The 72089-nt window shown below is 41.0% G+C and overlaps 1 pseudogene; it reads left to right on the top strand.

Moving 5' to 3' along the window:
- Positions 1-36453: 36453 nt before the first annotated feature.
- LOC119522451 lies at positions 36454-46912 on the top strand (annotated as a pseudogene).
- Positions 46913-72089: the final 25177 nt, after the last annotated feature.

Consider the following 72089-nt stretch of genomic DNA (forward strand, 5'->3'; position numbering starts at 1 on the left):
CTCTTTGGGAGTAAACCCAGCAACACTAAAATCTTGAGATTGAATGAAAAATATAAATCAGGGATGACTGCCCAATGGTATGAGTTTATGGGTTTCAAGGAGACTTCCTCTCATCTTAGAATTCTGCCCCTTAGAGATCCAACACTTTGCATCGGAAAGAACTTTTTTTAAAAAAAATTAGAGCAGTTGTAGGTTTACAGAAAAATCATGCAGATAGTACAGAGTTCCCATATACCCCCTGGCCCCATGTTTTCCCTATTAGCAACATTTTGCATTAGTGTGGCACCTTTGGTACAATCGATGAAACAGAATACTATTATAATTTTAACTATTAACTATAGTCTGTAGTTTACATTAGGGTTCACTCTGTGTTGTACAATTCTATGGGATTTTTAAAACTTTTATTCTGGTAATGTATATATAAAACCTAAAATTTCCCATTTCATCCACTTTCAATTATAAAATTCACTGGTGTTAATTACATTCACAATGTTGTGCCACCATCCAGTTTTGAGTCTTCTGTAAAAAAATACCTCTGGAAGAGGTCTAGCTTTAAACCAGATCAGTTGATAACAGCTCTCTCTTTGATGAGGATCAAAATCCTTGGGATGAGATAGAAGAAGAATCTCCTGGAACAGCAGGATTAGAATCTCGGCTGACAAGAGGGGACAGTGGAATGAAAGGGGAGTTGGAAGTTACCAAAGTCTTGGCTAACTTAGAATATCCAAGATGGAAAGAGCCTCAGAGACCATCTAAACCAGTGCCTTTAAAAAAATGGTTTTAAACACTGGAACTGTTTACTCAATCACAGATCCTCATTTGCATAAAATAAACACTAGCAGGACTTCTCTGGTTAAGGTGGGGGTGAGAGCCCTGGGGCACTGACTGCTCAGCCTCTCTCACAAACTGTGAAGGCTGAGAGAAAGGTGTGGCAGATTGAATTATGTATCCCAGAAAATCTGTTCTTAATTCACTCCTGTGGGTGTGAACCCATTGTAAATAGGACCTTTGGAAAATGTTGTTTTTAGTTAAGGGGTGGCCAACTGAATCTGGATTACAGGAATCCTTTATAAGCAGAATAAATTCAGACATAAAGAAAGCTAGCAGAGGAGAAGCAGCATGAAGTCAATGGAACCCAGAAGAGAAAACAGAAGACACCGCCATGTGCATTGCCATGTGATGGAAAAGCCAAGGACAAAGGATAACTGGCAGCTACCCCCAGTCTTCAGTAAGAAAGCATTGCCTTGCTGACACCTCGATTTTGGACTTCTCATCTCAAAGCTATGAGTCAATAAATGCCTGTTGTCTAAGCCAACCCATTGTATGGCATTTGTTTTAGCAGCTGGAAAACTAATACAAAAGGTGAGATAGCACTGCATTCTGCTGGCTAGTGAGAACAATTGTTCAACAGAAATTTTAAGAACCAGTTATTAAACTCAGACATTATTAAAAATGAAATTATATAAGCTTACAATTAAGTTATGCGAAAGCCCAAGCTAATAAATACCTGAAACTCATCACTTCCTAATTATTTTGATGCATTTTGCTATTATCTTTGTTCTTGTTGTATCTATACCCATTATATCTATATGGTGGAAATACTCTATAATGGTGTACTACTGTGCATCTCTTCCTGGTTCCTCATTGGGTGATGGAGTTTGACATCAGCCATGGTGGGAGGATTTACATCACACTGTATATGCTGTAAATCAGGTGTCCCCCACCTCCAGAGCCATTTACTAGCATTCATGGGCTTCACTATGAGTCCTCACTTCTCTGGAGGCCATACTTCCAGTAACCTCAACCATGAGAAATGCAGCTTGGAACTCAAGAGGGAGAGGAAATACATCTGAGTGACCTACAGTAACCACAAAGCACATACACTTTCCCTGTGAGAGAGACAAAGCCATCGTAAGGCCCCAGCCCAGACAAATATGTGTTAAATAACATAGCAAGTAAGAAGCAACATGGTGACAGCAGCATAAAGTGACTGCTAACATTAGGAGGTCTCAACACATCTTGAGCTTTTCACTATAAGGGCAAAGAACCCTACTTATTTCTGAGACCCTCAAAGACCTCACTGCATTACAGCCCAGCACAATTCAGGAAGTGGTAGTGTTCATCATTATGACTCCCTCAAAATGGGCTAACTTACTGACAAATCAGGCTCCATAAGGAAGGTTCCAAGTCTGTTGTGTTCACCACTGTACCCATAAGTTCTTGGTGCATAGAAGGCCCTTAGTAAATGTGGTGAATTTAATTGTGTACCCCAGTTTGGGCATGTTCTTGGTCTTGGTCCTCATTCTGGTGGGTGTGGACCCACTATAAATAAGATCTCTTCAAGATGTTACTTCAGTTAAGGTATGGCCCCACTGAATCAGGTTGGCCTTTAATCTGATTTACTGGAGTCCTTTACAGGCAGAGTGAAAGTCAGATGGAGAGCAGCCAGGAGAGGCTGCCATGTGCATTGCCATGTGACAGAACAGCCAAGGACAAAGGATCACCAACAGCCAGCCCCAGAATGCCACAGTCTTTGGGAAGAAACCATCCCCTTCTGACACCTCAATCTTGGACTTCTCCTAGCCTCAAAACAGTGAGCCAATAAATTCTCATTGTTTAAGCCAACCCAATAATACCATTGTATGGTATTTGTTTTAGCACTTGGGAAACTAAAACACTAAATATTTGTTGTAAAGAATGAAACCAATTTTCATAAGCAAAATCCTTGACTATTTCATCACTGTGTCCAGAGAGGTACTCAGGATGTTCCAGAAAGCAGTGGAGTGTGAACACATTTTGAAAAGCTATCTATCCAAAAATGACTTCCAAATGTACTGATCCCTGAAGGGAGTAAACGTCCATCATTGGATAAATCATTTGTGTGAAACTTTCTAGTGCCCCAGTGATATCTGATAAGCAGAAAATCACTTTATCAAGATGGGAGACAGATTGCCAGTGGCACAGACTGTTCCCTTATGGCCCCTACTCTAAACATCTCTGGTGTTCCTCACCTCTCTCCTGTGCCTGCTCTCTTCACTTTCAAATCTCTTGTCCCCCTCTCCTTCTGCCACCCTTTCTTCCTCTGTCCCCCTCATGTCCTCAGCCTGCCAATTACCCCCCACTTGCCCTTTCACCCACCATGCATGGAAAGGCCTGCCTGAGGCCCTGCAGGCTGGAGAGATTGCTTCTCCCATCCCTACACAAAGTGTCTTCACTAGACAAGTCCCTTTGTCTACAGCCTACTAAAGGAAACTCACCTAGAAACAAATACTTTTGTTTTCTCATTTCTCAATATATATGGGGTGTGTGTGTGCCCCAAATGACTGTACTGTGCCAAAAGCGCCTCTCATGCCTGTGTGTCCTTACAACCTCATCTGGCATGTCTAGAGTTTTTGACATTGCAGGAGAGCAGCTAGAGAATCTTTCCTAATTTTAATTAAGCATTTTTGGGTTACAGTGACCCAGATGCAACCATCTAGCTAGTTCAGGAAGACTCTGAAAGGAGCTTAGGCCAAAATTTCTGGGTTAACCGGAGGCTTTTGTCAGAAAATACCCAAACTGGCTGGTCATGTGACTCTGATTTGATGGATAGTTGCTGTGCTGCTCTTTTACTCCATGGTGGCATGGTCAGTGATGTGAATTTTGTTATTCTGTGACATTGTGGGGTCCTTCTAAAAGGGTTTTTGTGGTCAACCATATTAAGGTTTGTGATTTCTGTCCTATGGTTCTGCAAGCAATTGGCCCCAGGTGAGTGGTGAGGTTGGTTCTTAGTCAGGTAACACCAGCCCAGGTAACCACATTTGCAGACAAATCTCTCACCAGAGCAGTTGAATGAATAAGGAGAGATGATTTAGAAGTAAGTTTGAGTTATGAAAAGAAGTAATCTGAAGAATGGATGGATGGATGGATGGATGGATGGATGGATGGATACATAGATAGATAGATGACAGATAGATAGAAAAACAAATAGATGATAGAATGATACTGAAAATGTGGTAAAATATCAAAGTTGGTGGATCTGGGTGTCTGGATGGGTGGTATGTTAGAGTTCTCTTTATGGGTTTTGTATGATTTTTTGCAACTGTCCTGTAAGTTTGAAATCATTTCAAATGAAAAAGTTTTTTTATAAAGAAAGAAAATCAGTCTGAAGGAGTCTAGTGTCCTAGCTGACTTCTAGAAGCTCTGTTACTAGACAGATGAGCAGTGCTGGCCAAGTTACTTAACTTCTCTGTGCCTCCATTTCCACACATGTCAAATAAAGTCAGTGATAGCACATACCTCACTAGGTGGTAGTGAGGATGACATAAATTACAGACCTAATATGTTCAGGCTAGAACCTGGCACACAGTAAGTGATTAGGAAAAGGAGGCAACAGTTAGTTAAAAGTGAAAAAAAATTTCACAGTTGTGGACTTCTTCAGAGACGCGGCAGAGTTGGAATAAACTATAGCACGAGATTGATGCCTGACCCCTCAGCAGAGAGGTCTGTGGCTGCCCTCTGTCATTGTGGTCTGCCTGTGCTGCCTAATAAGGTGGCATGCAGACGTTATCTCTGAGTTACCAGGTTAACTGGATATGTGAAGCACACACACTCGGTGTGGTTGTGGTAATAACAGTGTTAGAGAATTGGAAACTCGAGTGACGGCTTCCCAATCCCACAACCATTCTGGTCAGTGAGCGCCAGTGATTTACACAGAAGCCAAACAGGAGGGTACCTTCCCAGCATCCCCCCCCCCAACCATGCACTTGCTGACTTCACCTTTCCCTGGGCTCCCCTCCCTCATTGCTGAAGTTTCTACCAGTGGTTCAGGGGCCATGTTGGCAGGCCCTGGGCCCTCTTGGCACCCTTTCCTTTCTCCACTACCTTCCCAGCCTCCAGGCTTAGCCCAAAGTCCAGAGGCAGCACTACCTTTTCTTCTCTGTTGGCTTGTTTTTTGCTTTAAGTGAAAAGCTGATCTTAAAAGATTGGGGATCCCATCTCTACCTCTGAGTCACTTTGAGAGAAGACAGGGGACTTTGGTGCTTCACCCTGAAATGTGAACATTTCAGGCAGTGTGATGAATCAATGGGCTCCTCTGATGTGTTGGGGTCCCTCTAAATGTCACTGGGACTCAACTAACTACTCAACCTAGTTTCCATTCAGAGAACTATTTAGACACAGAGCTGGGGTTTCCAGGACTCGTGAAGGGACCTATTCGGGGTCAGTGCATGGCTTCGTGGGTCTGTGGGCACTCAAGTCCCCACAGAGCTCTGACTTTTGTCTCAGGATTATTCTTTGCACATTGTGACTGGGACTTGCTGGATTCCTTCTAGGAGGGATTTAATTCCACAGATGTTAAAAAAAAAAGTCATTTCTTAGAAATTCAAGCCCATATCTGGAATGATACTAGGATGGCTGCCTCCCAAGGTTTGCAAGCAGTGCAGAATGTAGCTGCAAAAACTTTTAAAGGAGTCCAGTCCCATTTTGTTAATCGTGCCAGTGCTTTCATTTTTCAGGCGATTTCAATTCAATCCAACATCTGGTTTCTAGAGTCACATTTTTCCAATCAATCCTTCGCATTTGCAGGGAGGGGCCTCATTGCCAAGTGTGAATTTGCCCAGGTGCTGGCAGTTAGGGAGGGTTTTCATATTCAAAGCTACCCAGGCTTTAGAAATGTGACCCCCTGATTGCAACAGGAGACAATCATCTTTGGTGGGGTTTGTGAGCTCTGTCCTAGGACCTCCGCTTTGCTCTGACATCTTGCCTTGGTGTCTATTCTTGTGCCTTTAACTAGCACCGTTAGTGGGGCTTCCGCCCTTCAGAGCAGTCCTGTCACGGAGCACCAGCCCAGTTTCTCCAACTACTTGTGACAGCGTTGTCCAAACTCAGACACTTGTTAGAAAAACACCCAAGTGATTCTTAGGATCTGGCAAGTTCAGGAAGCCCAAGCAATTTCTACCCAGATGCCCCACCATCACCCCAAACACCATATGATGAAAACCATACTCGTCCTAAAAGTGACGCATCCTAAAAACAGTGCTGAAGCAGCGAGGCAGATCTCCCCACGATCGTAGGGAACAGTCTCCAAAAAGGCTTGTGAAGTGAAACACATCAAGCTGCCAACATCACAGTGGAAGCTCTCTTAACTGAACTCTGTGGAGCCAACTTTCAGGATTAAAGGGTGCTCTCTATTTCCTCTGGAAAACACACTGACTGGTGCCCACAGCAGGCTGGAAATGCAGGGCTTCTACGTCTCTCTCTAGCAGCCCAGGCACTTCTGCTTTACCCAGTTTCTAATTAACTGACAAACTACTCCCCCAATTGCAGAGATAAGAGAGAGGGTATTGTAGCTAACAAAAAGATTTATAGTCTGAACTGATCCAGTAAAAAGAAAAAGAGAGAGAGAGAGAATCTACAAACACATATTTAGGCTTGTAAAGGTAGTTACAATTTCAAGAAATGTGAATAATGGTTGCTTCTGGGAAGGAGTACTGCGTGTCTGGGGTAGAAAAGTTCACTCTACTCTCTTTTATACTGTTTTAACTCTTTACTGTGTTCATGCATTATCTCTTCCCAAAATTTTATCTAAAAAATTTTGAACATACAAAGATATTGAAAAATAGTACAAATAACATACATATACTCACCAAGATTCCACAATTAACATTTTGACATGTTTGCTGAATTATCGTTTTCTATCAATCACTTTATATTTTTTCTTTGTCGAACTACCTGAAAGTAAGTCACAGACATCAAGACATGTTACCCCTAAATTCTTCAGCATGACTCTCCTAAGAATAAGGAGATTCCCCTTCCTAACCACAAATTATTATCGCACCTAAGAAAATAATCATTTCCTAATATTACCTAACTTCCAATCCATATTCTAGTCTCCTCAACTATCCCCAAAGTCTTTTATAGTCTTTTTAAAAAAATCCAGAATCCAAAATTAAGGTTATGTATTGTGTTTACTTATGTCTCTTTAATGTTGTTTAACCTAGAACAGGGCATGCTCCAAATTTGTTTTGTGACATTGACTCTTTGAAGAATCCAGGCCAGTTGTCTTATAAAATATCACATATTCTGAATTTGCCTGTTTGCTTCCTCAGAGTACACATAATTTTCTTTTTTAAAACTTTTTATTTTGAATTAATTTCAAACACACACAGGACAGATACAAAACTCATACAAACCCTACACAGAGAACTCCACAATATCCCCAAACCCCTAGACACACAAATCCACCAATTTTAACATTTGGCCACATTTTCCATCTCATTCTATCCATCTATCCATCCATCTACCTCTATCTATCTATCTATCTATCTATCTATCTTATCTTCTGAACACTTGAATGGAGGTTTTATACATCATGCTCCTTGAACACTTAATACTGCCATGTACATTTCCTAAGAAAAAGGATATTCACTTATGTAACCATCTGAAGTGCAGTTATCAAGTTCAAGAAATTTATATCAAAATAAAACTTACAGTCTAAATTCCAATTTTTTCATATGTCTCAATAATGTTCTTTTGAGCCTTCTCTCCTCCATTATTCAATTGCATCCAAGATCATTTATTGCATTTAATGTCATTGTCTCTTTAGTTGCTCTATTTTTTTTTTAAATTGTAAAAACATATACAACGTAAACTTTCCCATGTCAACCACTCCCAAGCATACCACTCAGTGACTAATCACATTCGCAATGTTGTGGTACCTTCCCCATCATCCATTACTAGAGCTTTCCCATCACCCAAAAAGAACTCTTACACCCATTATGCATTAGCTCCCATTCCACCTGCCCCTCGTCCCTGGCAATCTGCACTCTACTTTCTGTCTCTATGAGTTTGATTATTTTCTAATATTTTCTTTGTAGTTACCATGGGGCTTAAATTTAACATTCTGAATCTATAATAATTTTGTTTGACTTGATTCCAACTTAATTTCAATAGCATACACAAACTATTTTCCTGTACACCTCTGTCACCCCACTTTCATGTAGTACTTGTCACACATTACATATTTATACATTATGAGTCCAAATCTATTGATTTATCATTACATTTTATGCATTTACCTTTTACATCATGTAGGAAGTAAAAAGTGGAGTTACAAACAAGAAATACAATAGTACTGGCATTTATATTTACTGATGTTGTTAATTGTACCATAGACCTTTATTTCTTCATGAAGCTGTGATTTCTTGTCTAGTGTCCTTTCCTTTTAACCTGCAGAGTTCCCTTAATATCACTTGTGGGGCCAGTCTGGTGGTGCTGAACTCCCTCAGCTTTTGTTTAACTGGGACTGTCTTAATCTCTCCCTCATTTTTGAAAGACATTTTTGCTGGATATAGAATTCTTGGGTGGCAATTTTTTGTTCTCAGCACTTTACATATGTCATCCCACTACCTTCTTGCCTCTGTAGTTTCCAATGAGAAATTGGCACTTAATCTTATTGAGACTCCCTTGTATGTGACATGTTACTTCTCTCTTGAGGCTTTCAAAATTCTCTCTTTACCTTTGGCATTCAACAGTTTGATTATAACATGGTGTGGCATGGGTCTCTTTGGGTTTATCCTGTTTAGAGTTTGTTGAATGTCTTGGATGTGTATATTCATGTCTTTCATTAAATTTGGGAGGTTTTCAGGCATTATTTCTTTGAAGATTCTCTTTGCCCCTTTCTCTCTTTCTTCTCCTTCTAGGACTCCCACAATGTATATATTGGTATGCTTGATGGTGTCCCACAGGTTCCTCAGGCTCTGTTCACTTTTCTTCATTCTTTCTTGTTTCTGGTCCTCAGACTGAATTATTTCAATTATCTTAAAGTTCGATGATTATTTCTTCTGCTAGCTCCAATCAGTTGTTGAAACCCTTGAGGGAGATTTTTTTAAAAAATTTCTATCACTGTGGTCTTCAGCTCTGTTTGGTTTCTTTTTGTAGTTTCTGTCTCTTTCTTGAGTGTCTTTGTGTTCCTTTATCATTTTCCTAGTGTCTTTTAGTTCTTTATACATGGTTTTCTTTAGCTCTTTGAGCATATTTGGGACCATGTTTTTAGGGTCTTTGGTATGTCCCAGGACCGTTTTTCCTCTCTTTTATAAATAAGAATGGGGGTAGAGTTGTGTTACCAGTGGTGGGTCAACTTCTATGAATCTATCTCCCCTCAGAATCAAGGCCAAGAGGCAGGCTTCCCTATGGCCATAGGAGATAATGAAGCAAAGCAGCTCACAATGGACATGGATTTAGGATCCTAGCCTGATTCTCAAATAGCCCTAAATTGACCACCTGGATTAATGGGAACTCCCAGAGGGTTAAAAGCAATGGTAAGGAAATAAGTAGAAGTGGAAACGAAGAGAGAGTGATAAGATGGCTGGTAAAGAGGGAAAAGGTTAAGAGATTAGATTGAGAAAAATATGTTTAGGGGAATCCCACATGAATTCCTAAAGAACACTCCCTGCAATTGGGGAGTGTTGTGTTTTTGTGTGTATGGTATTGATTTGATATGTATTTGTGTATCTGTGTATGCGTATGTGTGTTCATTTTTGCATTTAAAGCATCTTTGCATTTAAATAAAGAACAGATCAAATTCATAGTCAAGCTGCCTCATTCTCAACAGCCACTTCACCACTGGTGTCTCATTTCCCAGCTGGAGGGCAGTAATTGCATAGCCAGAGCTGGATCCATCTGGGAAACACCAGGGTCTTCCTAAATCGTCATCCACCATGCTGGCCGCCAAGGAGTAAAGTGACCTAAGCGATGCCTTCACACAGGCCATATGCACAGAGTCATAAAACCCCAAGGGAGTGTGGCAAGAGAAGCAGAACTGCTGTGCCTGCCAAATTTCCAAAGGGAAGAAGGAACTTGCTATGTCTGTGTTTGCCCCCAGGATTGGAAAAATGTATCTCAGTCACTGGAACTGATGGGGTGGCCTTTACCTTCATAGGAGAGTCACTGTTTATACAAACACTGCCGATGGTGTGTGTGTATTTATATAAATGGAGCTATACACTTAGTTTGCCAGATTGCATCAGCTACCTGCTTAATATTTCACTCTGGTGCAGTTAAAAAAAAAAAAAACAGTTTGAAAATCAGAATAATCCACAGCCCCTGCAGTGTTTCCCGGTTTGGTATTTTACCTTGAGAGTAAAAGGATCCTACAGCTGGCACTTATCCTTGAGATAGTCAGTGATTGAATGAATTATACCTATTTTCATTTGTTAGATACCATATCACTTTGTTTACTGTTGCCAATGTAGTCTTTCATTTCTTAATTCAGTAAACATATGTCCAGTGTTTCAGGCACTGTGCTAGGCATAGGGCAAACAAAAGCAAATAAAACACATATGCCTTTCCTCAAAGAATCTATTCTTTGCCCCAGATTCTCACAAGGATCCCACAGCCAAATGAGAAGTAAACCTCTGTGGAAAGAATGTTCAAGGATTTCTGATCAAATGGTTGCCTGAGCTGCTGCAGGAAGCGCCTCTCCCACTCTAAACACATTTTTTTTTTTAATGGACTATGTAGTTTAGAGGTCAAAAGCAAAGACAAACAAACAAAATCTAGTGCCAGAGATGAAGAGGGAGATGAAAACCACAGCGGTGAGCAGGAATTGCGACTAGACAGCCTACAGGAGAATCCAAAGCCAACATGCCTCTCTGGCACAGGGTTGTAATGGCAGGGTGTGGAGGAGAGTGGGTTCTAGGCTCCAACAGAAAGCCAGTAGTTGGGAAGACTGAGGGTGGGAGCAAAAAACATAGTTCAGAAGTGTAGTGGCCACCTTGAGCGGAGGGAGGGGAGAGAGTCAAATAAACCTAGGTACATAGGACTCCCGGGTAAAACAATTCCTGCCAACTAACAGTAATAACAACACTAACCAAGTGCTTAATTGTGCTGGATGCTGTGTTAAGTACTGCACTTATATTAACTCACTCTCTGTGTGTGTCTGTGTGTAAGAGCTTTATTTTAGCTTGAAATCACATCATTATTTTTGTAAAAGTGGCACATGCTCGTTATGGAACATTAAAAAAATATATCAAGTACAAAGAAGAAAAAAAAAATCCCCCCAAATCCTCCCATTCAAAAATAACCACATTTTCTTTCAACTTTTGCTGTGAGATTTTACAAACATGCAGAAAGGCTGAAAGAGTAGCCCAACGAACACCTGTACACTATCACCTAGATCCAACAATTGAAACCACCGTATTTTAAATATGTTGAAGGCCTCCTTCCAACATATTTCTAGTTCTAAACACATACAAAGGTGTGTAAAAGAATGAGACCATACTTTATTAGTCTAATGGCTCCTTAAGTATCTGTTGTTGTGGATCAATCATAATTTTCAAAACCAATCCCCTATGGTTGGACATTGGTATTGCTTCCAATTTTCCACTATACTGAAAAACAAAGTTCAATGTACACCCCTGTGTCTTTTTGTCTTTGGTGATAATGTGAGAGAAAATTCCTGGGGATTGAGGAGTCAAAGGGAATACACATTTTACATTTTGATGCACACTGCCAACCTGCTTTCCACAAATGTTGGACCAATTTACACTTCCACTTATAATGCATGAGACCCCCCTATTTATTCACATCCTAACCAAAACAGGGTTTTGCCAATATTTTAAATCTTAGAGTAATTATGCTTTTTTTCTTTTTACCATGGTAGCTCATTCTTAGAATAATCTTACTTTCTAGAAACTGAAACCGAAGAACAGAGAGATTAAGCAACTTGCCTAAGGTCACACAGCTAGTAGTGGCAGAGCCAGAATTCAAACCTAGGCAGTATAGCACATGTATCTGTGTAACTACTACTCTGAAGATGAACTCATAAATAAAACTTGCTATGTCCGTGAGAAAATAAACCACCATGAGTACACTGCAGCAAATAGGAAAATTGACACCTTAGGAACTAAGCTAAATAGGGAAACCTGAAAGGGACTTTAAAATAAGTCTGCTTAAAATGGTCAAAGAGATTTTTTTTTTTTAAAAAAGGAATAAGAATGTAAAGCAAAAATAGAACAGTATGAAAAAAAGGGAAAATAGGAAAGAGAAATTAAGCTACATGGAGGATAGAATGAAAAGTTCCAACAAATGTCCAATAGGCATTCCAGCAGGAGAGAACAGAGAAAATGGGGAAGAGGCAGTATCTGATAGATAATGGAGGGAATTTTCTAGAGATGAAGAAAACCACAAGTCCTCTAACATCCTGTCAGAGCCTTCAAGTATGTAATCAGTCCTCACGGGAGGAGGTTGGCATCTTAGCTCTGCCCTTGCTACTATAATAGCTCAACAATACCAAGTTCTTCACACAGGCCAATGTTTCTCAAGTTTTTTTTCATTATCAGGCGCTCCCCCTCCCAGGCACATTTTTAGAGTTTTTTTTTCCCTAATTGCAACCCCTTCCCCCTATCGCTGCCACGATGAAATTTTAATACCAAAGATATACTGTATATCTGCTTATGTACTGTAGGTCTATCTGTGCTTTATGTATGCGTGATATATGCTGTTCACATCATCTGGGAGGAAGGTTCTTCTACTTCTTTCTCCCTTCTCCTTTACCGGGTTTACTACTCATTCTTCAGGTATAAGTTTAAATGTTATATCCTGAAGCCATCAGAATAGGTCAGGCTCCCATGTTATACGATCTCCCTTCAAGATACTTATGAAAAGTATATGTAAATAATGATTTATTTAAATATTTGTTTAGCAGCGATCACATCTCTCTTGTGTTCTGCTGTGTCTCCAAGGGTTCAGCCCAGTGGCTGGCACATGGTGATGCTCAAATAACTGAATGAATGAAAGAACACAATGAGTAACATCATCTGAGGAAAATCACAGCCTTGGGAGGGGCTTTGGAAAGCAAGTTTAACTCCTCCCCAGCTTAAGCACACAACTGTTGTATAACCCCTTCTGAAAGAGCAAAGTGTGTGATTTTCTTAAAACCACACTACAGTAGTTCCCTTTTCCTTTAAATAGTTCTCATTATTTGGAACCCAAAGGTGGTCAGGAAGCTGTTGAGAATAGAGACAGACCTCTTTTTGAAAAGACGTAAAAATAACATCTAAAACCATTTCCTATTTTAGAAGAGCCACGGAAACTCCCAGCTTCAAAGAAACCCCACAGTAAATTCCTTTTGTTACAGAGGATAATGGACCAAATTGAGTGAAGAGTCTCTTTCTATCGAACAGAACCAAACTAAACAGGCTGAAATTTGTTGTGGTCCCGGTACCGGTAGCGTGCTGGAGCAGGCTCATACCAGCTCGAGGAGAGCCAATTGTTAGAATTTCAGAAATTTTGCCACCTGGGTTGTTAAATACAGTCATTATTAAAAATTAAATGATACAAACTGGCAATTAAATTATATTAGAAACAAAGTTGATAAATACTTCCTAATTATTTTACTACACTTTACAATTATTCATGCTCTTAAGGTTATTTATGTCTTTTTTTTAACTGTGTGGTGGAAATACTATTTAATGCTTTGTGACTGTGCAGCTTTTCCCAGCTGTACATTCAGTGATGTCACATTGGTAGCCTGAAATTGGCCACGGTAGGGAGTATTTACCTCATGAAAATTGACAAATGCCACAAATCTATGCTTAATCTATTGTTTTGTGGAGTTGGCAAGCTTTGTCCCACAGCCTGCTTTTGTACAGCCCACAAGCTAAGAATGGTTTTACAGTTTTAAAGGGTTGTAAAACAACAGCACTGAATTATATATTTGAATGAGGTTAAAGGGGGAAATTTTAGGTTGTATATATGTTACTAGAATAAAAATTTTAAGAAAACATAGGACTATACAAGATATACAGTGAACCCTAGTGTAAATGATGGACCAGAATTAATACAATTACAAAAGTGATCTTTCATGAATTGCAACAAATGTACCACAGTAATGCAAGGTGTTAATATTAGGTTGGTATATGGAAACTCTGTATTTTATGCATGATTTTTCTGTAAACCTACAATTTCTTTAACTAAAAAAATGAAAAAGAATATGAAACAGAGACACTATGTGGCTACAACACCTAAAATATTTACTATTTGGCTCTTTACAGAAAACACTTGCCAATCCCTGGTCTAGGCATAACAAAGTGTTGGAGAAAATATTAATAGCATGCATTAAACTTAAAACTGCTTCATCTCTGTAGCTGTTACATTGTGACAAAAAAATGGAGGAAATATTCTTCCAGAATTCAAAAACTACTCATCTGGTTTAGCAGAGAAGTCACTCATGTCATTGTCATTGACACAAAGCAGAGAAATTCTGACATACATCTTTGCTGTTTTACTTTCATCTCACTCATCAATGTAAACCGATATATCAATCAACATTCATGTCAGAACAACACTTGTTTGCCAATTACCACCTTAGGCTGGCTGTGGATACAAGAGTTAGGCAAAATCTATGAGAGTCAATTGGCTATATGGAATTCACAATAATGAATATTGTATATGTTACTATTATTTGTAAATTGTGTGATACGTACCCTTTTGTAGAAGTAAAATTTTAATAAAGATTATATATATATATATAAAATATATATAATATTTTCAGAGAGCCGGTTGTTAAAGGAAAGGCAAAGGTCTGTGGGGATTGTTTGAGTCTTTGAACAGGCCCATGATCGCCTTTCTTCAGCTGCGACTGTGCAAAGCTCCTAACCTGAGAACAAACACACATCTGAGCTGTCTTAAAACATTAGAGTTATGGCCGCAAACTCTAACCTCCTTCATCCGCTCATGGGTTGGGCAGGGGGGAGGCCGTCTAGTCCTTGAGGCCTTGAGCTGCCTGGGAAAGTCCTTAGGAAAAGATAACATTTCACTTTGGTGACAAATTTGTTGATTTTACAGATAACATCCACATTTTGCCCTCGAGAAGGAGCACTCAACAAGGACACTGGTTTTTATGTTTTTCTCTAAACAGTCATTAGTACAAATTAATAAATCTTTTTGTTGGGGGAACATTGGGCTACATTTCATCTTAGTCTGTTCAGCTAACAGCAAAAAGGAACGACTTTCCTTGGGTTCAGGATATGAAGAACAAGAAACTTTGAAGTTATATGGACTTAGCATGTGCCCCTAAGTTGTGCTAAGGACACAGAGCACCAGTTCTGAGCATGAGCAGAGCATGCATGAATACATCCTTGCTTTCTCTGGCAGTGGAATTTAGAAAACTCTAGAATAGAGGTTCTCAAACTTGAGACTGCATCAGAATCACCTGGAGGACTTATTAAAATACAGATGACTGGGTCCTACCCCCAGAGTTTCTGATCCAATAGGTCTAGGGTGGGGCACCCAAATTTGCATTTATAACTAGTAGCCAGGTAATGCTGGCTTGGGGACCTCACTTTGAAACCCAGCTATCCAGGAAGGAGGCCCCTGTGTTACAGCTGCTTGGTTTTGATTATAAATTGCCTTAAGATGTTCCCTACAGGGTCACCTTGACAGTTTGTGGTCTCTTAAGCAAATTGGAAAATGTCTTTCTCTCACAATTCACACAAAACCAGGCAAAAAGCTTGATCTCTCTCAACCTGGGCTATTTCAGTTTTAAGGGAAAGTCAGGCCCATTCCCAATCAGAAAGTTCTTTGGGGCTTGAGTTGGTATTTAAACTCTTGTAAAGGCAACAAACCCAATGAACCTGAGCCCCTGATCTGTACTCTCCAGAAAGGGACCTGAAATTTTAGAGAAGCCCAGCTATATTGTGAGGTTATGTGCAGTTGAGGAGGTTCTAATTTCGGAGTTATTTAGTTTCAGGCTCTATCTGAGGGAAGGAGTGAAGGAGGAGCTAGAAAGATCCTGGAAATGATCCTCCCAGCACTACTCCAAGAAGGTAGAAGTGATGGTGAAACTTCCTTTCTCCATGAGCCAAAGAGAGACCATTAAGAGGTGGAGTGATAAGAGATTTGGAGCATGGAATGCATTATCTAAAATGACTCCAATGTTTATCTTTGGTGGGGGGATAGGTAATTTTTTTCTACTTCTCTGTATTTTCTAAATTTAAAAACTTAACATGTGCCTACACTAATTAATAATGAAAATACTCCTCATTATCTTTTCCTTTTTAAAAAATGAGGCATAGCATAGATAGTTAAGCGCATAAAGTCCATTCCTCTTAAGTGTTAACTTCATGACTTTTTACGTGTGTGTGTGTATCCATGTAACCAGACTCTAGATCAAGATAGAGAACCTTTCCAGCTCTCAAACAGAGAATCTTTTCAGCTCCCAAGAGGGCTCCTTTATGCCCCTAGTCATTATCCCCTAAGGATAACCATTGAGTCATTGACCCTACTATCATTGATTAATTTTGTCTATTCTTGAACTTCAGAAAAATGGAACCATACAGAATATAGTTTTTTGTGTCTGGTCTTTTTAGCTCAATCTAATGTTGGTGAGATTTATCCAAGTTTTTGGGTGTATTACTAGTTCATTCTTTTTCATCGCTAATTAACATTCCATTGTATGGATACACCACAATTTATTTATCCATCCTCCTGTCCACGGACATTGAGGTTGTTACCAGGTTTGGGCTACTATGGAAAATTTATTATTTATTTTTAAAATTAGGGTGTAACCATGGAAATAATAAACTCTGTAGTAGTAACAGCTTCCTTTTCTTTGGGCCAGGTATTTTACTTAGTTTTAATCTTCCCAACAACCCTGTGGGACAATGTCATTATTCCCCTTTAACAGGGGAGAAAACTGAGGCTGAGAGAGACAGGTTGAGTTCTATGGGAAGGAGATGCTGTGACAGTTAGAAGTGCAAAATGTTTAGTGGTCCTGTGAAAGAAAAGGGGAGGAAGCAGGATTGGGCAAGAGAAGCCGTCACACCACAATGCAGACCTGTCAAACTCTATCAGCCTGATGGAGAGCTTCTAAGTAAAGATTGTCTTTAGAGTCTTCTGGGGGTGGAAATGGGCCTTGATCAGTCATTGACTGGGGGCCACCCCAAGAACAGCATGACCTTGGCCCAAAAGCTGAGGCAGACCCTGAAGGAGCTAACAGCTGGAGGCTGTCAGCTAACCACACTCCTCACAGCTGGTCAGCTCGACAGGCAATCTGAAGAGTGCATTTCCAGGTCTGCCACAGCAAGCAAATACCGCATCAGGGATTCAAATCCAGGGTATTTGGTACCAAAGTCTATCCCCCTTTCTACTCTGGCTCATTGCTTCCCCCAATTCATGGATCCCTACTAGTCAAGAGGAAAAGAACCCAATTAACAGTACTGAAATACATATCTGAATATGATTAAAAGGGGAAATGTTAGGTTGTTTATATGGTAACAGAATAAATTTCTTAAAACATCCATGGAAGTACATTACACAAACAATGAACCTTAAGTTAAACCATAACAATTATAAAAACGTGCTCTCATCAATTGTAACAGATGTTCCACACCAGTGCAAGGTGTTGGTGGTGGGGTGGTGTTTGGGAATCCTGTATTTTATGCGTGTTGTTCTGTAATTCCACAGTTTCTCTAATAAATAAAAATACGTCTTTAAAAAGAAAGAGGTAATGAACCTTCTTGATGGCATGAGCCAGGATCATCAGGTGCCAGGTAGGGGGTGGGGAGGTCATTCTCCCTTTCTGCTCTCAGCAGTCTGCTTCAACTGTGAGGTGGCTCACTGTCAGTTGGGATCCTGTCAGTAAAAGGGGGAAGGACATGTTATGTCTGGAATAAACCTATTGCCAATAGCTGGGGTGCTACCCAAAGTGTGGGTTGTGCTGATCCAGAGCCAATTATTTCATATTTGCATTTGAGAATTAGATTGTATAGTTACTTCATCTTCATGGATGGTTTCAAGTATTCACTACCAAGGCCCCTTTATGCCTGTGTAGCTTTAGATGAACACTTCAACAGCCAGCATTTTCTAAGGCTTTTAATAAAGTGAACATCAAGGACCCCTCCCTCCCTGGAGGGGCATTAGGGATGGGACCTGTCTTATTTTGAACTCTTATAAATGTTCTAGATGGAAATGAGGATGTATACTTGAATTACAATATCTGCAGATGCCTTGGAGCCCGAGAGAAACTGTAGGAATTGTCTGTAAGGCTGTGTGAAGGGCAAAGAAGGAGCAAGGACATTTTGCTTTGAGAAAAAAATGAAACTAAGCTCCTTTGCTTTCTGAAAGTCTAGGCTCTAACTATAGCTTAAACTCAGAATGGAAAGTCTTAAGAATGTTAACATTGGATGAGGTGCCCAGCTAAGGAGAATGGGGCCTTAGTCAGAAGGGAAGACTTTTCTTAAAATCTGCTAGGGTGGGGACTTATAAAGAGGAATGGAGTCTACATTGAAGTATAACTTTCCTGAGAAAGGGAGATTGGTTCTGGAAACAAGTTTAACTTTCCCACATGATTTGCTTCTTGGTTGGGCCATTAAATCTAATTTTGGTGATTATGATTACTATTTCCCTGGGCTGTGGCCCTTTCTCTGCATAGTGGAGAGAGAGGAGTCTACTGGGTGCGCTAGCCTGAGACACAGGGACTATTATGTGTAGACCCTCCGTAACTGACCATTCTTTTCTGTCAGTTAAAAATGCCACGGACCAGAAATAACCTCACGCATCTAGGGTCAATTCATTTTTGACAAGGTTGCAATGACAATTCAATGAGAAAAGAATAGTCTTTTTGACAAATGGTGCTAGAACAACCAGATATCCACATGATAAAGAATGAAAGGGGACCCCAACCTCACTCCATGTAGAAAATGTTAACTCAAATGTATTAAAGACCAAAAAGCAAGAGCTGAAACTATGAAACTCTTAGAAGTTTCATAAAACTTTGTGACTTTGAATTAGGCAACAGTTTCTTAGATATGACATCAAAAGCTCACACAACCAAAGAAAAATAGATAAATGGAACATCACTTCAAAATTAAGAGCTTTTGTGCTTCAAAGCACACAATCAAGAAAGTGGGAAGACCACCCACAAAATAAGAGAAAATATTTGCAAATCATATGTATCTGATAAAGGAATTCTATCTAGAATATATACAGAACACTTACAACTCAATAATAAAAAGACAAATATCCAATTTAAAAGGAGACGGAATGATATCATCAAGAAAAGAGTAAGACTTGCTAGTGTATGTCTTTCCTTAGAAATAGCAAGAAACAGGGCAGAATCAACTTTCTCAAAACTCTGGAAAATGATTGAGACTAAAGAGCAACTCAATTAGCACTGAATCAGGGAGGAAAAAACACCACCTAAACATGGTAGGAGAGTGATGGGACAAATTTAACTGTCTGGGACCCTCCCCCCACTCAGACCTATTTGGCCGTTTGTGTGACTCAGAGCAGTGGCTTGGTGCAATCAAGCACAGGTTCCTGAGGCCCCACCCACCCACAGTGGCGGCTGGACAGCCCATGCACATTCCAGTGTGAGTCCCTGGGACATGAATGACCCATAATGGGGACTGGGGCCCACACACATGCAAGTATGGGTTCCTGAGTCCTGACCCACCCACCCACAGTGGTTGACTGGCAGCCCACATGCATTTCCAGTGTGGGTCTCTGGAGCCTGATTACTGGTATACCTAAACAAAAATATTGGATGTCTTTGTGCATCAACCTCAACTAGCTCCATAGAAGGCAGATTCAGGGTATGGGTATGGGACCCCTAAACTGGAAGTTACTGGGGGAGGAAAAGCAACACAGAAAGTGGGACCTGAGCTGCAGGACTGCAGCACCAATGCAGTGCTGAAAGCTGGAGTGAAAAGGCATACCAGAGCATGGGAGTGGAGCTGAGCTGATCACAGCTTCCAGGGAGGAAAAACTGTAATAAAAACAAAGAGTACAGCCCAGGGCCCCAGGAGGAGAAGACAGGGAGAACTCCTTTCCTTGGAGAGACAGTTGCACATACTGGGGAATTCTTGAAAACTGTAGTACATACCAAGGGCAAGATGCAGGCTCAAAGAGACCTGGGAACAACTGAACTGTTAACCACAGGTTGTTGGATAGGTTCAGTATAAACGGAGGTAAGCATTGAAGAAGAGCCTTATCACACAGCCAATCTACAATAAGTCTTAAGTAGGAGGGACGATTCTGACTTCCAGAGTTATCACATCAAAATAATCAAATACTCAGATTTTAACAAATGATAACAAGACTTATAAAGAAACAGGAAGAGATGGCCGATTCAAAGGAACAAAATAAAACAAAAGAGGAAGCATAGACATTGGAACAACTAATGAAAGATATTAAGTCAACTCTCATAAATAAGTTCAATGAGCTAAAGGACAATATAAATGTAGAACTAAAGCGAATCATGAAGACAATGCATGGACAAAAGGAGGGATTAGAAATTTAAAAAAGTAACCAAACAGACCTTTTGGGGATGAAAACCACAGTAATGGAGATTAAAAAGACACTAGAGGGATCAACAGCTGATTTGAACAGGCAGAAGACAGAATTGGTGAACTAGAGGACAAAACAATTGAAATCATTCAGTCTGAAGGGCTGATAAAAAAAAGAATGAAAAAAAAGTGAGCAGAGGCTAAGGAATCTGTGAGACAACATGAAGCATACCAACACATGCATTATGGGAGTCCAAGAAGAAACAGAAGGAGCAAGGGCAGAAAGAAATAATGAAGAAGTAATGAAGAAATAATGGCTGAAAACTTCTCCAAATTGATGAAAGACCTAAATACATACATCCAAGAAACCCAGTGAATTCCAAAAAGGATTAACCCAAAAAAACCCACTCCAAGACATGCCATAATCAAAATGTTAAATACAAAAGATAAAGAGAATCCTGAAAGCATTTTGAAGCAAGAAGGCAGTGGTCCAACATATTTAAACAACTGAAAGGGAAAACTTGCCAGGCAAGATTTCTACATCTGACAAAATTATCCTTCAAAAATGAGGGACAGTTTAAGACATTCCCAGATAGACAAAAGCTAAGGGCAGGTCACCACAAGACCTGCCCTACAAGAAAGGCTAAAGGCAGTTCTTTAGGCTGTAAGGAAAGGACAGTAGATAGCAATTCAGAGTTGTAAGAAGAAATAAAGATCTCTGTTAAAGGTAACTACATGGGTAAATACAAATGCCAGTATTATTTTATTCTCATTATATAACTCTATTTTTATTTCTTACAAGATTTAGAATATAATTGAAAAAGAAATAGCCATATTTCTGTGTTATGGGGACACAAAATATAAAGAAGTAATGTGTGACAAAACAACATAAAAAGAAAGAACAGAGTGGCATAGAAGCAGAGACTGTGTGTTCTATTCAAGTTAAGTTGGTATCATTCCAAACTACTTTGCTATAGATTTAAGATGTTTGATACAAACCACATGGTACTCACAAAAAAGTATTTAAAATACATACAGAAATGTAAATGAGAAGGGGATCAATCTGATCCACTACAAAAGATCAACTATAGGCAAGAGAAGGCTGCAATGAAGGAAATGAGGGACAAAAAACATACAAAACATACAAGAAACAGAGGACAAAATGGTTGAAGTAAGTCCTGCCTTATCAGTAATTATGCTGAAATTAAATGGATTAAGCTGTCCAATCAAAAGACACAGATTAGGGCCACACTCCAATCAAGATGGCTGGGTGAGAAGCTTCAAGGGTCTGTCCCTCTACAAAGCTTTGAAGAACCAGCAAGAACTGGCAGAAACATCTTTTTAAAGTTCCAGAAAACAGATAAAGGATTGCAATAACAGGGAAAGCACTGAATCAAGAAAAAGGCCACTTAAAAGGGGTAGGATTTCATGGCGCATTGGTTGGTCCCTCCCCACTACTCACCAGTTTGTTGCAAAGGTAGTCTGTGCTTACAGTGCAGATGTCTAGTGCTGGTTCCAGAAGGAGGAGAGTAACCCTTGTGCATACACTGAGAACATGTATGTCTGACCCAATCTGTCTGGAGGTGGCCTGAGGGGCTCACCAGAACTTGCCCTGCACATAGAAGGTGGCTCATTGAGCTCCTCTACAGAATGCTGTGAGAGAGCAGTCAAGTGACTGCCTGGGGCAAGGGATTGCTGGCTGTAGGGCATAGAGTGCAGTGCCTGGGACTGTGAGGAAACTGTTTCCTAGGAAAGAGGACACATTTCTATACAAGATGCATATGCAGAAAAGAAGGCCCCTATACATTGGCCTGGAAATATTCTCCAAGCTCATTGCATGGATAAGCCCTAAAGGAGAGCACTTGCACAAGTCAATCTGCAAAGACTGGAAAAGGTGTTTTCTTTTATTCCTTCTTTTTTTTTTCTTTTTGTTTGTTAGATTCTTTCATTCAAGGAAAGCTCTTTCATAACACTAGCTGGATATAAGCTTAAGGAACAGATGCCTCAGAAACTAAATTCCAGTAATAACACACTGAAATATAAAAATTTCCAGGTTTCAACAAAATATTACAAAACATACAAAGAAAGAGGAAGTGATGGCCCAGGCAAACAAGAATGTTAAAGCATTAGAAACCATCAGTGAGGACGATCCGACCTGGGACATTCCTTACAGAGACTTTAAAAATAGAGTCCTAAATATGCTCAAAGAGCTAAAGGAAAACAGCGACAAAGAACTAAAGAAAATCAGTAAAGTGATAGAGGAACACAAAGAAAATATTAATAAAGAGATGGAAATTATGAAGAAGAAACAAACAGAGCTGAAGACCACAGTAACAGAAATTAAAAATTCTATAGAGGGGTTCACAGCAGATTGGAGCAGTCAGAAGAAAGAATCAGTGAACTTGAAGATAAGATATTTGAAATGATCCAGTGTGAGGAGCAGAAAGAGAAATGAAAGAAAAAAAGTGAACAGAGTCTGAGGAATCTTTGGGATGCCATCAAGTGTACCTATATTAGCACTGTTGGAGTCCCAGAAGGATTAAGAAGGGAGAAAGGGGCAGAAGGAATATTCAAAGGAATAGTGGCTAAAAACTTCCAAAATTTAACAAAATACACATCAAAGATGCTCAATGAACTCCAAACAGGATAAATCCAAGAGACTCATGCCATGCCATATTATAATCAAACAGTTGAATTCCAAAGAGAAAGAATTCTGAGAGCCACAAAAGTTACTTGTCACCTACATGGGAGCCTCAATAAGATCAAGTGCCAATTTCTCATTGGAAACCATGGAGGCAAGAAGGCAGTGGGAGGACATATTTAAATTGCTGAAGGCAAAAAAAAATGCCACCCAAGAATTCTAGAACCAACAAACTGTCTTTCAAAAATGAGGGAAGGAAAAATAATGAGGGAAATATTAATATATTCCCAGTTAAACAAAAGCTGAGGGATTTCTTCACCACAATACTGGCCCTACAAGAGGTGCTAAAGGAAGGGCACTAGACAACTGACTGAAGCCACATGAAGAAATAAAGATCTCCAGAAAAGATATTGACATGGGTAAATATAAATACCAGCACTAATGTATTTTTGGCTTGTAACTCCACTTTTTACTTCCTACTGGATCTAAATGGCAACTGCATAATACGTTATGACAAACAAATTATTTGGACTCATAATGTTTAAATATGTAATTTGTGACAAGGACTACATAAATGTGGAAGGACAGAGGGCTATAAGAACATAGTTTATGTATACTATTGAAGTTGTTAAATTGATATCAAAGTAAATGAAATTATTATGGATTTAGGATGTTAAATTTAAGCCCCATGGTAGCCACAAAGAAAATAGAGAATATGCAAACTCATAGAGACAGAAAATAGAGATCAGGTTATGGGGCAGGGGGGTGCAGAGGCAATGGATTGCTAATATAAAATTAACCTAGGTGAAATCACTGCCCTCCCCCCTATGTGGGATCAGACACACAGGGGAGTGAATCTCCCTGGCAACGTGGAATATGACTCCCGGGGAGGAATGTAGACCTGGCATCGTGGGACGGAGAACATCTTCTTGACCAAAAGGGGGATGTGAAAGGAAATGAAATAAGCTTCAGTGGCTGAGAGATTCCAAAAGGAGCCGAGAGGTCACTCTGGTGGGCACTCTTATGCACACTTTAGACAACCCTTTTTAGGTTCTAAAGAATTAGGGTAGCTGGTGGTGGATACCTGAAACTATCAAACTACAACCCAGAACCCATGAATCTTGAAGACAATTGTATAAAAATGTAGCTTATGAGGGGTGACAATGGGATTGGGAAAGCCATAAGGACCACACTCCACTTTGTCTAGTTTATGGATGGATGAGTAGAAAAATAGGGGAAGGAAACAAACAAACAAACAGACAAAGGTACCCAGTGTTCTTTTTTACTTCAATTGCTCTTTTTCACTTTAATTATTATTCTTGTTATTTTTGTGTGTGTGCTAATGAAGGTGTCAGGGATTGATTTAAGTGATGAATGTACAACTATGTAATGGTACTGTGAACAATCGAATGTATGATTTGTTTTGTATGACTGCGTGGTATGTGAATATATCTCAATAAAATGAAGATTTAAAAAAAAAATTAACCTAGGGTTTTTGATTGGGGTGAAGGGAAATCATAGTAATGGATGGTGGTGAAGGTACTGCAACATCCTGAATGTGATTAATCCCACTTGATATGCTTGGGAGGGGTTAGGATGGCAAAATTTATGTTGTATGTATGTTTCCAAAATTTAAAAAAAGAGAAAAACTAAAGATAATGACAATTAAATGCAATATACGATACTCAATGGGATCTAAGAATGAGGTAGAAAAGGCTCAAAAGGACTTTAATGGGACTATTGGAAAAATTAGAATATAGAATGCAAGCTTTTTATCAACTTAAATTTCTTGAACTTGATAACCGTACTTAAGGTGATTACATAAATCTTTGTTTGTAGGAAATGTACATGGAAATTATGTGTTTAAGGAGGCATGATGTGTGCAACTGCTCTCAAATGTTCAGAAAATACATAGATGGATAGATTGATGATAGAATAATTTGGCAAAGGTGGCAAAATTTTAGAATTGGCGGATCTGGGTGTGCCGGTTTGAGTGTATTGTGTCCCCCAAATGCCATTATCTTTGTGGTCTTGTGTGGGGCAGAAGTTTTGGTGTTGGTTAGATTTGCTTGGAGTGTGCCCCACCCAGCTGTGGGAGATAATTTTGATGAGATGTTCCCATGGAGGCGTGGCCCCACCCATTCGGGGTGGGCCTCGATTGGTGGAGCTATATAAATGAGCTGACTCAAAGAGAGAAAACGGAGTGCAGCTGGGAGTGATGTTTTGAAGAGGAGCAAGCTTGCTAGAGAGGAACGTCCTGGGAGAAAGCCGTTTTGAGGCCGGAGCTTTGGAGCAGATGCCAGCTGCCTTCCTAGCTAACAGGTTTTCCGGAGGCCATTGGCCATCCTCCGGTGAGGGTACCCGATTGCTGATGTGTTACCTTGGACGCTTTGTGGCCTTAAGACTGTAATTGTGTAGTGAAATAAACCCCCGTTTTATAAAAGCTTATCCATCTCTGGTGTTTTGCATTCTGCAGCATTAGCAAACTAGAACAGATTTTGGTACCAGAGTGGGGTGCTTTTGCTGCTGAGTCTGCAAATACCAAACATGTTGGAACGGCTTTTTAAATGGATAAGGGGGAGTTTCTGGAAGAATTGTGAGGAGCTTGATAGAAAAGGCCAAAACTGCTTTAAAGAGACTGTTTGTGGAAATACGGACTCTAAAGATACTTCTGATGAGGACTTGAACAGAAACGATGAATGTGTTGTAAACTGGAAGAAAGGCGATCCTTGTTTTAAAGTGGCAGAGAATTTGGCAAAATTGAGTCCTGGTGTCAGATGGAAGGAAGAATCTGGAAGCAACAACTTGGAATACTTAGCTGAGGAGATCTCCAGACTACGTGTGGAGGACGTATCCTGGCTTCTCCTTGCAGCTTATAGTAAAATGCGAGCAGAGAGAGAGAAACTTAGAACTGAACTCTTGGGTTCAAAGAAACCAGAAGTTGATCACTTGGAAAATTACGAGCTTCCAGGGGGTGGAATCCCTGAAGCTACAGCCCAACATGAGGATGTAACCAAACATGGAAGCCAGCCGCCATTTCAGTACAAGCCAAGATTGGATAAGGAGTTAAGCAGAAAGGATTTGTGGAAAGTCCTATTGTCTGATGGCTTTGACCCCTGCATGCTTCATGCAAAGCCAACAGAATTTTTGCGAGATCTTTATAGACGGAGCCATTGCCGGTCTGGACTGGAGGAGACAGACAAGGAACAAACTGAAGGAAAAATTTCTTCAAAGACAGAGCCATGGAGGTTGAGGTCTGGAGTCAAGAGGTCTCGGGCTGGGAGAGCAGAGCAGCCCACATGCATGGAAAGGGTGAGTTTGCCCTGGAGGTCGAGGGCGGGCCTTCCGCCTCGATGCTCTGGAAGAGTTTTGCCACCTCAGGTCCCAAAGAGGTTGGAGCACATTCCCAGGGAATTGGGGAGAGCCTGGCTGCCACCCCACTGTTCTGAAGGGGTTGAGCGTGTGCCCCGGAGATGAAAGGGAATCCGGGAGCTGCCCCGATGTTTGAGGAGGGTGGGGCCGAGAAGGTGGTCTCCCCAATGTGTGGAAGTGTTGGAGCACTCACCCAAGCGTTTGGAGAGGAAAGGGCTGCCGAAAAGGCCCTTAGGAAGGGTTAGACTCCCGCTCTCTCAAGCCCCAAGGATGCAACATTGTTCTGTAAATGACTCTCGGACTTTGAAATCTAATGGACTTTGTCCTGTGGGTTTTAGGAACTGTTTTGCTCCTGTTAACCCTGTTTTCCTTACTGTTTCTCCTTATGGCAATGGAAATGTTCATCCTATGAATGTCTCTCCTTTGTATATTGGAAGCACATAACCTGTTCTAGGTTCACAGATCCACAGCTAGAGGGGAATTGTGCCTTGGGACTGACCACGCCTAAATTGATTTTGATGGGATTTTGTACTTAACTTTTGTTACTGAAATGATTTAAGTTTTTGTGATATTGTGATGAAATGAATGTATTTTGTATTTGGAAAGATAATGTCATTTTGGGTTCCAGGGGGTGGAATGTGCCGGTTTGAGTGTATTGTGTCCCCCAAATGCCATTATCTTTGTAGTCTTGTGTGGGGCAGAAGTTTTGGTGTTGGTTAGATTTGCTTGGAGTGTGCCCCACCCAGCTGTGGGAGATAATTTTGATGAGATGTTCCCATGGAGGCGTGGCCCCACCCATTCGGGGTGGGCCTCGATTGGTGGAGCTATATAAATGAGCTGACTCAAAGAGAGAAAACGGAGTGCAGCTGGGAGTGATGTTTTGAAGAGGAGCAAGCTTGCTAGAGAGGAACGTCCTGGGAGAAAGCCGTTTTGAGGCCGGAGCTTTGGAGCAGATGCCAGCTGCCTTCCTAGCTAACAGGTTTTCCGGAGGCCATTGGCCATCCTCCGGTGAGGGTACCCGATTGCTGATGTGTTACCTTGGACGCTTTCTGGCCTTAAGACTGTAATTGTGTAGTGAAATAAACCCCTGTTTTATAAAAGCTTATCCATCTCTGGTGTTTTGCATTCTGCAGCATTAGCAAACTAGAACACTGGGTATCTTGGGGAGAGCTGGGACACGTTGGGGTTCTAAGTATGGGTTTGTAATTTTTTTGCAACTCTCCTCTAGGTTCAATTATTTCAAGATGAAAAGTTTTAAAAAATTTAGAAAAAAGACACACATTGAAAGAATGGATAAAAAAGCACAATCCAACTATATCTTGTTTCACAAAGACACAAATAGGTTGAAAGTGAAAGGATTGAATAAATGTTCCATACAAACAGGAACTAAAAGAGAGGGGGACTATACAATTATTGGACAAATTACACTTCAAGACAAAAGCTGTTACAAGAGCAAAGTAAGACTTTGCTACTTTTCTCGTTTCAAAATGCTCTGTGTTGGGGGGCAAGATGGCAGACTGGTGAGCTGTAAGTTTTAGTTACTCCTCCAGGAAAGTAGGTAAAAAGCCAGGAACTGCGTGGACTGGACACCACAGAGCAATCTGTCTTTGGGCATACTTCATACAACACTCATGAAAATGTCGAACTGCTGAGATCAGCGAAATCTGTAAGTTTTTGCGGCCAGGGGACCCGCGCCCCTCCCTGCCAGGCTCAGTCCCGTGGGAGGAGGGGCTGCCAGCTCCGGGAAGGAGAAGGGAGAACTGTAGTGGTAGCCCTTCTCGGAAACTCATTCTACTGATTCAAACTCCAACCATAGATAGACTGAGACCAGACACCAGAGAATCTGAGAGCTGCCAGCCCAGCAGAGAGGAGACAGGCATAGAAAAAAAAAATAACACGAAAAACTCCAAAATAAAAGCAGAGGATTTTTGGAGTTCTGGTGAACACAGAAAGGGGAAGGGCGGAGCTCAGGCCTTGAGGGGCATATGCAAATCCCGAAGAAAAGCTGATCTCTCTGCCCTGTGGACCTTTCCTTAATGGCCCTGGTTGCTTTGTCTCTTAGCATTTCAATAACCCATTAGATCTCTGAGGAGGGCCCTTTTTTTTTTTTTTTTTTTTTCAATCCTTTTTTCTTTTTCTAAAACAATTACTCTAAGAAGCCCAATACAGAAAGCTTCAAAGAATTGCAATTTGGGCACGTCAAGTCAAGAGCAGAACTAAGAGAGCTCTGAGACAAAAGGCAATAATCCAGTGGCTGAGAAAATTCACTAAACACCACAACTTTGCAAGAAAAGGGGGGTGTCCGCTCACAGCCACCATCCTGGTGGACAGGAAACACTCCTGCCCATCGCCAGCCCCATAGCCCAGAGCTGCCCCAGACAACCCAGTGTGACGGAAGTGCTTCAAATAACAGGCACACACCACAAAACTGGGCGTGGACATTAGCCTTCCCTGCAACCTCAGCTGACTGTCCCAGAGCTGGGAAGGTGGAGCAGTGTGAATTAACAAAGCCCCATTCAGCCATCATTTGAGCAGACTGGGAGCCTCCCTACACAGCCCAGCAGCCCAGAACTGCCCTGGGGGGACGGCACTCACCTGTGACATAGCACAGTCATCCCTCAACAGAGGACCTGGGGTGCACGGCCTGGAAGAGGGGCCCACTTGCAAGTCTCAGGAGCCATACGCCAATACCAAAGACTTGTGGGTCAGTGGCAGAGACAAACTGTGGCAGGACTGAACTGAAGGATTAGACTATTGCAGCAGCTTTAAAACTCTAGGATCATCAGGGAGATTTGATTGTTAGGGCCACCCCCCCTCCCCGACTGCCCAGAAACACGCCCCATATACAGGGCAGGCAACACCAACTACACACGCAAGCTTGGTACACCAATTGGGCCCCACAAGACTCACTCCCCCACTCACCAAAAAAAAGGCTAAGCAGGGGAGAACTGGCTTGTGGAGAAGAGGTGGCTCGTGGACGCCACCTGCTGGTTAGTTAGAGAAAGTGTACTCCACAAAGCTGTAGATCTGATAAATTAGAGATAAAGACTTCAATAGGTCTACAAACCCTAAAAGAACCCTATCAAGTTCAGCAAATGCCACGAGGCCAAAAACAACAGAAAATTATAAACCATATGAAAAAACCAGACGATATGGATAACCTAAGCCCAAGCACCCAAATCAAAAGATCAGAAGAGACACAGCACCTAGAGCAGCTACTCAAAGAACTAAAGATGAACAATGAGACCATAGTACGGGATATGAAGGAAATCAAGAAGACTCTAGAAGAGCATAAAGAAGACATTGCAAGACTAAATAAAAAAATGGATGATCTTATGGAAATTAAAGAAACTGTTGACCAAATTAAAAAGATTCTGGACACTCATAGTACAAGACTAGAGGAAGTTGAACAACGAATCAGTGACCTGGAAGATGACAGAATGGAAAATGAAAGCATAAAAGAAAGAATGGGGAAAAAAATTGAAAAAATCGAAATGGACCTCAGGGATATGATAGATGATATGAAACGTCCAAATATAAGACTCATTGGTGTCCCAGACGGGGAAGAAAAGGGTAAAGGTCTAGGAAGAGTATTCAAAGAAATTGTTGGGGAAAACTTCCCAAATCTTCAAAACAACATAAATACACAAATCATAAATGCTCAGCGAACTCCAAATAGAATAAATCCAAATAAACCCACTCCGAGACATATTCTGATCACACTGTCAAACACAGAAGAGAAGGAGCAAGTTCTGAAAGCAGCAAGAGAAAAGCAATTCACCACATACAAAGGAAACAGCATAAGACTAAGTAGTGACTACTCAGCAGCCACCATGGAGGCAAGAAGGCAGTGGCACGATATATTTAAAATTCTGAGTGAGAAAAATTTCCAGCCAAGAATACTTTATCCAGCAAAGCTCTCCTTCAAATTTGAGGGAGAGCTTAAATTTTTCACAGACAAACAAATGCTGAGAGAATTTGCTAACAAGAGACCTGCCCTACTGGAGATACTCAAGGGAGCCCTACAGACAGAGAAACAAAGACAGGACAGAGAGACTTGGAGAAAGGTTCAGTACTAAAGAGACTCGGTATGGGTACAATAAAGGATATTAATAGAGAGAGGGAAAAATATGGCAAACATAAACCAAAGGATAAGATGGCCGATTCAAGAAATGCCTTCACGGTTTTAACGTTGAATGTAAATGGATTAAACTCCCCAATTAAAAGATATAGATTCGCAGAATGGATCAAAAAAAATGAACCATCAATATGTTGCATACAAGAGACTCATCTTAGACACAGGGACACAAAGAAACTGAAAGTGAAAGGATGGAAAAAAATATTTCATGCAAGCCACAGCCAAAAGAAAGCAGGTGTAGCAATATTAATCTCAGATAAAATAGACTTCAAATGCAGGGATGTTTTGAGAGACAAAGAAGGCCACTACATACTAATAAAAGGGGCAATTCAGCAAGAAGAAATAACAATCGTAAATGTCTATGCATCCAATCAAGGTGCCACAAAATACATGAGAGAAACACTGGCAAAACTAAAGGAAGCAATTGATGTTTCCACAATAATTGTGGGAGACTTCAACACATCACTCTCTCCTATAGATAGATCAACCAGACAGAAGACCAATAAGGAAATTGAAAACCTAAACAATCTGATAAATGAATTAGATTTAACAGACATATACAGGACATTACATCCCAAATCACCAGGATACACATACTTTTCTAGTGCTCATGGAACTTTCTCCAGAATAGATCATATGCTGGGACATAAAACAAGCCTCAATAAATTTAAAAAGATTGAAATTATTCAAAGCACATTCTCTGACCACAATGGAATACAATTAGAAGTCAATAACCATCAGAGACTTAGAAAAATCACAAATACCTGGAGGTTAAACAACACACTCCTAAACAATCAGTGGGTTAAAGAAGAAATAGCAAGAGAAATTGCTAAATATATAGAGACGAATGAAAATGAGAACACAACATACCAAAACCTATGGGATGCAGCAAAAGCAGTGCTAAGGGGGAAATTTATAGCACTAAACGCATATATTAAAAAGGAAGAAAGAGCCAAAATCAAAGAACTAATGAATCAACTGAAGAAGCTAGAAAATGAACAGCAAACCAATCCTAAACCAAGCAGAAGAAAAGAAATAACAAGGATTAAAGCAGAAATAAATGACATAGAGAACAAAAAAACAATAGAGAGGATAAATATCACCAAAAGTTGGTTCTTTGAGAAGATCAACAAGATTGACAAGCCCCTAGCTAGACTGACAAAATCAAAAAGAGAGAAGACCCATATAAACAAAATAATGAATGAAAAAGGTGACATAACTGCAGATCGTGAAGAAATTAAAAAAATTATAAGAGGATATTATGAACAACTGTATGGCAACAAACTGGATAATGTAGAAGAAATGGACAATTTCCTGGAAACATACGAACAACCTAGACTGACCAGAGAAGAAATAGAAGACCTCAACCAACCCATCACAAGCAAAGAGATCCAATCAGTCATCAAAAATCTTCCCACAAATAAATGCCCAGGGCCAGATGGCTTCACAGGGGAATTCTACCAAACTTTCCAGAAAGAACTGACACCAATCTTACTCAAACTCTTTCAAAACATTGAAAAAAATGGAACACTACCTAACTCATTTTATGAAGCTAACATCAATCTAATACCAAAACCAGGCAAAGATGCTACAAAAAAGGAAAACTACCGGCCAATCTCCCTAATGAATATAGATGCAAAAATCCTCAACAAAATACTTGCAAATCGAATCTAAAGACACATTAAAAAAATCATACACCATGACCAAGTGGGGTTCATTCCAGGCATGCAAGGATGGTTCAACATAAGAAAAACAATCAATGTATTACAACACATTAACAAGTCAAAAGGGAAAAATCAATTGATCATCTCAATAGATGCTGAAAAAGCATTTGACAAAATCCAACATCCCTTTTTGATAAAAACACTTCAAAAGGTAGGAATTGAAGGAAACTTCCTCAACATGATAAAGAGCATATATGAAAAACCCACAGCCAGCATAGTACTCAATGGTGAGAGACTGAAAGCCTTCCCTCTAAGATCAGGAACAAGACAAGGATGCCCGCTGTCACCACTGTTATTCAACATTGTGCTGGAAGTGCTAGCCAGGGCAATCCGGCAAGACAAAGAAATAAAAGGCATCCAAATTGGAAAAGAAGAAGTAAAACTGTCATTGTTTGCAGATGATATGATCTTATATCTAGAAAACCCTGAGAAATCAACGATACACCTACTAGAGCTAATAAACAAATTTAGCAAAGTAGCGGGATACAAGGTTAATGCACATAAGTCAGTAATGTTTCTATATGCTAGAAATGAACAAACTGAAGAGACACTCAAGAAAAAGATACCATTTTCAATAGCAACTAAAAAAATCAAGTACCTAGGAATAAACTTAACCAAAGATGTAAAAGACCTGTACAAAGAAAACTACATAACTCTACTAAAAGAAATAGAAGGGGACCTTAAAAGATGGAAAAATATTCCATGTTCATGGATAGGAAGGCTAAATGTCAATAAGATGTCAATTCTTCCCAAACTCATCTACAGATTCAATGCAATCCCAATCAAAATTCCAACAACCTACTTTGCAGACTTGGAAAAGCTAGTTATCAAATTTATTTGGAAAGGGAAGATGCCTCGAATTGCTAAAGACACTCTAAAAAAGAAAAACGAAGTGGGAGGACTTACACTCCCTGACTTTGAAGCTTATTATAAAGCCACAGTTGCCAAAACAGCATGGTACCGGCACAAAGATAGACATATAGATCAATGGAATCGAATTGAGAATTCAGAGATAGACCCTCAGATCTATGGCCGACTGATCTTTGATAAGGCCCCCAAAGTCACTGAACTGAGCCATAATGGCCTTTTCAACAAATGGGGCTGGGAGAGTTGGATATCCATATCCAAAAGAATGAAAGAGGACCCCTACCTCACCCCCTACACAAAAATTAACTCAAAATGGACCAAAGATCTCAATATAAAAGAAAGTACCATAAAACTCCTAGAAGATAATGTAGGAAAACATCTTCAAGACCTTGTATTAGGCGGCCACTTCCTAGACTTTACACCCAAAGCACAAGCAACAAAAGAGGAAATAGATAAATGGGAACTCCTCAAGCTTAGAAGTTTCTGCACCTCAAAGGAATTTCTCAAAAAGGTAAAGAGGCAGCCAACTCAATGGGAAAAAACTTTTGGAAACCATGTATCTGACAAAAGACTGATATCTTGCATATACAAAGAAATCCTACAACTCAATGACAATAGTACAGACAGCCCAATTATAAAATGGGCAAAAGATATGAAAAGACAGTTCTCTGAAGAGGAAATACAAATGGCCAAGAAACACATGAAAAAATGTTCAGCTTCACTAGCTATTAGAGAGATGCAAATTAAGACCACAATGAGATACCATCTAACACCGGTTAGAATGGCTGCCATTAAACAAACAGGAAACTACAAATGCTGGAGGGGATGTGGAGAAATTGGAACTCTTATTCACTGTTGGTGGGACTGTATAATGGTTCAGCCACTCCGGAAGTCAGTGTGGCAGTTCCTTAGAAAACTCGATATAGAGCTACCATTCGATCCAGCGATTGCACTTCTCGGTATATACCCGGAAGATCGGAAAGCAGTGACACGAACAGATATCTGCACACCAATGTTCATAGCAGCATTATTCACAATTGCCAAGAGATGGAAACAACCCAAATGTCCTTCAGCAGATGAGTGGATAAATAAAATGTGGTATATACACACGATGGAATACTACGCGTCAGTAAGAAGGAACGATCTCGTGAAACATATGACAACATGGATGAACCTTGAAGACATAATGCTGAGGAAAATAAGCCAGGCACAAAAAGAGAAATATTATATGCTACCACTAATGTGAACTTTGAAAAATGTAACACAAATGGTTTATAATGTAGAATGTAGGGGAACTAGCAGTAGAGAGCAATTAAGGAAGGAGGAACAATAATCCAAGAAGAACAGATAAGCTATTTAATGTTCTGGGGATGCCCAGAAATGATTATGGTCTGTTAATTTCTGATGGATATAGTAGGAACAAGTTCACAGAAATGTTGCTATATTATGTAACTTTCTTGGGGTAAAGTAGGAACATGTTGGAAATTAAGCAGTTATCTTAGGTTAGTTGTCTTTTTCTTACCCCCTTGTTATGGTCTCTTTGAAATGTTCTTTTATTGTATGTTTGTTTTCTTTTTAACTTTTTTTTTCATACAGTTGATTTAAAAAAGAAGGGAAAGTTAAAAAAAAAAAAAAAGAAAGAAAAACAAGGAAAAAAAAAAAAGATGTAGTGCCCCCTTGAGGAGCCTGTGGAGAATGCAGGGGTATTCGCCTACCCCACCTCCATGGTTGCTAACATGACCACAGACATAGGGGACTGGTTGTTTGATGGGTTGAGCCCTCTACCATAAGTTTTACCCTTGGGAAGACGGTTGCTGCAAAGGAGAGGCTCGGCCTCCCTATATTTGTGCCTAAGAGTCTCCTCCTGAATGCCTCTTTGTTGCTCAGATGTGGCCCTCTCTCTCTGGCTAAGCCAACTTGAAAGGTGAAATCACTGCCCTCCCCGCTACGTGGGATCAGACACCCAGGGGAGTGAATCTCCCTGGCAACGTGGAATATGACTCCCGGGGAGGAATGTAGACCCGACATCGTGGGACGGAGAACATCTTGTTGACCAAAAGGGGGATGTGAAAGGAAATGAAATAAGCTTCAGTGGCAGAGAGATTCCTAAACGAGCCGAGAGATCACTCTGGTGGGCACTCTTACGCACACTTTAGACAACCCTTTTTAGGTTCTAAAGAATTGGGGTAGCTGGTGGTGGATACCTGAAACTATCAAACTACAACCCAGAACCCATGAATCTCGAAGACAGTTGTATAAAAATGTAGCTTATGAGGGGTGACAATGGGATTGGGAAAGCCATAAGGACCACACTCCACTTTGTCTAGTTTATGGATGGATGTGTAGAAAAGTAGGGGAAGGAAACAAACAGACAAAGGTACCCAGTGTTCTTTTTTACTTCAATTGCTCTTTTTCACTCTAATTATTATTCTTGTTATTTTTGTGTGTGTGCTAATGAAGGTGTCAGGGATTGATTTAGGTGATGAATGTACAACTATGTAATGGTACTGTAAACAATCGAAAGTACAATTTGTTTTGTATGACTGCGTGGTATGTGAATATATCTCAATAAAATGATGATAAAAAAATGCTCTGTGTTTATTTTATTTTATTCTCTCTAAATGCTCTGTGGCAAGACACACATTTCACAGATACAGAGGCTCTGTGACAGGAAGGTCACAAGCCTAAGTCAGAGCCAGAGGCAGTAATCGAATTATATTGAACACAGGCCATGAAGATATAACAATTATAAACATACATGTACCTAATCACAGAGCTCCAAAACACATGATGCAAACATTGACAAAACTAAACAATAATAGATGGCGATTTCAATACACTCCTTTATAATGGATAGAACATCTAGATAGAAGATCACTAAGGAAACAGAGGACTTGAGCAATATTATAAACAAACTAGAGCTAACAGACATACAGAACACTCCACCCAACAGTAGCAAAATATACATTCTTCTCAGCTGCTCATGGATCATTCTTGAGGATAGACCACATATTAGGACACAAAACAAGCCTCAATAAATTTTAAAAGATAGAAATTATATCAAGCATCTTCTCTGGCCACAGTGGAACAAAGCTAGAAATCAATAACAGAAGGAAAACTGAAAATTCAAGAATATGTGGAAATTAAACAACACACTCTTAAACAGTCAGTGGCTGAAAGAAGAAATCACAAGGGAAATTAGGAAAAATCTCGAGACAAATGAAAATGAAAGTATAATATACCAAAATTTATGGGATGCCATGAAGGCACTGCTCAGAAGGAAATTCATAGCTATGAATGCCTATATTTAAAAAGAAGAAAGATCTCAAATCAATAACCTAACACCATATCTGGATGAATTACAAAAAGAAGAGCGAACTAAACCTAAAATTAGAAGAAGGAAAGAAATAAAAAAGATTAGAGTGGAGGGGATGTTCCTGCTCTCGTCCTGCTTGCCGCAGAAATGCCTGCTGTCCACACAGGCAACATAAACTTCAAATGGGACCCCAAAAGTTTAGAGATCAGGACTCTGGCAGTTGAAAGACTGCTGGAGCCTCTTGTTACTCAGGTTACAACTCTGGTGAACACCAATAGTAAGGGGCCCTCTACTAAGAAGAGAGGTCATTCTAAAAAGGCCCATGTTTTGGCTGCATCTGTTGAACAAGCAATTGAGAGCTTCTTGGAGAAGGGTGATAAAATTGCAAAAGAGAGTCAATTTCTGAAGGAGGAGCTTGGGGCTGCTGTGGAAGATGTTCAAAAACAAGGTGATTTGATAAAGAGTGCTGTGGGAGAGTTTGCAGATGACCCCTGCTCTTCCGTGAAGCCTGGCAACATGGTTCAGGTAGCCCGAGATTTGCGCTCTGCTGTTACTTGGCTGCTGATTTTGGCTGACATGGCAGATGTCTAGAAATTACTTCTTCAACTGAAAGTCGTGGAAGATGGTATCTTGAAACTGAGGAATACTGCACTGAACAAGACTTAGGAATACAGCATAAAGCCCTGAAACCTGAAATGGATAAACTGAACATTGTGGCAGCCAAAAGACAACAGGAACTGAAGGATATGGGCCATCATGCTCAGATAGCTGCATCCAGAGGAATCCTCCAGAAAAATGTTCCTATCCTCTCTCTATACTGCATCCCAGGCATGCCTACAGCACCCAGATGTTGCCGCTTATAAGGCCAATGGGGACCTGATATATAAGCAGCTGCAACAGGTGGTCACTGGCATTTCTAACCCAGCCCAGGCCACCGTGTCAGATGATGCCTCCCAGCACCAGGGTGGAGGAGGAGGAGAACTGGCATATGCGCTCAATAACTTGGATAAACAAATCATTGTGGACCCCTTGAGTTTCAGTGAGGAGCGCTTTAGGCCTTCCCTGGAGGAGCACCTGGAAAGCATCATCAGCGGTGCTGCCCTGATGGCTGACTCATCCTGCACACATGATGGCTGGCGTGAGCACATTGTGGCAGAGTGCAATGCTGTCTGCCAGGCCCTGCAGGACCTCCTGTCAGAGTACATGGGCAACGCTGGACATAAAGAAAGAAGTGATGCACTCAATTCTGCAATAGATAAAAGGACCAAGAAAACCAGAGACTTGTGTAGACAGCTCTACAAGGCTGTCAAGGACCACATTTCAGATTCTTTCCTGGAAACCAATGTTCCACTTTTAGTATTGATTGAAGCTGCAAAGAATGGAGATGAGAAAGAAGTTAAGGAGTATGCCCAGGTTTTCTGTAAACATGCTAACAAATTGATTGAGGTTGCCAACCTGGCCTACTTCATCTCAAACAATGAAGAAGGGGTGAAGCTTGTCTGAATGTCTGCAAGCCAGTTAGAAGCCCTTTGTCCTCAGGTTATCAATGCTGCCCTGGCTTTGGCGGCAAAATCACAGAGTAAACTAGCCCAAGAGAACATGGATCTTTTTAAAGAACAGTGGGAAAAACAAGTCCGTGTTCTCACAGACGCTGTCGACAACATTACTTCCATTGATGACTTCTTGGCCATCTCAGAGAATCACATTTTGGAAGATGTGAACAAATGCATCATTGCTCTCCAAGAGAAAGATGTGGATGGGCTGGACCGCATGGCTGGTGCATTTCGAGGCCAGGCGGCCCGGGTCATTCACGTACTCACCTCAGAGATGGACAACTATGAGCCAGGGGTCTACACGGAGAAGGTGCTGGAAGCCACCAAGCTGCTTTCCAACACAGTCATGCCCCAGTTTATGGATCAAGTGGAAGTGGCTGTGGAAGCCCTCAGCTCAGACCCTGCCCAGTCCATGGATGAGAACGAGTTGATCAATGCCTCCCGCCTGGTGTACGATGGCATCTGGGATATCAGGAAAGTGGTGTTCATGATAAGGACTCCTTAGGAGCTGGACGACTCTGACTTTGAGACAGAAGATTTTGATGTCAGAAGTAGAACAAGCATCCAGATGGAAGACGATCAGCTGATAGCTGGCCAAAGTGCTTGGGCAATCATGGCTCAGCTTCCCAAGGAAAAAAAGCAAAGATTGCGAAACAGGTAGCCAGCTTCCAGGAAGAGAAGAGCAATTTTGAAAAAAAAAAAAAGATTACAGTGGCGATAAATGAAATAGAGAATAGAAAAACAGTAGAGAGAAGCAATGAAACCAAAATGGTTCTTTGAAAAGATCAATAAAATTGACAAAGTTTTAGATAAACTGACAAAGAGAAAAGAAGATACAAATAGTTAAGATTTAAAATGAAAGAGGGGACATTACTATTCATCTTGCTGAAATTAAAAGGATTATAAAAGAACAATATGGACAATGGTATGCCAACAAATCAGATAACCTAAAGGAAATGGACAAATTCTTAGAAACACACAAGTTACCTAAACTGAATCAAGAAGAAAATAGAAGATCCCAACAGACCAAATAAAGAGCTTCAGTCCGTAATCAAAAACCTCCCAACAAAGAAAAGTCCAGGATCAGACAGCTTCACTAGTGAATTTTACCAAGCATTCAAAGCAGAATTAACACCAGTACTTCTCAAACTTTTCCAAAAAATTGAAGAAGGAAGTCCTCCTAACTTATTCTATCAGTACTCAACACACCAAACATACTTATTCAACAGTACCCAAATACCAAAGCCAGATAAATACATTGCAAGAAGGAAAACTTCAGACCAATTTTCTTTATGAATATAGAGGAAAAGATCCTTAATAAAATACTAGCATACCAAACCCAACAGCATATTAAAAAGAATTATACACCATGACCAAGCGGGATTTATCCCAGGAATGCAAGGGTGGTTCAATATAAGTAAATCAATCATGTATCATACCACATTAATGGGATAAAAGGAAAAAAATCACATGATCACCTGATTTGACTCATAAAGGGCATTTGACAAACTCCAACACCTGTTCATAATAAAAACGCCCAGAAAAAATATGAATACAAAGTAATTTCCTCAACATAATAATGGCATTATGAACAACCCACAGCTATCATCATACTCAATGGTGAAAGACTGAAAGCCTTTCCCCTGAGGTCAGGAACTAGACCAGGATGCCTGCTTTCACCACTGTTATTCAATATTGTACTTGAAGGAAGCCCTTACGAGAGCAATTAGGCAAAAAAAAAAAAAAAAAAAAGCAGAAAATTTTAAAAATGTAAAGAAAAGAAATAAAAGCCATCCAAATTGGCAAGGAAGAAGTAAGACTATCTCTGTTTGCAGACAACATGATCCTTTACATAGAAAATCCCGAAGAATCCACAAGAAAACCACTAGAACTAATAAATGAATTCAGCAAAGTTGCAGGCTACAAGCTTAACAGTAAAATCAGTTGTTTCTATATACCAGCAAAGAATATTCTGAAATGGAAATTTTAAAATATTTCATTCACAATAACTTCTAAAAGAATAAAATACCTAGGAATAAATTTATCCAAGCAGGTGTAGTTCTTGTATACTAAAAACTACAAAAACACTGCTGAGAGAAATTAAAGAAGACCTAAATAAATGGCAAAATATTCCATGTTCATGGAGAAAAGGCTTAATATTATTAAGATGTCAGTACTACCCAAAGTGATGTACAGATTCAATGCAATACCTATCAAAATCCAAACAGACTTTTTTTTGCAGAAATGAAAAAGCTGGCCCTCAAATTCATGTGGAATTTCAAGGTGCCCTGAATAGCCAAATCAATATTGCAAAAGAAGAACAAAGTTGGAGGTTTCATACTTCCTGATTTCAAAACTCACTGCAAAGTCACAACAATTAAAACAGTGTGGTACTGGCATTAAAGATAGCCATATAGACCAACGGAATAGAATTGAGAGTTCAGAAGTAAACCCTTACATCTATGGTTAACTGATTTTTTAAATGAATGTTCATTTTATATCTTCCAAAAGCCATGATTTTACCATTTTTGAAAATTATCCTTTCTTAATACATTTTTTGTTGTGAAATTTAACATATATACATAACAGTGATAACTTTCAAGGTACAACTTAACAAGTAGTTAAAGAGCAAATTTCAAGGAATATTGTGGGTTACAGGTCCACAATTTCAGTTATTTCCTTATTGTGAAATATAACATATATACAGAAAGATGATAACTTTCAAGGTACAATTTAAAGAGTAGCTATAGAGCAAATTTCAAAGAATGTTATGGGTTGCAGTTCCACCATTTCAGTCATTTCCTTCCAGCTATTCTAATACCCTAGCATCTTAGAAAAATTATATAAAGATTCAGTATTTGCAATCCTTTGTTAAATCCTATATTGTCTGTTGCTACCCCTTCCTCTCGTTTAATCACTTTCTCGATTTTCAGAGGTGTCTAGGCAGTGACCACCATAACTTGTTCGTATTGAAAAGGGGTAAAGGGTTTACATTCTTGCATGGGAGAAAGACAAATAAACTAAATACAGTATATAATGAGGTATGATATTAAGTAGAACTTCCAGAGGAACCTGGAAGACAGGAAGCTGACTTAACTTGCATAGCTAAGTTGGTGATATTTGAATGCTCCAGAAAGAAATGTTGAAATAAATGAATGAATGAAATATTTCTTAATTTTATTTTGGTGATTATTTGCAAGTGAATGTCATTGCCTCATCTCAATTTCAGGCTCTGAGAACAGAAACATATTTCAAATAGGTCAAAACTATGTGTGGAAAAGTGATACTTTAAATGAAGTGGCAATCTTCAATCACTTCAGATCACTACTGATCCCAGTTATCAGATAAGTGTATATACTATTAATTCTCAAATGAACCCACAGTATATTCCTTTAAACATGAGGAAAATGGTAAACATACCTTGTATTCATATGATTGGTAAAGCAAGCTGGGTGAAAGTGGCAAATGGAAATGCATTTTATGTTTACATCAGGGTCCCAAGCCTAAATCCTAAAGAAACAAGTTTGCAATTGTAAACGTGTTGAAAGATGATACTGCAAAGTAGTTGCTATATGGTTGGATTCCTTACTTATTCATTCTCTGCTTGTGTTGCTGTCATTTACTAACTGGGTTTTGACTGTGGTTAAGCTTCCCTGTCAGCTTTGCTTCTGACACAGTTTCTCTAGGACCAGATTTCTTATCTGCTTGCTTTCCACACAGTATCCAATGGGGTTCAACAATGGAAGCACCAGCAGGGAAAAAAATCAGCCATGAGGATCCTAATGATTGGGGAACTGTTTGGCAAACCAATAGATGACAGCTAGGGAGATAATGGGCACTTAGAAGATGAGCACATCATAAATATGAGAAACACATGTATTCAGGACTTGAGCCTTTCCCTCTGTGATGCTATACTTAACACTGTTTTCAGTATCGCCATGTAGGACATGAAAATAATAAATCAAGGATGCCTGTGAGAGCCACAAATAATGACATTGACCTTGTTATCAGAGCTGGCCAGCTTTATGACACCTGATGGAGGCAGTTGGAATGGGACAGGAGGGTCTTCTTATGGTATCTTTGAAGTTGTAGAGTGAAAGGTTAAGGAAGGATCAACAAAACATTTTTGAGAGATAAAGCAAGCCCAATTTTGGTGATTCTGGCACTGATAAGGATAGAGGTGTATCTCAGGGGGTTGCAGATGGCTATAAAGTGATCAATGGACAGAATGAGAAGTACAGACGACTCCATAGCTGAGAAGCCATGAATGAAGAACTCTTGAGTAATACAAGCATAAGGAAAAATTCCTGGGCATTGAACAAGAAAAGCCCTAGCATGGTAGGAGGTGAGGAGAGGGCCAGTCCCAGGTCAGAGCATGGAAAGAAAATAGTTCATGGGTTCATGCAGAGAAGGCTCAGTTCTTATGAAAAAGGGAGTGGTTCACTTCCCCATGATGGCAACAAGGTACATAAAGTATATGGAGATGGAAATCCAAATGTGGGCAGGCTCCATCCCTGAGATCACAATCAAGAAGAAGACAGAGATTTCTACTTCACAGGTATTGAGGATGGACATGGCAGGTACGTGAGGGAATTAGGATGAGGGTCTCAGAAGAGGCTTCCTGCAGTGGTACAAATGATTTGGGTCAAATTTCTTATTCTATTCCATTGCATTCATTGAGGTCTTGTGAATTCAAGGGTTCTAGACATGATTCTTAGATACAAACCTGGAGAGGGTGGTTGGTATTTCCTTCTGTTTCTCAGGCATAGATTCTATGCCAAAATCCTCTTTGGAATTATAGAATGTGCAGCCTGAGACCTTTCAATCTTCACAGGTTTCAGAGGCCAGAAGTTCAAATCAAGCCATTGGCTAGAAAGCTTGCTTCCTCCCAGGGTCAGTAGCATTCTGGCTGACCTCCAGAGATCCTTGGAGTTCCTTGGCTTGTATCCCTGTCTCGTGTCACATGGTGATGTCCTCTCATTTTCTATGGCCAACTTATTTTTTTATAAGAGTGCCAAGCAGATTAATTGGGGAAGGAATGATCTTTTTGACAAATGGTGCTGGGACAACTAGATATCCACTTGCAAAAGAATAAAATTGGACCGCTACCTCAAACCATATACAAAAATTAACTCTAAATGGTTCAAGGACCTAAACATAAGAGCTAAAACCACAGAACTCCTAGAAGAAAATACAGGGGGAAACCTTCATAACCTTGGATTTAGTAGTGATTTTTTAGATATGACACCAAAAACATGAGCAACAACAACAACAAAAAAATAGATAAGATGGACTTCAACAAAATTTTAAATGTTTGCACATCAGAGGACACTATCAAGAAAGTGAAAAGATGCACTACAGAATGGGAGAAAATAGTTGCTAACTATATATCTGGTAAGGATGTAATATCCAAAATACATAAAGAACAGCTACAACTCAACAAAAAAAAGACAAATAACTCAATTAAAAATGGCAGAGGACTTGAATAACATCTCCAATGAAGATAAACAAAATGGCTGATAAGCACACGAAAAGATGCTCAACATCACTGGTCATCAGAGAAATACAAATCAAAAGCTCAGTAAGATTCCATTTCACACCCATTAGGATAGCTGTTATTTTATAAACAAAAAATAAGTGTTGGCAAGTATGCAGAGCAATAGGAAACCTTATACATTGCTGATGACAGTGTAAAATGGTGCAGCCACTGTGAAAATCAGTTTGATGTTTCCTCAGAAAGTTGGAAATAGAATTATAATATGACCCAGCAATCCCATTTCTCGGTATATACCTCAAAGAATTGAAAGCAGGGACTGAACCGATATCTGTTCACCAATGTTTACAGTAGCATTATTCACAATTGTCAAAAGGTGGAAGTAACCTAAGTGTCCATGAACAGATGAACAGATAAACAAAATGCATTATATACACACAATGGAATATTACTCGGCCATAAAAAGGAATGAAATTCAGATGCATGCTATAACATGGTTGAACCTTTATGACATCATGTTGAATGAGATAAGCCAGACACAAAAAGACAAATATTATATGACTTTGCTTATATGAAATACCTAGAACAAGTAAATTTCATAGAGACAGATAATAGATTATCAGTTACCAGGGGCTGTTGGTGGAGGGGTGGGGGGAAGAAGAAGGAGTTTTTGTTTAATGGGTGCACAGTTTCCATTTGAGGTGATGAAAAAGTTAGGGTAATGGATATTGGTGATAGTAGCACAATATTGTGACTATAATTAATATTACTGAATCGTATACTTGAAAATGTTTAAAATGGGAAATTTTGAGTTGTATAAATGTTACTATAATTAAAAGTTTTGAAAAGCACACGTGATAAACTGTGATATAATTTATACAATAGAATACTACACAGCAGTGGAAAAGAACAAGCTACTGGTATACACAACAACATGGATGAATCTCAGAGACATAATGTTGAGCAAAAGAAGCCAAACACCAAGTGTGCTATGTGATTCTGTGGTTCCAGTTGTATAAAATGAAAGAAGAGGCAGACTAATGGTAAGGGAGGTCAGAATAGTGGTTATCTTTGGGTGTGGTGTATTGACTGGGAGGGGACAAGAAGCGGTCTGTGATTTGCTGGACTTGTTCTAGAGCTTGATTTGAGTGGTACATACATAGTATATACAGGTTCATACATGTAACAATTCACGGATCTGTAACATGAGATTTGGACACTTGACTGAATACAAGTTGTACTTCAATTAACAAAGAAGAAAATATAAACTAAGGTGGAGAAAAGATATTGTAGAAGGTGAGAGCTGGAAGGGGCTATAGAGATCAGGTTCAACCTCTTTTACACATGAGGAAACTGAAAAAATAAAAGTGAAAAAGTAAAAAATAAAAGACTTGCCCATGGCCATAGGCTAATTGGTATAACAACCAAGACTGATAATGGTGGATGTTATTATCATCCCCATTTTACAGACAAGGAACTTGAGACAGAAAAGTGAAGTAACAGGCTCAGAGCCACACACCTAACAAGTGCCACACCCATAGCCACTTTGCCCAGAAGGTGGATGCCCAGACTCATAATCCAGTACTCTGGATAATCAGCATCATGCCCCATTTTTTTTTTTTTTTTTTTTTTTTTTTTTTTTTACAGGGATAAGCTGCTTATTTACTCACAAGGGCTTCTGAGAGCCCTGGAGAGGACTGATGTGGTAGATTGAAACCTGGCTATAATGGCCAGCTCCCACTTGTCTATAGGAATTCCACATAGTTGTGAGGGCTTCGCACAAAGACTTTGAGACTAGGAAAGCTTTAGTCTTGGCTCCTCCAAGTCTCCCTGGGCTTGCGGCAGGATGGGCTAAGTGTGAATCCTCCAAACAAAGAGGAGCTAAGCTCTCTCCCATCCCGCCCCACTCCCCCAGTGAGCAAGTACATTGTTGTCTTTAACCGAAATCAAATGAGCAGTTGTGGCTACATTGTGTGGCAAGCCCATTGGAAAGGGTCTGGCCTGGGAAATGGCCTCCTAGAGACAGCCTACCAATGTAGGGCCCAGGGTGCTGCCTCCCAGGTCAGCAGGAGGGGGACTTGCCCACAAAGAGGTCTTCTAGGCCTCAATAGCTACCTGCAGGGGCAGGTGAGAGAAGTATGTCATTAGGGGCCACCTCCTCTTCTGGCCCTTCCCACCTTTCCGGAATGTTCTCCATGGGCTTAGTGGTCTCATGCTGTTCAATTAAGTTCACCCAACATCTCTGGAGTGGCTACTCTGAGAATTCAGTAATGATTTGACTCACCTGCCCTAAAAGAGTTCATTTTTCCAGTGGGGCAGATTCTAGAGCCACACAGCTTGGGTTCAAATCCTGGCCTCACCACTCCCAAACTTCATGGCCTTGGGCAACCTTGAGCAAGTTACTTAACATCCCTGTCTCCCAGTTTCCTCATCAGTAAAGTCAGGTAACAATAGCACGGTAATGTTTAATGGATGAAATGTTAATATACATAAAGGATTTTAAACAGCTTATCCTAAGATAAGTGTGAGCTACTGTTATTAAACACTGTGAGAAGTGCTATGACTTGAGAAAACACAGCCTTTTGTTGGGGCACAGAAGAGAAGGCCAAACTCAGACCAAGGGAATCAGGGAAGGCTTTGCAAAGGAGGGGACACAGGAGCTGGGTCTTGAAGGATGAGTAGGAGTTAAGACAGAGAAGCAGTGAGAAAGAGCATTGTGGACAGAGGGAACAGCATGAGCAATGGCATAGAGGCTGGAAGCTGCTTGGCATGAGCAGGGCACTAGGGATAGTCTGGTGTTACTGGAGCTGGAGGTGCAGAGTAGTGGAAGATGAGGCTGAAGAGGCCGGTGGGCTCAGATGATGGAGGGCCTTGGAGGCCTGGCTACTCTCCCTAAAGTCTCCTTTTCCTCCCTCTGAGTCTGGCCAGCCTGCTCTTGGCCTTGGGGCTTGCCCTGGATCTCAATTGACCCTTGGCTGGGGTTCACAGGAGGCTGCAACAATCTCCAGGAAATGCTGAGGTGATGAGGATGGCCCTGCACATGGCTAATATAACTGTCACCGCAGTCTCCCTCCCCCACCCTGAGAAACATATTTTTGTCTCTGCCTCTGGAAAACATGTGTGCAAGCAAAGTTCAGCTGGGTGGCAGATGAAACTTTTATTGACAACAGAAATGCATGAATAGGCCAGCAGTTGTTACCTGGGAACCCCCAGCCCAGCCTTGTATTACCCACAAACAGGTACCAAAGCTCAACTCCTCCGGGTGGTCCCATCCCATTTGGGGGACTGTCCTCAATGCATCTGTTTCCCACTGACCTAGGAGCAGAGATCCAGCAGGCAAAGGGACCTGACTGCCTCATGCCTGAGGAATGCCTCCCGAGCCCCCTCCCACCTCCAGCCTCCTGGCTTCCAGAACTCAACAGCTTGCCTCTTGTGGGCCAATGTTTGCAGAAAATGTTTGCAGACTTCATAGCAGTCAGGCAGCCAGCCTTTCACTCAGGTCTGGTGAACAAAAACCTCAAGAATGTGGAGCTGAGATAGAGGGGGCTAGGGGTGTTTGCCTAAGTGAGGTTTGCCAGCCTGCCTAGCTGGTTGGGTTTGCTAGCCCCTGAATCCCAGCCTCCAAGCACACCACCCAGAGAACCTGCTCTGATGGGCCCCCCATAGAACAGAGGGTTGTTGGCTGGTCTTTCTGTTGCCCCTCAGAATACTAAGAGTATCGCCTCCAGTCCTGGAGATGCTGGAGACAAGGAGATGCCCTAGCTGATTTCGGAGCTCATACCAAGAGCTAGTGATCATAGGCACCTTTTCTAATAACGTCCCACTTCCTTGTGGATTTGGCATCTGAAAATTTCCCTCTCCTATTCTAGCCTATCAAAGACACTGCTGGATTTAGAATTCACAGACCCAGTCAGATATCAACCACATGGTGAGCAGTTGGGGATCTTTCTATGCTGTGCTATGCTGTGCTTTGGAATTTCCTGGTCCTGGTTCTCACTATTTTAATGAATCAAAGCATAATATGATTGCCTTGTTTCCTTTACTTGTTAAAACAATTTTTTAACCCCATGGGATAGGATGAAACTCCTGTGACACATTGGTTTTTATCAGGCCTCCAACTTTGAGATAGGAACCAGTTTCTCCCCATGACAACCCAGTGTTATAAGTTTCCTATTCAGATCCCTACGTAAAACTTTGCAAAAGGCTTTCTGTCCCACAAAATCACAAAACAGCTCAATAGACTGAATGACAGGGTATTTTCCTAAAATAAAATTTAACAGAAATAAATGTAGAGTCCTGGAATTTGTTTCAAAAAATCAATTGCACAAATACATGATGGGAGAAAACTTAGTTGAACATGTAAAAAAAATGGGGGGGGGGGTTCTGTAAGTCAATGGGGGGGGGTTCTGTAAGTCAATGGGGGTGGCGGTTCTGTAAGTCAATGTATGATGTGGCCAGAAAACCAAAAAGCAAAAGTGGTCTTAGGTTGCATTCATAAAATTCTAGTTTTCAGAATAAAGGAGCTCTGCTCTGGCTCCATAGATCAAACAAAACCTCCTGAATCATTGGATCACATTTTGGGCATCACAAACCACCGGGTAAGGGGATAGAGAGTGATGGAGCTGGGTAACAGGAGTTCCATTCCTTTATTATCTGTCTTCCTTCTAGAGTGCAAACTCCATGAGGACAGGGATCCCTTTTGTTTCATCCACTGCTGTAGCCCCAGTACATAGTGCAGTGCCTGTCCTGTTGTATGTACTCAAGAGAACTGAGAGACCAAATAATTGAAAGGAAAATCTTTTTCAGCCAGAGTTCTTACAAGAGTGCAAAATCCCCTCTGGAGGTAGGAGTCCTACCATTGCAGGAGTGCAAACAGAAGCTAGATAGCCATTTGGTGTGGGGACTGTAGAGAGGGCTTGAGCATTATTAGATGACCTTGAAGCTCCACACCAAGTTCCGAGGGCTCATGGTACCATATATCGTGGAGAATGAGGGGGCTAGCATGGTGTCTCTGGGTGCTTCTAATACCCTTGTTGGTTGTGTGCTCAGGCACACATGAAGCATGGGTTCTCTTGCAGGCTTCCTTGCTCACTCTTTCTTGCTCTCTCTTCCTTTTTATTTTGATCTTAAATGGTTTCTCTGGAGTGCCCTTTGGCAGCTGTACTAAAATCAGGCATTACTCAGTTATCTTCCTCACTGACCAGGAATGTTGCTTTTGTTAATCTAGCCAGGAAGGAAAGTGAAAAGAAAAAGTTGAGTAGAGGATGTGGCCATTTCTTTTCAGCCTAGAAACCCTATCACAGGAAAGTCTCATCATAGTCCTAAATATTAAGTTTTACTAATGGAGAGGTTTAGTGCACCAAAAGATCCCAAATGAGAAATGAGGAGATAGGATGCAGAGCCCACCCTGGTCCCACAATCCCACTGGTCCAAGAAGGCCATTTCAGATAGTATCCTTGCTAGCAGAGAAATGGTAGTTATTGATAGTATCAAATGTTGAAGAGATTTGTGGATGGTTAGGCTGACACTGCCTTTTGATCCCCATCTGTAGAGCAAGGAATGGGGTTCACCTTGTTCTTTGACATAATCCCAGAGCTTTGAACAACTTGACGTAGGTGCTGTTGATCAATCTCCAAATGTTCCTTGTTTGTCTTTACTGTTCTGTTAATAAGGAAAAATGTGACTATAATCTAGTGCAGGGCTGGGCAGCACTGTTCACAGAGACTCTATCTATCCTGGAGATGAAAGGAAAAATTTTCAACAGATGGATATTTCAAAAGACTGCCACCCTTTGCTTTTTTGAAGTTACACATCTGTTGGGTATGATTACAACCGTCCCCTGTGGGGGTGAAACACAAGACTCTGGCACTGGACACCAAATCCTGGCCCAACCACCCACTTGGGAGCCATTTATGATATGACCCTTTTGTGATGATTTGCAAGTTTAAGGCATATGGGAAGAGACCAAGGTTATCCAAAGGAACCTGACATTATAGATCTTCCCCAGAAATTCTAGCTTCGGATGCCATGTTGTGGAAAAAATATTCTAAGCACTAAATATTACAGCTCATTTTCTCAACCTTGCACCTCAATGTCTCTTGGGAAGTTTCAAACAGACCTGTGGAGATATCCTCAATCCTTGCAAAGCCAAGATAGCTGCCATCCAAAAGGCCATTCAGGAACAAAACAGGAGGGCTGTTGTAGAAAGCAGAGATATTTCTGTGTCTTCAGTAAATCCAAACAAGGAAAGCTCACACATCCAATAAAAGAAGGTCAAAGGGAGAAAGGACCCAAGGCAAATAAACTTGGTTCCTATAGCATTCATCCCATAACCTCAATTGCATGCACACAAGCTTGTGTGGTGCACTGAAATGGATAATTCAGAGTTGTAAAAATCAAACGGTGACAAATTCTCAAACAGTGGTTGACTGGGTTCTCTACTTTCCTCTTGGCTAGGTTGTTTTCATGTGACATGGCCCAAGATAGACCACACTAAGTGCTTTGGCACTTCCAGGTTGTAGAAGAAGCTGTTTTGGAACTTTCAAGGAACCCATTGAGAATGGGTTCCCTCATTGGTTTTTCACTCTTTCCTCTTTCTGACTTTATAGCTGACAATAGCAAATAAGACTCAATCTTTCAGCAGAGCAGGGAAAAGGGAATTTGGAAAAAGCTCTGCTCCCATAAAAAAATTCACAGGACAGCAGTTTGGAGATGTTTAGTAGGAGAAAAAACTGATCAAGGAAACACCCACTGTTTACTCTCTTCAAGTCTTAGCTGAGGGTCTTGGGACAAAATTATGAAACCACCTGGAGTAGAGTGGTCCCATCCATAGCTTGTGGAGAACAATGACATCAATCTGTCTGAGGCAGGAGAGCTGAATTAGTCATCACTTGAGATTGCATCCAACTCTAGGATCTAGGATCTGTAGGCTTTGTTCTGGGCCCATAGACAGCCATTGTCTCTGAATTCTGTTAATGGCTGAGTTGGCTTATAATCAAGAAGAAAAAAAGTAAGCTTGCACATCTGGGCAGAACCCAACTCGGCCGTCTGGCCTCTTTGTCCTTTACTAGACTGGAATTCTAGAAAAGGCAAGTTCAAGACAGGAGTTGGTGATGTTTGCTTGTCTCCCCATCAGCCTTCTGAAATGTCTCCTCTAATTGTGGCCTGGATAGAAGTAAAAGTGGATTTTTTTGTCCCCCTGCCGCCTATGTCCCCAGAGATAGAGTCTGAACTCCCAGATGGCCAAGGTCACCACATCATTGCTCAGACATCCTGTTGTTCTGGGCAAGACTAGCCCAGCCTCTTTCCATCTCCCCCAAAGGTGGGTAGAGCATGGGCTAGCAGAGGCAAGAGCAAAAGGCAAGACAGGAACAAAGGATTTTTTCTTCAGTGGAGTGACCTTCCATAAGTCACTTACCCCTTCCATGCCCCTTGCTGCTATGTGACTTAAGTCATAATTCATGGGTTACAAACTCTTCAGTTGCTCAATGGAAAGGGATGGAAAAAGGGTCAACTTGTACAGTTGTTCTACTAAGGAAACTTTGTCCATTCAAAGTCAGGTTACAGAGTGGCCTTTATTTTAATTAAAAAGCATCTGGGAATTTAAAAGCCCATTGGCACATGGCCTCCTTGGAGAGTAATGGAGGCATGTCATCTGGCTAGGCCATCTCATGGTTCTCTCAGTGGGGGGGCTGATGGGGGCAGGGGACTGGAGGCTGCCCAGGCCTGGTGAACTTTGGGTGACTGGAACAGATAAGCTGTACAGCACATACTCTCCCTTCACTGACATTACATACTGTCCTCAAGTAGTTCACACCCCACTGATCCTGCATCAGCAGGCTTCTGGGTTTTTGGCTGTGCTAACTGCTCTCTGAGGGCAGGAGGTCTCCAACTTTACACTTGTATTCCCTGAGTGATGGTAAAGGGACTCAATGTCGGGGTGTGCTCCTGTGTTACATGCCCACCAGTGCTGACAGCAAAAACATTTCTAGACATCTTCTTGTGACCAGGTTTTTACACAGGCAAGTATGCTCCCAGGCCCTGCTCCTCACACAGCGCAGAATGACTGGACAGATGGGGAGAACCAAAACCTGTGCCATCCCTGACTGTGGCTTTGCACATGTCTGTTCTCTTGTCTGGGCCTCAGTGTCCTCATCAGACAAAAATTACCTGCAGGTGTCAAATGCAGCTGATCACAGAATCTACTGTGCAGAGGCAGCTTAGTATAGTGGTTAAGAGTGTTGACTGCCTGGGTTTGGGTCCTGACTCCACTACTTTCTATCTGGGTGACCTTGGGTAAATTACAAAAATCTCCGTGTGCCTCAGTTTCCTCATTTGTAAAATGAGAATATTAAAATTGTTATTGTGAAGATTAAATGAATTAATATTTGTAAAGTACTTAAAATGGTAGCAGTAAGTGCTATATAAGTGTTTGTTACATAAGTACACTTGTTTAAGATGCAGATTTCTGGACCTGGCCCAAGGAGATTTTGATTCTATAGGTCGGGAAGGGGCCTTGGCAATATGGATTTTTAAAATCTCTCCAGGTGATTCTGATGCTCAGTCACTAGATGGTCCTTAAGCTCCTGTCCACCTGTGCACTGTGAAAGAGGTTCATTAGCTCAACAAATACTGAGTGTTTACTGTATGCCAGGCACTGTGCTAGGTGCTGGAGATATAGTAGTGAACAAATCAGACATGGGCCCTGCCTCAAGAAGCTTAACTTCTATTTTCATTTCCTAGGCTGCTGAAAACATATACCATGAAATGGATTGGCTTAACAATGGGAATTTATTAGCCAAGTTTTGAGGCTGAGAAAAATGTCCAAATCAAGGCACTATCAAGGCAAATGCTTTCTTTCCAAAGATTGGCTACCAGTGATCCTTGTCTCCTCTGCCACATGGCAAAGCACATGGCAGTGTCTGCTGGTCTCTCCCTTCTCTTCCAGGTTCCATTGATTTCAGCTTCTTGCTTCCATGGTGCTCTCTCTCTTTCTCTCTCTCTCTCTCTCTCTCTCTCTCTCTCTCTCTCTCTCTCTCTCTCTCCCTCTCTCTCGTCATCCCATTTATAAAGACTCCAGTATGATGATTAAGATCCATCCTGAATGAAGTGGGTCACACCTTAAATGAAGTAACCTCATCAAAAAGTCCTACTTACGATGGATCCACATCCACAGAAATGGATTAAATTTAAGAACATGCCTTTCTGGGGTACACACAGCTTCAAACCACCAAACCTTCTAATGGGAATAGATGAATATTAAGTGAGTAACCATCTAAATTCATAATAAATCAAACAAATATCTGATATAAATTTCATAGATTAGTAAGTGCTCTGAAGAAAAAGGAGTGACCCTCAGGATCCTACTTTCATGAGGGTAATCAGAGAGGCCTAATTGAGGAGGCAATAATAGCTGAGAACCATTCATATTACTCTTTGGGGGAACAGCTAGTGCAAAGGCCCTGAGGTAAGAACAAGCTGGAAGGGTTCAAGGAACAGAAATGACAGAGTGGGTGGAATGTAGTTAATAAGGGTAAAAATGGTAGGAAATAGGATTGGAGGGGTGGGTGGGAGCCAGATCATGGGGACCAGGATAGGATGTTTAGATTTCATTCTAAGTGCACTGGAAAACCATTGAGGGTTTTAGGCCAGGGAACAATATGATCTTATTTATGCTTTTAAAAGATTGCTTTGACTGCTGTGATGGGAATAGACAAAGGAGGCAAGGGTTGAAGCAGGGAGAACAGTTAAGAGGCTATTTTAATGGTCCAGGTGAGAGATGATAGTGGCTTGGACAAGGATGGTAGTGGTGGAGGTGGTGACAAATGGTGAAATTCTGGAAATATTTTGAAATTGAGCCAACAGGATTTCTGAATGGATTAGATGTGGGGGATAAGGGAAAGAGAGGACTCCAGAATGACTCCAGGGGTTTTGGCCTGAGCAACTGGATGGACAGTGGTACTGTCTCACCTTTCCACTGAGTGGTCTCTACTGCCTATATGCTTGCCCTGCTTCTCAGTTCATTCTCCACACAGCAGCCAGGCTGGGCTTTTCAAAATGCAAAATTAGGTCATGTCACCTCCTTTGCCCCATCCCCAATCTCTAGCCTCAGCCTAATGGTTTCCCATCATACTTAGAATAATATCAGAGTCTTTGCCATGGCCCATAAGTCCCTACAGGCCCCTGCTAACCTGTCCAAATTCATTTCCTGCCACTCTTCCAGACACTACCTATGCAACAGCCGCTCTGGACTCCTTGCTCTTTCTCAAACATGCCAAGAATGGCATTTCGTTTTTTTGTTTGTTTGTTTTTTTGTTTTTGAAAGGGATGAAATTTTATTTGGAGCTCAAATGCATTTTTTATTCAATTTTATTGAGATATATTCACATACCATACAATCATCCAAAGTGTACAATCAATTATTCACAGTACCATCTTATACCTGTGCATTTATCACCCTGACCTAGTTTTGAACATTTTCCTTACACCAGAAAGAATCAGAATCAGAATGAAAAATAAAAATAAAAAAAGAACACCCAAATCACACTTCCTCCATCCCACCCTATTTTTCATTTAGGTTTTGTCCCCATTTTTCTACTCATCCATCCATACACTGGATAAAGGGAGTGGAGTGTGATCCATAAGGTTTTCACAATCGTACTGTCACCCCTTGTAAGCTACATTGTTATACATACGTCTTCAAGAGTCAAGGCTACTGGGTTCCAGTTTGATAGCTTCAGGTATTTACTTCTAGCTATTCTGATACACTAAAAACTAAAACGGGTTATCTGTATAGTGCATAAGAATGCCCACCAGAGTGACCTCTCGACTCCATTTGGAATCTCTCAGCCACTGAAACTTTATTTCGTTTATTTTCACATCCCCCTTTTGGTCCAGAAGGAATGGTATTTCTAAAGGCCTTGGCCCTTGCTCATAACATGCCAGATGCAGAGTAGGTGTGTAACATTTTTGTTTAATGCAAGAATGAATGAATACATGAATAAATGAATATGGGCAAGAGAGAGTTGGGGGAAGGTCAAGGTCAGGAATCAGAAGTTCTGTTTGGGACATATTGTTTGAGATACCTATTATATGTACACAAGAGATGTCAAGTTGGCATTGGATAGATGAAAAGGGAGAGGGTGGGAGAGGTCAGAGCTACAGATACCCATTTGGGAGCCATCAACCATGGGGGAGTAGGTGGTGTCACTGTTGGATGTGATGTAGTTAAGAGTTGACTGAGAAGAAAGCTGCATTTATGGCATTGTTTCTATTCAGCAGTTCTCAATCTGGGGTGATTTTGCCCCCCTCCAGAGAACATTTGGCAACATCTGGTTGCCACAACCAAGAGAGGGGTACTACTGGTATCAAGCAGGTGGAGGCCAGGACAACCCCCACAACAAACAATTATCAAGCCCCAAATGTCTACAGTGCCAAGGTTGAGAAGCCCTCATTTACAGGTCCTAGTTTAAGTCTCCTGGATTTGTTGTTGTTTTTTCAATGTTTTATGCTGCACACAATTTGTTTCTCAACCTGTGCCAGTTTGAATGCATTATGTCCCCCCAAACGCCATTATCTTTGATGTAATCTTGTGTGGGCAGACGTATCAGTGTTGATTAGATTGTAATTCTTTGAGTGTTTCCATGGAGATGTGCCCCACCCAACTGTGGGTGATGATTCTGATTGGATAATTGCCATGGAGGTGTTACCCCATCCATTCAGGGTGGGTCTAAATTAAATCACTGGAGACATATAAATGAGCTGACAAACAGAAGGAACTCAGTGCAGCTGTGAGTGACATTTTGAAGAGCAACTGAGAGTGACATTTTGAAGAGGAGCTACAGCCAAGAGGGATACTTTGAAGAATGCACAGGAGCTGAGAGAGGAGCTGCAGATGAGAGACAGTTTGAAGAAGGCCATTGAAATCAGACTCTTGCTCCAGAGAAGTTAAGAGAGGACAAACACCCCAAGAGCAACTAAGAGTGACATTTTTGAGGAACTGCAGCCTAGAGAGGAATGTCCTGGGAAAAAGCCATTTTGGAACCAGAACTCTGGAGCAGACGCCAGCCATGTGACTTCCCAGCTAACGAGTTTTTCCAGACACCACTGGCCATCCTCCAGTGAAGGTACCCGATTGTTGATGCCTTACCTTGGACATTTTATGGCCTTAAGACTGTAACTTTGTAACCAAATAAACCCCTTTTATAAAAGTCAATGCATCTCTGGTGTTTTGCATTCTGGCAGCATTAGCAAACTAGAACACAACCTTTATTTATAAAAGATGCAGGAAAAAAGATCCAGAGGTGGCAATCAACTCTACCACCAGTTTATTGTGTGACCTTAAGCAATTCACTTCTTTTGTCTGAGCTCCTGGGGCCTTTGGGTGGTGGCAGGTGAAGGTGGGGGAAGGATTAGATTGAAACCACTGGCTGCTCTCTGAGCTTCCTGCTAGCCTTCAGTCTGTGCATCTCTGTTCTTTCCTCCAAAGAGAGGTAAATCCCCACTTTGTTAAGCCATTGGGCAGCGTTTTCCATAGATGTTGCTGGCAAAGAGCAGAGTGCAAGCTACCTCCTAGGCAGAAACTAAATTTCCTAGGACAGCTGCAATTTCAAACATTCTGTCAGCCTGAGTCCCCAGAAGAGCCTGGGTACTTTTGTGTCCCAAATATTTTGGTTTGGAATTTTCCACCTACTAAATGCTGGGCATTGTTCTAAGTGTTTTACATGCATGACCTCATTTAATCCTCACAACGAACGACCCTAGGAGGTAATACTGCTGTTACTCCCTTTTACAGAGGAAGAAACTAAGAATAGCTTGGTTAAGCCAGCAAATGACAGAGATGAGATTAAGACCCAGGTCTGCCCAAGCATCTTTCCTCCTCCATCACACTGGCTTTTTACATCATTTTCCAATATGCCCTGGAGCGGTTGATCAGTGAGGGGAGGGAAAAGGAGAAACAGGTTGTGCTGGGTTGAAGGTGTTATGTACCCCAGAAAAGGCCATGTTCTTTTAATCCATCCCTGTGGGTGCAGACCTATTGTGAGTGGGACCTTTTGATTAGGCTGTTTCAATTAAAATGTGACCAAGCCCATTCAAGGTAGTTCTTAATCCTTTACTGGAGTCCTTTATGAGAGGATAAAAGGCAGAGACATTTGGAGAGAGTTTAGAAAGAGAAAAACGCCCCAAAGAAGCAAGAAAGGACCCATAAAAACTGAAAGAGCCAGAACCTGAAGCAATGAAACCCAGGAGAGAAGATGAGCAGATGTCAGCCATGTGCCTTCTCATGTGACAGAGGAACCCCAATGCCAGCAGCCTTTCTTCAGAGAAGGTATCATCCTGTTGATGCCTTAATTTGTACATTTTTCATGGCCTTAGAATTGTGACTTGTGACTAAATAAATCCCAATTGTTAAAAGCCAATCCATTTCTGGTATACTTGCATTCTGGCAGCTTTAGCAAACCAAAACACAGGTCTTGCCTGAAATACTGACCATTTGTTTGTCTTTAGGAGGGCTTCAGTAAAAGCAAGTGTTCTAAAAAAGGAAAATACCTTCCCCTATCCCTGCATCCCTTGTGTGTGGCCTTTTGAGAAAATCACCCAGTTCAGGGCTTGGAAAATTGGTTCTGTTTGTCTAACATTAGCTGTAATTCTAGACTTTTCATTTGGCTACCTTAATAAGGCCCAATACCCACGTGTCTGTGCATTGCACTTTTTATTAGAACATGGCAGATATGGAGGTGCTAAGGGCCATTCAAGAAGGTGCTGTACCTTTGGTCTTAATTATTTCCTCCCTTCCTGAAGTCAGGAGGAATCAAGAATAACAAGATAGAGAACTGCAAAGGATGCAGTGCCCGGAGATCAACCCCTTCATTGTACAGATGTGCACATCGAAATTCAAAGGCTTAAAGTCTTGACCAGAATCATACAGCAGGCTAAGAGCAGTACTGGAATCAGACCTATGTGACCAGGCTAGGAAGATTCTGCATGCCAAAGGTTCTCATCAGAGAAGGAGGGGTGGGGGTGGGGGGAGGTGGGGGGTAAGCCTGCAATTGTATTAGCTTCTCTGTTGTTAGGGCATGATTGTATTTCCACAGGGCCCCTGGGGAACTGGAAATTCTTTTACCTTGGAGTAACACACCTGAATTCATTAGTGGCCATTAACAGAGTTAAATAACCAAACTATGGTCAACCAAGCTATCACAACACTGTGTGTGATGAGAATCAAATGAGCAATAAATGCTTTGGTTGTTAAGAGGAGGAGATTCTCTTGGGAAGACATCAGTGAGGAAACAAGCTGCCTTAAAGGACAGATGAGAGAGAAATGGAGATGCTGTTCTAAGCAGGGGGAGTAAGATCGAGCAAAGGTGCAGATGTGAATGGTAATAAACACATAGTCACAACACACACACACACGTGCATATGCACACAGTCATTAATTCAACAAATATTTATTAAGCACCACCCACTCTGTGCCAGATCCAGGGCATATATCCATTTAGGAATCTTTCTGCAAAGGTTTACAAAATTAAAAGAAGGTGACTACAATGAAATGATAATGATGAGGATGGGTGTGAAGAAGATAAAAAATGAAAAATAAGTTAATAAATCATATGAAGACCAATGTAAGCGCCATGAAGTCAGACATCTATCTTTGTTTTATTTGCTGATGACTCCTGAGTACCTAGCACAGTGCCTGGCACATAGTTGGAGCTCAAAAAGCATTTGTTGAAAAAAAAAATGAATGTATCATCATCATCAACAACATTATCATTATCATCATCACCATCATGGTTGAAACTAGATGGGACACCAAGAGACCACTGGGGAAAGGTTTCTAACCCCAGTGTTCGATTCAGTTCCTTCTCCTCTTCGAGGATCAATTTCTCGATTTGTGCGACAAGATGGTTTTTTCCCAGCTTTGTATTTTAAAGCTACTACATAAATGATATTTTATTCTTATCATTGCATCACATGAGGTAAGTTTGCTCCAATATTGGTGATGTTAGATTTGTCATATTAAAGGGGAAAACATATCTTGACAATGGGGAAATCAGGCAGATACCAACATAACCAAGAAATTAAACTTATACCATCTTATACTCTATAGTGACACATTGATGATCATTGCCTGAATCTTAAGATGATGGCTGCAAAATGGTGACCTTACAATTCTATCATTCCTTCCATGTTTATTCACTGGCATTTTACTGGGCAAGGTGATTTTTAAGGTCCTTTCTGTCTCAGATGTTCTATGCTTCTATAGTTAAAACTGATTTAATTTATCTGTTAACAGGCTTATTGGAGAGCAGGGCCATTGACAAATGAAGCTCTTCATAGGGCAATTGGGTAGGGCGCGGAGCCCAAGAACGGAGGCAAGCAAATTCAGCTAGGTTCTGAAGGGCTCAGGGAGAAAGAAAAGCTCTTTGGCCAAATGGCTCCTCCTCTTTTGCTCAGTGTTACTGGAACCTGGCCTTGCCACAGGTGACTCAAGCACCTCCATATCTGCTCTTGACTGGAGGATGTGAGCTAATCAGATAGCCTAGAAGTGTCACATAAATCCCTTTAAAGACAAGCTCAGATAGTACTTGGAGATAAAAAGGGCATATAAATTCTTCAATTGTGAAACCAAGATGTCATTTTCATCCTTGTCCAGTTCACAAGTGGCAGAGATAAGCCCAGGAAATATGTGCAATATTATTTCGTGTGCAATTTATTTGTTCAATTTCAATGCTTTCTCCCCCCCCAACCCCTTCTCCAGAATTTTCCATGAAGTTCCAGTACATAAAGAAAAACCAAGGGGTACATAGCCTCAAAGTTTTCATTTTTACTGTAATTGAAGCTGCAAAACTGATTTCAGGGGTGTGGGCTGGGCAGTGAAATGGGATTTGGGCCCTGGAATGATCCTAGAACTTCCATGATCATTTCTCCCTCCATCTGCAGAAATCCTAGAGTTGTCAACTAGAGTACATTTTCTCCGTCACTGCGGGCTTATCCACCCCCCATCAAAAAACGGCAAAGTGAATTTCACAAGCTGGTTCAAACGGGCCCGCTCAGAAGAGAGTAGGATCTGGGCTTCTTTTCTAGATGGAGATTCTGGTTAGCTTTCACCTCACGATGGCATAAAGATCTGAGTGTCACAAATCTTTTCCAATACAGATTGCCAGAGGTTTTCAAACAGTGGCCTTGTATTATTTATTTTTCTCTGCTTCCCATCACAGGCTAACTCTGCCCAGATTAAAAACAGATGAGGGTCTGGCTTTTGGTAAAGTCAGGGATAGGGGCTGAAGGGTTCTTCCAGAGTCCTGTCCATAACACTGAGCGCAAACAGAGTGTCTATGTGGCTTGAAAAATACTGTGAAACCATCCACACTGGCTACTGTGGCAAGAAGCTTGGAAGAACACTTACTCTTGAAAGGCCTTCTGCTTCTGGAGCTGCCACCAAGTCAACACTGGCTTTGTGTTCAACCTCCCTTGGAGCCAACATCAGTCTGTGTGGATACCATGTGTAAGGCTTGAAAATTGAGTTGGGCATTTGCAATCATGTTGTCCTAGATCTGAAGGAAAAAGCTCAGTTGGCATGCCCACTACAGGCAAAGTGGGAGAAGACCCTTGTATTCCGTCTGGCTGTACTGGTCTGGGTAGGAATGCCCAGTCAGGAAGAGAGATGGTGAATTCCTTGCAACCCTGGCAGGAAGCTGATCATATCACATAACGATTGATTTTGGACTAGAGTTGGGCAGAGGATGGACTGGGGAAAGAGGACCGAGGATGGGACTCTATATAATGTGTAGGAGATTCAGTAGGTTTATCAATAGTTTAAATAGAGATCTATGAGAAAGGTGCCCACCTGGTGCCAAGAATTTCTCCCCATCACCCTCAACAGAAGGATCCCCTTTTGCATTGCTCAGTCTGACCCCCAACTACATAAGGGGGGGATCAGTGCCCCCCTCAAAATAAAACTTCTAATTGCAACTCAGGAATTGGCATCATTGAAGAACTAAAAAAATTCTAGGGATTGAGTCTCATCAGTTCCTCGACAGCCAGAATGTTATCAAGTGCATTGCCATTAAAACAAACCACTGCATTTGGTCTCTGCTTTGTTTTAGTGACTTCTCACATATCTTTCTACTACCAACTAACTAAACCTCTCAGTACTTTCCCACTTACATCTTAGGGAGATAGGTAATTTGTCCTAGCTACATCCCATTGCCCCACTGAGTACAGATTTTCTTGCTAGGCCACTTCATCCACCAGCTGATGAGTTGACTGCCCTTGGGTCAGGTGACCATCCAGGAGCTAAGAAATCCCACTCCATTCTCAATGAATAGCCTAGGGCTGTTTGCTTCAGCAAGAGACTGTGGGCAGTGTAGTTTCCCTTAGAAGGAAATGGTGGATATGACAGACCCCATGATTGACATGTCTGGTATAGGATTTCTGATAATGACTGGGAAAGAGAAATAATTAGAACCTTGTTGGACAACCCTTAAAAAGAATGTGTAGATGGTCACCTAGTTAAGCTTTGCCTAAATCTGGCCCTAGGCATAACCCTCAAACCCCATACTTGGACTATGCAGGGGAAGGATGGCCTCATGCCAATCTTCTCTACAAATGGCAGAGGGTGGTGGTGGAGAAGGAATGGCTTCTCCCTTGTCTTGGAAGGTTGCCTAGCCCCTTCTGAGGGCCTCAGGAGAGCAGCTGTCAGCCTCTATAGAGGAGTAGCTTTGGTCCTGCTGAGTGGCCATGTGCCATGTGCCTTTCCCGAGGAACATGCTCCAACTTGTGTCCCCAGCTATATTTGAGTTGTTGAAAGTGGATCCAGCAGGAACTAGACATCTGCAGCATTAGACAGAACATCAGATCATTACTTTTACTGGGCTGAGGCTTAGAGAAAAACAGGAATTGAGCCTACGATCAGACATATGAATCCCTTCTCAAATTTCTTGCTCCAATGCCATTGTCCTTTTGCTTAGGTTTGCTCCAAAAATAGTGCCCACACTGGGCCACAGGCTGGTAGGTAAGGGGAGATGAAGCAAATATCTGGAATACAGCAGGCTGGATAAAATGTCTTCCTTTCTTTTCTTGGTCAAGACCAGTGAAATACTGATTATTTCATGTGAATGGAAAAACTGTCTGGAGTCTAGTGCTTGGTGGAAGAATAGGTAAGGTCTTCTTAGAGGAGCTCAAGCTGGGGTTTAAAAGCCAATTGTACACGATTTGGTGGTTCCTCAAAAAGCTAAACATAGAATCACCATATGACCTGGCAATTCCACTCCCACATATATATTCCAAAGAATTAAAAACAGGAACTTAGAAGATACTTATAGCAGCATTATTCACAATAGCCAAAAGGTGGAAGCAACCCAAATGTCCATCAACAGACGAATGGATAAACAAAATGTGGTGTATACATACAATGGAATATTATTCAGCCACAAAAAGGAATGAAGTTCTGATACTTGCTACAACATGGATGGACCTTGAGATCATTATGTTGAGTGAAATAAGCCAGAGGCAAAAGGACAAATATTGTATGATTCCACTTACATAAAAGATCTACAATAAGCAAATCAATAAAGACAGAAAGTAGATTAGAGGTTACCAGGAGCCAAGGGGAGGGGGAATGGGGAATTATTGCTTAATAGGTACAGAGTTTCTGTTTGGTGTCTTGAAAAATTCTTCGTAATGTATAGTGGTGATGGCAGCACGATATTGTGAATGTAATTAATACCACTGAAGTGCACACTTAAAAATGGCTTAAATGGGAAGTTTTGTGCTATATATGTTACCACAACAAAAAGAAGCTAATTTTCTAAAAACACAGGGATCCCAAGGCGGTTTCAAGTCAGAGGACTCTGTGCACATCATCTTTGAAAAGTAAAATTCAATATTTTGTACATTTGGTTCTGTGGGGGAGAGGAAGCTAGGCAATAGCAGCTATTTCACATTTGAAAAGCTTGTTTCCTTATCAGGGCTTGTAACTGATATTTTTCCCTGACCATTTTGAAACAGACATCTGTTCTGCAATCTGAGCATCCCAGACAGAAGACAGAGACATTCATTTTCCTTTACTCACAGTGCAGAGGCCAGGGAAGACTGATTTTGTGGCAGTCTTCCATCCTGGCCTGGATTGCAGCTAATCTGGGAAAACAATCCAGGATGACACGCACTATCCAAATGGCCTTGGATTACCAAGTAAGTCCCAAAAGCCAGCTAGAATACTTCAGAACCTGAAACGGATATAAACCAAGGAGCCCTTAATTGGAGGTCTGTTGTGGATGAGCTTACAATGTGGTGGAGTAGAAGAGTGCTCATCCAGGAATCAGGACATCTGGGTTCTAGCCCAAAACGAACTCACTACATGACCTTGAGCAAATCCATCCCCTTCTCTGGGCCTCTCTGTCCCCCATCTGCACAACCAGGGGTGGGATACATGTTTGGAGTTCCCTTCTAGCTTTGATTTTCTATAATTTGAAAATGAGAAAGTAGGTGGCCAAGAGTATCTCTTGCAGGGTACAATGCCAAGCCCAGGGTATGCAAAGGAGGGCAGAATTGCTAGTTTTACTCTTGTGCGGCTTGTTAGTTTTATTGAAAAGTACATAAACAAAGAAAAATGCCTTTTCCTGGATAGACATTCCTTCATCATCTCAGCCAGCCATCTTATTGTTTAGCCCAAAGAGGTGCAGGTGAGAGTATATGAAGTACTTAGTAAGAGCTTTGTCCACTGTTGGGCAAACACTTGAAACTTGGCCCTGCTCAGGGTGAGTCAGCAGTGGTCAGCTTCCTCAAGGCAGGACACTTTTATTATTTTAATTTTTTAAAGATCCTCCTCCAATCTGCTGGCTATCACAGGCAGAAGACAATGAGTCTTAGTTTGAGCTCTGCATTGGTAAGTGCTGCCCCTTGATCAATTTAGGTCAGAGGCTTGGCTTCTTTTGGTTGCCCCTTTTCAAAGCCCCAATTGCATCTTGGCCCTTGCTCTTTGGTTCTTAGCCTTCATCTAGGAAAACAATGGGATGAACTCATCCCAAAAAGGATTTGGGTGATAATTCAAAGAGAGATGATAGCCTACCCTTTCAGGATACTTGCAATTTAACAGGAGGATAAGTATAAATCATAAAGCTTTCCCAATGTCCGTCAAATCTTGTGTCACTCTTAAGACTGATATATCAGTAGAAAGAGATTATGAAAGGGATATTGACATCAAGGCTCTTTCATAGATCAGTCATAGGAGGTGTTAAATAGAAACAAAGTGCAGATACAAAATTGTTTGAAAAGCCCAAGGAAAAGGTATTTTACAGTTTTCCTGATCTCGAATCATCTAGAGACTGACTGTAAACTTCTTTTTTTTATTCATTTTATTGAGATATATTCACATACCATGCAGTCATACAAAACAAATCGTACATTTGATTGTTCACAGTACCATTACATAGTTGTGCATTCATCACCAAAATCAATCCCTGACACCTTCATTACCACACACACAAAAATAACAAGAATAATAGTTAAAGTAAAAAAGAGCAATTAAAGTAAAAAAGAACACTGGGTGCCTTTGTTTGTTTGTTTTTAATTCATTTTTATTGAGATATATTCACATACCATGCAGTCATACAAAGTGTACATTCAATTGTTCACAGTACCATTATATACTTGTGCGTTCATCACCAAAATTAATTTTTCAACATTTTCATTACCACACACACAAAAATAATAAGAATAAAAATTAAAGTGAAAAAGAACAATTAAAGTAAAAAAGAACATTGGGTGCTTTTTTTTTTTTTGCCCCCATTTTTCTACTCATCCATCCATAAACTAAACAAAGGGGAGTGTGGTCCTTATGGCTTTCCCAATCCCATTGTCATCCCTCATAAGCTATATTTTTATACAATCTTCTTCAAGATTCATGGGTTCTGGGTTGCAGTTTGATAGTTTCAGGTATCTACCGCCAGCTACCCCAATTCATTAGAACCTAAAAAGGGTTGTCTAAAGTGTGCGTAAGAGTGCCCACCAGAGTGACCTCTCGGCTCCTTTTGGAATCTCTCTGCCACTGAAGCTTATTTCATTTCCTTTCACATCCCCCTTTTGGTCAAGAAGATGTTCTCCGTCCCACGATGCCAGGTCTACATTCCTCCCCGGGAGTCATATTCCACGTTGCCAGGGAGATTCACTCCCCTGGGTGTCTGATCCCACGTAGGGGGGAGGGCAGTGATTTCACCTTTCAAGTTGGCTTAGCTAGAGAGAGAGGGCCACATCTGAGCAACAAAGAGGCATTTGGGAGGAGGCTCTTAGGCACAATTATAGGGAGGCCTAGCCTCTCCTTTGCAGCATGACTGTAAACTTCTTGTCAAACTAAAACTCTCCCTTTACTCATGTCAAGGGTAGAAAACATCTTTCCAGTCTCCTTTAGACCATCAGTGGAGCCTGCATTATGGAGCAGATTTAAGAGCTTTTGGGGGGGGTTCCCCACTCAAAAATATGATGTGAGAGTCTCCTGGTTGGTAGGGTTGATTCGGCTGCTTTGCCTGGCTAGGTAACAACCCTTTGCTTTCTTATCACTCTATCACAAAGAGTGATATAGTAGAAAGAGCACCAGACTTGGTGTCAAAAGACCTGAGTTTATGCCTTAGTGGAATCTACTCAACCTCTTTAAGCCTCAGTTTCTGAATCAGTACAATGAGAAAAATAATGGTACCTACCTGATAGGGTTGTTTTTGGACTAAATGAGAAAACATGTATAAAACACCTAGCACAATGTCTAGCACATAGTCAATTCTCAATACATAGAAATTATTATTAGTTTTAGTGAGGCCTCACAGAGGGAATCTGGGGCTGTAAGATAGCACTAGGAACCTGGAGGTAAGCACATAGACTGCATTGAAACCAATTGTGGGGAGAGTAACAGAAGTCAGGAAGAGAGGTGAAAGGGCCAAAGAGAAACTTCACACATTTTCCAGATGACCAGCCCTGACCACAGGAAACAGGTTTAGAAGGAAAGGCTCCCACGGTCTTTCTGTAAATGTGTCCAGAGCAAAAACCATTTTCCCTCTTGCTCTCTCTAAGAGTACACCAGAACTGCTGCTAAACATGCTGTTTCCCCAACTCGGACATTTTCCAGTAGTTTGACTCACAGAAATCAGAGATGAAATTTTTAGGTTAGCAAGTCCAAGAGTTTTGTCAGTAATGCTTAAGGGTGTATAGCCTTTCATTTACTGAGCAAGTATGTAACAGACGACACAGTGAATATTGTTCAACCCTCCCATTCTAACTATGTCAAATTATATGGTGTTATGTGATGCCCTGATATGAATCATTCAGGCAGCTGCCATATTCCATTAAATGCAGAGGAGCTGGACTCTATACAAGGTGTTCCCAAAGGTTCATTACTAAATACTCATCCAGCAGTTTTTTGAAAGGTTGCATTTGGGTGACAAGGACACTAAATCCTTCTATGCATTAGAGCTCCAAGAAAGGACAATTGGAAATTACACCATAGTTTTTCTCTTCTCTTTCCAGAAGAGAAAATTTATAATTTACTCACTTGGGCCATTTCCACTCTTTCCTTGATTTTTTCTGGCTTTGAAGGCACTTAAATTCTTTCTCTCTTGCATTCAAATTCTTACACCAAAATTTCTTCATGAAAACAATATGTCTTTTAAATTAAGGTTAAATAAAAATGAGTACGTTGCTGGAAAACCATTCTTGTGTATACAGATTTAAAATAAGAGTTTAATGACCTCTAACCTCTAACCCAAGCTCCAATCTCATATTGTGAGTGGCCTGGAGACCTTCTTTACTTGGATATTCTACCACTACCTCAAACTCACTATATCCAAAACCAAGTGTTTCACCATTGCCCCAAACCGTCCTCTTCCCATTTTTCTCCTTTCAGGTAAGGGCACAACCATGACCCATCATCCAGATCTAGAAACCTTAGAATCATCCTAAATTCCCCTTTCCTTTATCTGCCCTTTCGTGTATGACTAATTACTGGTTGTTTTCCTTTTGATTTGCCTTTGAATTAGCCATTGATTTGTCTCTGCCTCTTTATTCCCACTGCTACCATCCCCATTCTAGGTCTTGTCAGACCATGTCTGGATTTCTAGAAGAGCCCATTCTCTAGTCTGATTTCATTCTAACCATCCTTTTGGCCATTGCCAAATTAATCTCCCTATGAGCTTGCCTTTGGCATGCCACAGCTCTGCTCAAAATTCTGCCACGTCTGCTATTGCTTATTGTATCAAGTCTAAATTAACCTAACGTTCAGGCAGCCGCTATTATGTCAACATAAACCCACTGCTCCAGCCAGGGTTACGTCTTTCACTGTATTAGTACAAACCACAAACCACACTCATTCTTGCTTCCAGGGTTTTCTCCATGTTTGTGACCCCTTCCATCTCTTCTGATTTACAAATCTTTCCATCTTTTAGGGTCTGTGTCAAGTCCCAATTCCTCCATCAAGCTCTCTCTGACTTCTCTGGCACACAAGGAGGACCTCTTGCGTCTGTTGCCTACACCAAAATATTTTAGCAACTAATTAGATGACATAACTGAAAAAATACCTATAGAGTAAGGACAGTGGGTGCTAATCCCAGCGTGCTGGTTTGTAACAATTATGTCCCCCACAAGAGCCATGCACTTTTTTTTTGTTTGTTTCTTTTTTTTTTTTTTTTTTTATTGAGATTGTTCAGATACCATACAATTATCCAAAGGTCCAAAGTGTACAATCACTTGCCCCTGGGTACCCTCATACAGCTGTGCATCCATCACACTTAATTTTTGTTCAATTTTTAGAAACTTTTCATTACTCCAGACAAGAAATAAAGTGAAAGATGAAAAAAGAAAAAAAGAAAAGGAAACTCTAATCCTCCCCTATCCCTAACCAACACCCCTCAATTGTTGACTTGTAGTATTGGTATAGTACATTTGTTACTGTTTATGAAAAAATGTTGAAATACTACTAACTGTAGTATATAGTTTGTAATAGGTATATAGTTCTTCCCTATATGCCCCTCTATTATTAACTTCTAATTGTATTGTCATACATTTGTTCTGGTTCATGGAAGCAATTTCTAGTATTTGTACAGTTGATCATGGACATTGCCCACCATAGGATTCAGTTTTATACATTCCCATCTTTTGACCTCCAACTTTCCTTCTGGTGACATATATGACTCTGAGCTTCCCCTTTCCACCTCATTCACACACCATTCGGCGCTGTTAGTTATTCTCACATCTTGCTACCAACACCCCTGTTCATTTCCAAACATTTAAGTTCATCCTAATTGAACATTCTGCTCATACTAAGCAACCACTCCCCATTCTTAAGCCTCGTCCTATATCTTGGTACCTTATATTTCATGTCTATGAGTTTACATATTATAATTAGTTCCTATCAGTGAGAACCTGCAATAATTGTCCTTATGTGTCTGGCTTATTTCACTCAGTATATTGCCCTCGAGGTTTTGTCATCAACCCATTTTTTTTTTTTAATATGGTTTTGTTCACTCACCACACATTCCATCCCAAGTAAATAATCGATGGTTCTCTGCATGGTCATACATTTATGTGTTCACCACCTTCACCACTATCTATATAAGGGCATCTACATTTCTTCCACAAGGCAGGAGGGAGAGTCAAAGAAGGTACAGAGGCAAAAGAAAGAGGAAAAAAAAAATGACAGCTAGGAAGCAGCAAAAGGAAAAATAACCTTAAATCAAAGTAGAATAAAGAATCAGACAATACCACCAATGTCAAGTGTCTAACATGCCTCCCCTATCCCCCCCCCCTTATCTGCATTTACCTTGGTATATCACCTTTGATATACCAAGGAAGCATAATACAATGATTCTATTAGTTACAGTCTCTAGTTTATGCTGATTGCATCCCTCCCCCAATGCCTCCCCATTTTTAACACCTTGCAAGGTTGACATTTGCTTGTTCTCCCTCGTAAAAGAACATATTTGTACATTTTATCACAATTGTTGAATACTCTAGATTTCACCAAGTTACACAGTCCCAGTCTTTATCTTTCCTCCTTTCTTGTGGTGTCTCACATGCTCCCCACCTTCCTCTCTCAACCGTATTCATAGTTACCTTTGTTCAGTGTACTTACATTGTTGTGCTACCATCTCCCAAAATTGTGTTCCAAACCACACACTCCTGTCTTCTATCACCCTGTAGTGCTCCCTTTAGTATTTCCTGTAGGGCAGGTGTCTTGTTCACAAAGTCTCTCATTGTCTGTTTGCCAGAAAGTATTTTGAGCTCTCCCTCATATTTGAATAACAGCTTTGCTGGATATAGGATTCTTGGTTGGCGGTTTTTCTCTTTCAGTATCTTAAATACATCACACCACTTCCTTCTTGCCTCCATGGTTTCTGCTGAGAGATCCGCACATAGTCTTATTAAGCTTCTTTGTATGTAACGGATCGCTTTTCTCTTGCTGCTTTCAGGATTCTCTCTTTGTCTTTGACATTTGATAATCTGATTATTAAGTGTCTTGGCGTAGGCCTATTCATATCTCTTCTGTTTGGAGTACGCTGCGCTTCTTGGATCTGTAATTTTATGTCTTTCATAAGAGATGGGAAATTTTCATTAATTATTTCCTCTATTATTGCTTCTGCCCCCTTTCCCTTCTCTTCTCCTTCTGGGACACCAATGATACGTACATTATTGTACTTTGTTGCATCCTTGAGTTCCCGGAGACATTGCTCATATTTTTTCATTCTTTTCTCCATCTGCTCTTTTGCGTGTAGGCTTTCAGGTGTTTTGTTCTCCAGTTCCTGAGTGTTTTCTTCTGCCTCTTGAGATCTGCTGTTGTATGTTTCCATTGTCTTTCATCTCTTGTGTTGTGCCTTTCATTTCCATAGATTCTACTAGTTGTTTTTTTGAACTTTCGATTTCTGCCTTATGTATGCCCAGTGTTTTCTTTACAGCCTCTATCTCTTTTGCAATATCTTCTCTAAACTTTTTGAATTGATTTAGCATTAGTTGCTTAAATTCCTGTATCTCAGTTGAAGTGTAAGTTTGTTCCTTTGACTGGGCCATAACTTTGTTTTTCTTAGTGTAGGTTGTAATCTTCTGTTGTCTAGGCATGGTTTCCTTGGTTATCCAAATCAGGTTTTCCCAGACCAGAACAGGCTCAGGTCCCAGAGGGAAGAAATATTCAGTATCTGGTTTCCCTGAGGGTGTGTCTTAGAAAATTTCTCCACCCTTTGATGCCTCGGGTCACTGTGCTTTCTGCCCAGCAGGTGACGCCTGTTAGCCTATAATTCTTGACTGGTGTGAGGAGGTATGGCCGTGTTCCCCCAGGCTCTGGGGTCTGGTTCTGAATGGAAAGGGCCCCACCCCTTTCCTCCTAGAGAAGACAGACCCCCCAGGTGGAGGTCATTAGCACTTCAATGGTCTCTCTCTGCTTGTGCTGTCTCCACCCTTCCCTGAGTCACAGCCCTGGAAACTGAAAATGACTGGGGCTTTCTCCACTGAGCCGAAAAAGAAACAGATAGTCCCCTTCAGACCCAGTCCAAGGCGACCCTCTGGCTCTCCAAAGTCAGTCGTCACCCAAAGCCTCTGTCTGTTTTTTGGGGATTCGTACCTGTAGTGAGCAGTTCACACTCGCTACTTAAAACCCCAGTTGGAGCTCAGCTGAGCTATATTTGCTTGCTGGGAGAGAGCTTCTCTCTGGCACCACGAGGCTTTGCAGCTCGGGCTATGGGGGAGGGGGTCTCGCGACTTGGATCCTCAGGTTTTACTTACAGATTTTATGCTGTGTTCTCGGGCATTCCTCCCAATTCAGGTTGGTGTATGATGAGTGGATGGTCTCGTTTGTCCCCCTGCAGTTATTATGGATTATTTACCAGTTGTTTCTGGTTTTTTGTAGTTGTTCCAGGGGGACAACTTAGCTTCCACTCCTCTCTATGCCGCCATCTTGCCCCCCTGCCTCGAGCCATGTTCTTTTAATCCACCATTGTGGGTACAGACTTACAGGTGAGTCCTTTTGATTAGATTATTTCCATGGAGGTGAGACCCCACCCATTCAGGGTGGGTCTTGATTAGTTTACTGGAATCCTTAAGAGAGCTCAGGGGCCGACACAGATCCAGATGCTTGGAGATGCAAACAGAAAGACGTTTGGAGATGGTTAAGCTGAGAGATGAAGCCCAGAGTTTGCCCTGGAGAAGCTAAGAGAGGAACCCCAGATGCTTGGAGAGAAATGTTCGGGGAGAACGAGCAAGGATGCACAGAAGCAGAGAGAGAAGCTAAGAGAGGCAGAAGCCCAGAGATATTTTGGAGAGAGCCATTTTGAAACCAGAACCCAGGAGCAAAGGACCAGCAGATGCCAGCCACGTGCCTTCCCAGCTGACCGTGGTGTTCCAGGTCAGTCTTTCTTCAGTGAAGGTATCCTCTTGTTGATGCCTTAGTTTGGACACTTTTATGGCCTTAGAACCGTAAATTTATAACCTAATAAACCCCCTTTATAAAAGCCAAGCCATTTCTGATATTTTGCATAATGGCAGCTTTAGCAAACTGGAACACATGGCCCTGCCACTGAGTCATTGTGTGACATTTGTCAATTCCTTCCCCTTCTCTGGGCCTCGGTATTCTCCTAAGTAAAATGAGAGAGCTCAACTACAACACTGTTTCTCAAATACCAGTCATTTGCACAGCACCTTCATGTTTGCCTTATCAGCATTGTATCTACTTTTATTTACCCAAAACCCTTCTAACTTGTTTTCTTATTTAAATATATTTTAAATGAAAGGAACCGATTAAATCTGTGAAATCATAGTTTTGTGAGATAGCTATTTTTTTCTAATATACATTAAAATATACATATGACTATTAAAAATAAGGTTGTTTGCCACCAGTCCCATCAGTGGCTTGCCTCCCACTCTTTGGGAAACATCTGACTTGATCATCTCTACAAGCCCTTCAAACTCAAAAGATATATGGATCTCTGTAGCAGTGGTTTTCAAACCCAGCTGCTTGTGAGAATTCACTGGGTGGCTTTGAGAAAATACCTGGGTCCTATCTCAGACCTGTCTCTACTGAATCATAATCTCTAGGGATGGTCTGGTAGCCTGTATTTTAACAAACTCCTGGGGTATTACTGATGATCAGCCAGGTTTTGGGGGTCACTGCTCCATGACTGACTTGAAGGCAGTGCTCCAGGTATATACTTCTTTTATATTGCCAATAACACTTACACAGTGTGAGGCCCAGAAGTCAAAACCAAAACTATTGTCTTGATTGATATATTGAGAATTTCCAGAAATAGAGGGGGAGACAAGACTTGATATTAACTACTTGTTTTTGGGCAGAGCTTTTTTCCACAAGTTTCTCTGCAAAATGGGGGTAATGACCCCCTACCTTACGGGGTTACTGCATCTCAAATTGGATAATGTATGGGAATGCAATGGCTGTAACTATGAAAGTTTTTTGAACAATTCCTATGAGCCCAACATCATGCCAGGAGCTATGGAAGATTGACTAGAAGTTTAAAACATGATTCCTGCTCTCACAGGGCTCAGGATCTGATCAAGGAAACCAAACTAACTCAGATGGAACAAGTGAGCAGCAAAGACTTCCGAGTGGGGCAGGAAATCAAACCAGGTGCACTCTGGGCAGGCTTCATGGGTCAGACTTGAGCTGAGCCCTGAAGGAAAAATAGGATTTGAAGAGAAAGACAGGAGAGGCCAGAACATTCCAAGAGAAGGAAATAGC

This window comes from Choloepus didactylus, chromosome X, assembly GCF_015220235.1.
Source record: "Choloepus didactylus isolate mChoDid1 chromosome X, mChoDid1.pri, whole genome shotgun sequence".
Classification (NCBI taxonomy): domain Eukaryota; kingdom Metazoa; phylum Chordata; class Mammalia; order Pilosa; family Megalonychidae; genus Choloepus; species Choloepus didactylus.